This window comes from Ornithorhynchus anatinus, chromosome 11 (assembly GCF_004115215.2).
Source record: "Ornithorhynchus anatinus isolate Pmale09 chromosome 11, mOrnAna1.pri.v4, whole genome shotgun sequence".
Taxonomy (NCBI): Eukaryota; Metazoa; Chordata; class Mammalia; order Monotremata; family Ornithorhynchidae; genus Ornithorhynchus; species Ornithorhynchus anatinus.
This window is the reverse complement of record NC_041738.1, coordinates 4637861-4708674: the sequence shown is the minus strand read 5'-3', so window position 1 is coordinate 4708674 and position 70814 is coordinate 4637861. Positions and strand designations below refer to the sequence as shown.

The following is a 70814-nucleotide window of genomic DNA, read 5'->3' as shown; positions in this document are numbered from 1 at the left end:
TCTTCAAGGACAGGTGAGTGCCGGGGCACCCCCCTACACCTCTCCTCTGTCTCCTTTCCCCCTTCTCCCACTTCCCTTCCCCTTCTCTTTCCTCCCTTCTCTGCCCTCCCCGCCGCCCTGCAGGGCGGGCCCTGCCCAGGGAGATGAGAGCCAGCTGTGAGGCTGAATCATCCCATTTTTACCCCCCTGGACATCCGCTCTAATCTGCCCAGATTCCTGTGGCGAAAAACGAGCCCCCAGAGCAAGGTCACGGGCCCCTTGCTCATGGCCACGTTCTGGCCTGACTTGCCGGAGAAGATCGACGCGGTCTACGAGGCCCCCCAGGAGGAGAAGTCTGTGTTTTTTTCAGGTAAGGGGGGCTGGAGAGGTGGAGGCATGGGGCCTGGCCGCCCCTCTCTGCTGGCACGAACCTTCGGGGCGTTCATTTCACTCAACCCCTCTTCTCCAGGCACAGTGAGTGCTGCTCCTTCTGATGCTTAATACAGTGCTGTGCACACAGTAAGCGCTCAATAAATACAATTGAACGAATGGTGATCCTGACAGATTTCTATGCTATGGTGCCTCTACTGGATGCCAGTCACAGGATATCTCAGAGTGTGAGCCGAGCACGGTGCTAAGCACTGGAGTAGAAGCAAGATAATCAGATCAGATTACAGTATCCCACATGAGAATCACAGTCTAAAGGGGAGGGAAAACAGGTATCAAATCCCCATTTTATAGATGAGCAAAGGGAGGCACAAAGAAGTGACTTGCCCAAGAGCACACAGCAGGCAAGTGACAGAGCTGGAATTAGAACCCAGGTCTTCAGTCTTCCCCTCCATCCCCTCTCACTTGTGCTTGTCCCTCTGAGGTCTCAGAATTTCACTCCGTTCCCTCCCAGCCTCTTCTCATGCCCTTGGACCTGTGACCTTTGGACATTTGAAATTCATCCCAACCCGTATCCCGCAGCATTTATTTATATAATCTTTATATTAGAAATTGTCTCTAGTAATGTCTCCCTCCCCCTCTAAACTGTAAGCTCATTATGGGCAGGGAACAGGTCTGCTAATGCTGTTGTACTGTACTCTCCCCAGTTCTTAGTACAGTGCTCTGCACATAGTAAACTCTCAACAAATGCCACTGACTGATGAGGAAGGTGAAGGAAGGTGGGAGAGTTGAGCGACTTTCTTCTGAGGGGACAAACAACTCCTTCATCAGTCCCAAGCAGAGATTCATTCATTCAATCGTATTTACTGAGCAGTTACTGTGTGCAAGCACTGTACTAAGTGCTTAGGAGAGTATAACAACAGACACATTCCTGCCCACAGTGAGCTGAGATCTAAGAGGAAGGAGGATAGTCAGAGTGAGGACACTCCCTACTTCAGAAAGAGCTTTCCACTACATTTCCCTCCCACTCTAGTCTGTTTTGTTTTTTAATGGTTTGTGTTAAGCGCTTACTATGTGCTAGGCACTGAATTGAGCACTGGAGTAGGTACAAGCTAATCAGGTCGGGCACAGTCCACGTCCCACAGGGACTCTCGGTCTTTATCCCCATCTTACAGATGAGGTCACTGAGAATTTAAGTGACTTGCCCAAGGTGACACAGCAGACAAGTGGTGGAGGTGGGATTGGAACACAGGTCCTTCCGACTCGCAGACCCGGGCTCTACCCACCAGACCATGCTGCTTCACAGTGACTGCTGTTATTACCGCCACAGTTACCGCTGCCGCATCGAGCCCAGGAATTAGATAGGTCGGGGTGAAACGCCTCAGCCGAGGGGTGGACGAGGAGGCTGGGAGCTCTCCGGAGGGTCGGTGACGGTGGGTACGTGTGTGCGTGGGTTTTGTCTTGCACCAGGGGATGAGTACTGGGTCTACGCAGCCAGCACCCTGGAGAGGGGGTATCCGAAGAAACTCAGCAGCCTGGGTCTCCCTGCCGACGTGACACGGGTCGATGCCGCGTTTAACTGGAGCAAAAACAAGAAGACATACATCTTCTCGGGAGAGAAGTTCTGGAGGTAGGACAGGGTCACCAGAGGGCCAGAGCCCAGCCCTCGGCCAGGTCACACAGCGGGAGGAGAGCTGGAGGGGAGCCAGGGCCCTCCCAGACCACAGCCGGGCCCACAACTGGGCCCTCAGCCCAGGCACAGCGGGAGGGCGGCTAGGCCAGAGCCAGGCCGCGGCCCGGCCGCCTCCGGGTCACAGAGCCAGAGGACGGCTGAGGCAGAGCCAGGGGCCGGGAAAGACCGTTTCCTGGCAGGACGTGTGTGGGCTCAGCGAGCTCCTGAGAGGCAGAATGAGGTGGTCCAGAGAGGAGGCCCGGCTGGGCGGAGGTGAGAAGTCCCCTGAGAGTGTGCAGGAAGAGGAGGTGCTGGAGGCTTTCTCGCTGACCTCAGATGGCCGGGTCCTGGGGGTGTCCTGCTGCTGCTGACTGTGTGACCGAGATACGAGAGCCAGAATTAGGGGCTGAGCTGGCTGCTTGAAGCCGGGAGCTCATCTGGGGAGGGGAGATGGGCCGGGGGGCACGTCCCTCCGGACTGTAAGCTCACCGATAGGAGGGAATGTGTCTACCATTTCTAATATGGTTCTCTCCCCAGCGTTTAATGCAGTGTTCTGCACTCAGTAAGGGCTCCAAGTCGACTGATTGACGGAGGTGGGAGCCAGAGCCTGGGGGATGGCAGGAATGGAGCCAGGCTCATTTGGAGCTGACGACCCAGACTGAGCTGAGAGATCGTGCTCCTTGGTGTTGTCCGCCATAGAACCCACTGGCCTAGAGCTGAGCCATCAACACATCACCTTTAAAGCAAGAAGAGTCCACTGCTGTCTTCTTTTCTTATATCATCTGTATGGAATCTGATAGGTGTCTGAACGCTCAGGGATTCCTCCCGCTCCTCACCCTGTTCCGTTCCATATGGAGGGAAAACCCTCCTGAGAAAGGGACAGGCTGATCTCGGCCTTGCTGGCTGCCACTGTGTGGGACGGCAGGCCTGGGTCTGACTAGGCTGTAAGTTTGTTGTGGGCAGGGAATCCTGTTCTACTGTACTTTCCCCAGTGCTTAGTATACAGTGCTCTGCACACAGTATGCAATCAATAAATATCATTGATTGGTTGATAAATTGATTGGGCCTGGAGGCCAGGGTTTAGGAGGAGCCAGAAGTTCCTGGGACAGGGGAGAGGAGAGGATATGTAAGGGAGAGACCCATCATTCGACCAATCATCGGTATTTATTGAGCGCTTGTTGTGTGCGGAGCATCGTGCTAAGCTCTTGGGAGAGTCCAATACGGCAGTGTTGATAGATAGAGTTCCCGTCCCACAGCAGGTACACAGATTCTAAGGTTGAAGGAGAACAGGTATTTAATAATTATCATTATTATTATTATTGTAGTATTTATTAAGCACTTACTATGTGCCAAGCACCACATTAAGAGGTGGAGTAGATAAAAGTAAAGATGAAAGATAAAAGTTACAGTCCCTGACCCACTCGAGGCTCACAGCCTATGTACTGAGGACCTTCTGGGTACAGAACACTGGCCTGGGTACCTACTGAGGGTAAGGCTGGAATTAGTGTCAACTGGGTTCAGGCTGCTCAAAAGGGAAGGACACTGGGAAATTTGCAAAAGAAATCAGAGATGCTATCCCTTCCCTTCTAGAGCTAATAATCAGGTCATTAAAATAACTGTGGTATTCATTGAGCGCCTGTGATACGAGAAACGCTGGGGTTGATACAAGATAATCAGATTGTGCACAGCTCTTTTCCCCCACGGGGCTCACAGTCCAAGTAGAAGGGAGAACAGGTCATGAATCCCCATTTTATAGACGAGGGAACCGAGACACGAAGAAGTAAAGTGACTTGCCCAAGGTCACACAGCAAGCAAGAGGCAGAGTCGGGATTAGAATGCAGATCTTCTGACTCCCAGGCCTGGACTCTTTCTACTAAGGCCATATTGCTTCTCAATCCCTCAAGGGGGAGGCATTAATTGTAAACTGTGGTAGAGCCCGCAGTTAGAACCAGAGAAGAGAAATATAAATGGTAGGCACTAGGGATAGCATGAATTCCTAAAAATAAGTTAGTAGGTAAATCTATGAGGGCAGAGGTGGCTGATGGGATGGTACAAATGGAAAGGTCGGAGGTGAAATTGAGCCAAATAAGTAGACCCCGGTGCCCCTCTACCCTGCCTCTCCCTTGAATCTAGACCCTGCCTCCTTGCCCTAACATGTCTCCCCTTCAGCCTCCTCGTTCGGGCCCTGTCCCCTCCCAGGGCCCCCCAGTAATTGTAGTATTTGTTAAACCCTGAGGAAGGTGCCAAACACTGCCCTAAGCACCTAGGTAGATACAAGATAGTCTGATCAGATACAGTCCCTCTTCCAAAGGGGGGCTCACGGTGTATGGTAGAAGGAGAATTTTTATTTAACTCCCATTTTACCCATGAGGAAACTAAGGCACAGAAAAGTTAAGTCACTTGCCCGAGGTCACAGAACTGACAAATGGCAGAGTGGGGATTCGAAACCAGGTCCCCTGACTTCCAGGCCACTGTTCTTTCTATTGGACCCACAGCCCCAGTCAATGGCTCAACCTCTCTGTGGCCTAACACATTTCCTGTGAAGAAATGAAACAGCTTCGCTGATCATTATCACTGCTCTTACAGAAATAATGGCCAATCAGGAAGCACAGAGCAGGACCCATCACACACAGTCAGCAATTTCCGGGCCCAAGACAGAAGCCCCAGAACTTATTTCCAGGTCCAGAGATACTACCCATGGCCTAGTGGAAAGAGCACGGGCCTGGGAGTTAGGAGACCTGGGTTCTAATCCTTATTCTGCCACTTCCTTCTCGACTTTGAACCCACTGTGATCACGGAACGTGTCTACCAACTTATATCGTACTCTCCCAAGAATTTAATACTGTGCTCTGCACACAGAAAGGGCTCAATATATACCACTGTCTGATCGTTGTACTCTCCCAAGCGCTTTGCAGAGACTTACTATACATAGTAAATACTCAACAAACACCACTGATTGATTGCCTGTTTTGTGACCTTGGGCTAGCCTCAATTTCTATGTGCCTCAGTTTCTTCATCTGTTGACTGGGAATTAAATACCTGTTCTCCCTCCCCATTAGACTACGAACCCTAAGTGGGACGTGACTGTTTCTGAGCTGATCACCCCGTATCTACCCCAGTGCTTAAGCACAGAGCTGGGCATGTAGCAAATACCACTATCGTAACAATAACAGTTATTATTATTACTACCCAGGAGGTAAACAGAGGGGAGATCCTTGGGGTGGGGCCCAAGAGTTAGACAGGAGATCAGTCAATCAATCAATGGCATTGGCTGAACGCCCGTTGTGGGCCGAGTTCCATGCTAAATATTTGGGCGAGTTCAACAGCAACAAAAGACATGTTTCCTGCCTGCAGGGAGTTTATAATCTAGTCTCTCTAAGAGATTGAGCAAAAACAGGGGTCACTGAAGTTGCGGATGGAAGAGTTTCTCTGTTAGTGTTGGCACCACTGGCCTGGGGTTCCTGGCGGGTGGCCATCTTAAACGTTGCAGGCTTTGTGCACTTACAGTCCAACTCAGTCACCAAGCGGAGTGAAGGGCCCCAAGTATAAACAAGTCCCTCCAACCTCAGCCATGAAGCCAAACGAGCATTCAACATCACATTTCTCACAACACAGGTCGAGCAGCCTTGACTAAGCACTGAGGCGGGCTCTAGATTCAAGGGAGAGGCAGAGTCGAGGGGACGCGGGGCCTACTTATTCGATTCATTTTCACCTCCAGTCTTTCCATTTGTGCCATCCCGTCAAGCACCGTGCTAAGCAGTAGAGTGATCGGGTGCAGTCTGTGGGTAAGGAGAACAAGAAAGATCCCCATTCTCAAATGAGGAAACTGAGGAATAGAGATTAAAAAGTGACTTGCCCAAAGTCTCATGCCCCAGCAGCAGAGCTGGGGTTAGAACCTGCGTCTCTTGACTCTGTCCCACGCTCTTTCCACTAGGCCACACTACCTCCCTTGACCCAGTTAAAACCTGTGGGTCATACCACAGCCGGCTCACCCTGCTTAAAACCTCGGCTGGCCCTTTCCAACTGAGGAACTGGTTCTACCAACGACATGTGAGGCCCAGACTCACCTCAACCCTCCCTGCCCCTCAGGTACAACGAAGTGAAGAAGAAAATGGATCCTGGTTTTCCCAAGCTCATAGCCGATTCTTGGAACGGAGTCCCCGACAGCCCAGATGCGGCACTGGACCTTCAGGGGAGCGGTAAGCCGCCATCTGGCTTCTGACCTCTGACATTCTCCCTCTCTCCAGAGCCATTGATTTCCCCCACCCCGGCCCCCGGCTCCCGGTGAACACGGGCACCGCTCCCGAGCGGTGGAACTTGGAACCTGGGTCAGAGGGGCAGGCTGATAGATCTCCTGAAACTCCCTTCCTTTTCTTCCCTTCACAGGGCACAGCTACTTCTTCAAGGACTGGTATTATCTCAAAATGGAGGACAAGAGTTTGAAGATCGTTAAAGTTGGCAGCGTCAAATCCGACTGGCTGGGCTGCTGAGGTCTAAGGACGATCCATAAACCCAATATTTGCTTCTATTCTTACTTTACGCCTTCTCTGTAATTAGAACTAGATCTCAAAGCTTATTAATGGATCGGTCTGGAACCGGTTGCTGAAACACTAAATACTAGTAGTCTATAGGTTCTCGCGCCCGATAATTTAAGATACTGTACAGTTCGTTCCCGGCCTGGGGACCCAGAGATGTCTATTGTATGTACTCTCAAGTATGTCTCAGAGAAGAGAGTCTGTCTGCACTTTGATATTCCATACATGCCCCGGTGCTTATAACCCGTGTGGGAATCCTCGGCCCCATCTCTAGTTACCGACCGAGCACAATAGAGGTTCTAATAATTGTGGTATTTAAGTGTTTACTATGTGCCAGGCACCGTACTAACCGCTGGAGTGGATACAAGCAAATCGGGTTGGACGCAGTCCCTGTCCCACCTGGGGCTCTCCGTCTCCATCCCCATTTTACAGGTGAGGTAACTGAGGCACAGAGAAGTGAAAGGATTTGCCCAAGGTCACACAGCAGACAAGTGGCGGAACTGGGATTAGAACCTATGTCCTTCTGACTCCCAGGACCGTGCTCCATCCACTGCACGACGCTTCAGCCCTCTCTGGCAGCCCCTCAACCGCAGGGAAATCTTGGCACGTGATGGCGGAATGGCGTCGTCTCAAACTACTGGTTGTTTCAATACCTTGGTTCAACTGGCAATTTGCTTTGTGCAGTTTACTTTTCTTTTTTTTTCCAAGAAAAACCCCCACAGAATCTCTTTCCAGGACTGAAGGACTCAGGTTTTCAAATATTGCCCTATTCACTTACCAGTCAAATTGTGATTTTGCTTGTTAGCATTCCTGTAAGGTTTTATCTGGCTCTATAGCCCATCTGCCTTCCTTCATATTGGGTCCAACGGGATTATCTCGTGTTTTTCCCGGTGCTTAGGACAGCGCCTGGCACATAGTAAGCACTTAAATACTGCAGTTAATATTATTATTATTTGGACGTGAAGAGATAAAGGAAGGTCCCACAAGGGGAATGTCAACTGACATGAATAAAAATGTCCAAGGAGGATCGGTGTGCTTGATGAGTTTACCAGCCATGCTGAAGAGAAGGAAGAGGGAGTGAGTGACCAGGGCCAGACCTGGGTCTAGAGTCTTCATAACCCCCGCCTAGAGCAGAGGAAGAGGGTTCCTGACTTGGGCCTCTGAAGGCCTGTGGAATCCGTTGAATGAGCTGTACTTTTAGGTGGGGCCTAGCTGGACCCACACTCTCCAGCCGTAAGCACTGAGGAATGGCCTCAGTTCTGACAGGACTCTGTGAGCAGCCACGTTGTCTGGAGGAGAGGCCAGGCAGAGCCCCTGCCCTGAGATTCCCATCCGCCATCCTACCCTCCCACCAACGTGATCAGTCCTTAGACACGGATCCGACTCTCACTGAGATCTAGGCTGCCAGACCTCAACATTTCAGGGGACGAGAGTGTCCCAAGATCTAAGATTTTTCCATTCACACCATGAATTCTCACTGTCCCCTGTCCGTGCAGGTGCCTCGTTTCAAGGCAAAAAATGGATGTCTTGTAGATAATCATGATACTGAATCATTAGATTCACCTATGTATATGTGCTTTCTCCCCCCTCCCTCCTCCTCCCTCTCCCCTTTTCCCCTTCTCATCCTCTCCCCCCCTTCCCCTCCTTCGTGCTTTCTCCTTCTCTCCTCACCTTCTCTCCCTCTCCATGCCTGGTTCTCTTTCTCTCTTTTCCTCTCTGTTTCTCACTCTCCATCTCTGGTTCTCTCTCTCTCTCTCCCTCACACACACTTTCTATCTTATTCCAGCTCTGATTCTCTCCCTGCCTCTCTGTCTCTTTCTGTGTTTCACTTTTCTCCCTCTCCCAAATCCCCCCAACCCCCTTACTCGCCTTAAAGGGTTGTCGGGGGTGGAGGTTTGGGGAGAAGCTTGAGAACAAGGCTTCTCATAGTCTGTGAGCTGAGAGAAGCTTCCTCTCAGGCAGAGGCGGTGCCTCTCCTACTCCAGCTCCAGCTCTGAAACCCAAGTAGGAAAGTGGAAGGGGAAGTCTGGTCTATTATGACGCAGTTTCAGGAAAGGGGGAGCGTGGATTTGGTTCCAAGTCCCAGCTTCACTGCAGCCTCACAATAGGCCCCTTTCAGCTGGATATCTGGCCTTCCGCGGCCTCACAGCTGGTTGGTGTCACCAGAGTCAGTTATCCTTTGTACACTCAAGGGGGTGTAGAGGGGCGCGGGGGAGTGGGAGAGGGGGAAACTCTTCTCTTTAGGCTTCAATCTGATACCAATCGCTCATATTTATTGAGTGCTCACTGCATTGCCGAGCACTGGACTAAGTGCTTGGGAGAGTACAAATTAACAGAGTTGGTAGACACATTCCCTGCCCACAAGAAGCTTACAGTCTAAAGGGATCCTATCTAGGAATGTGTGGTGGGCTGGGGTGGACGGGGGTGAGATGGGAGATGGGTTTCATATCAGTCCTAGAGTGAGTTTAGTCGGTGGATGGAAGGAAGAAGCTGGGCAGGACGCATCCTGTGCCAAACTCTTTCCAGGCATCCTCGCTGCAGGACTCCAACTCACTCTGGGGAACAGCAGAGCCTTTAGTGGGGAAGGGGTCTGCCCTGACCAAGAGAGGGGTCAGGTTGCTGCCAGGGGAGGGTGAGGTCTGGTACGGGACAAGAAAAAAACTTCCTCTTGACTATAAGCTCATTATGGGCAGGGAACTTATCTGCAAGTTCACCCATTCATTCGATTGTATTTATTGAGTGCTTATTGTGTGCAAAACACTGCACTAAGAGCTTGGGAGAGTTCTGTTGTGCTTAGTACCATGATCTGCACATAGTAAGCACTCAGTCGATACCATTGCTTGAGAGAATGAAGGGCTTCCTCGCCCCCAAATTTCAGGGATATTAGTAGTATTTTCCAGGAAGCAGACTGCTTATCGAGATGAGGGGCAGACCAAGTGGGGCTGGACCACCAAGGTACATGATCTAAAGCAGATTCCTTCCAGTCCTGCTAACCACCACTCTGTGTGGCCACAGCCACCTGTCAGAGAAGCTTGCCCAGATGGTGGCCAAGGCCTCTTGTAGACATGGTCCCAGGATGACCCTGGAAGGTGGTCATGGGGAAGGGGTCCTGAGAGCAGGGGCAGAAAAAACTCCAGGCTGAGCATTCTGGATCGTTGTAGGTCCAAAGAGTGCAGCAGGCCAGGTCCCCCAGCATCTACCTTGAGAGGAGCTGAATCAGCAGGATGGGTCAGCGGGGACAGAGAGGCCGGACTGGGTTGGGGAAGCCTGGGTGTCGGAGGCCACGTTATGAGACTTCATAATGGAAACCGAGAGCCCAGGGTGGGAAAGCCTGCTAGCCCAAGGGGCCTTTATCCGTCCAAGAGCCTGTCACATGACCTGTGCTTCAGAAAAGAGAGCTGACTACCCCATTCCCCCATCCTTGGAGGGGGAGAAGCAGCTCCAAGGAATGCTTGGAGAAGCAGCGTGGCTCAGTGGAAAGAGCATGGGCTTTGGAGTCAGGGCTCATGAGTTCGAATCCCAGCTCTGCCACTTGTCGGCTGTGTGACTGTGGGCAAGTCACTTCACTTCTCTGGGCCTCAGTTCCCTCATCTGTAAAATGGGGATGAAGACTGTGAGCCCCACGTGGGACAACCTGATTCCCCTATGTCTACCCCAGCGCTTAGAACAGTGCTCAGCACATAGTAAGCGCTTAACAAATACCAACATTATTATTATCCTTCCTGTCCCGCTGCGGCAGACCTCAGTGAGTAGCTTTTACTGGGTGTCTTACTGTGTGCGCAGCACTGTACTGTGTCCTTGAGAGAGCACAGTCGAATTAGAAAGCACAACCCCTGCCCTCAAAGAGCTTATGACCTAGTACGGATAGGGGGAGTCATAGTATAAATGCACTCAAGTGCTACGGGGTAGTGAGAACTTAAAGAGCATTAGAAGCATTGGAGGGATCAAGTGGCATATGGGGGATATAAAGTGGAAAGATAAGAGATATATCAGGGAAGGCCTCTTGGGAGAGGTGTGGTCTCAGAAGGGGTTTGAAGAAGGGGAGAGCAGTGCTCCGTTGGATGTAATGGAGAAGGGAGTTTCGGCAGTAGGGAGAGCGGAGACAAGTGAAACCAGGTCATAGGGTAGTTTGAGGATGTCACCCAGTGCAGAGCTGGAACTGAGGGCCAGAGCCAGGTGACGGTCTAAAGTGGGTTCCTTCCAGAGTCCCTAATCCTCCTCCTTTCTCCACAGCGTAGTGGGAGATAGACAGCAGAGCTGGCCACCTGACTGCAGACAGCACTGGGGGTAGGACGGGATGGAAGATGAGCTCCCAAGCACACCCAGGGTGTCCAGGTGGAGGACTAATCCACTATATTGTCCTCTCTCAAGTGCTTAGTACGAGTGCTCCGCACATAGCGAGCGCTCAAAAAATACTACCGATTGATTGACTGAAGGAGAGAAACAGATCTTAGCCACAGGGCAGAGGGAGCTGACGAATCCTCAGCATCAAGGATAAACTGGTCTGGTCAGCCCAAGGTGAAGAAACCACAGGGGTCTTAATGGTATGAACATTGAAGAGTCTGTGGACAGTCCCAAACAAAAGTAATGAGCTATTTTACGTACTTACATTAAAGAATGTCCACAGTTGTTTCCACACTCTATGAAATTGCATATAGGTGAACTTTCCTCATTTTTCCTTCTGTTTATTCATTCATTCATTCATTCAGTAGTATTTATTGAGCGCTTACTATGTGCAGAGCACTGTACTAAGCGCTTGGAATGGACAAATCGGTAACGGATAGAGAGGGTCCCCGCCCTTTGACGGGCTTACGGTCTAATCGGGGGAGACGGACAGACGAGAACAGTGGCAATAAATAGAATCAGGCCTCATCTAGTTATTTTCCCTCATAGCTGTCTTCCCTCATCCTCCCCCACATTAGATTGTGAACCCCTTGGGTGCGAGGGATTTAGATATGCATGTTGTAAGTACTTGATAAATGTTATTAATTGATAGCTTGACCATGTGCTAGGTAGCTAACCCCAGGCACTTGGGCTTGAAAGCATTATCTTGAGCTCTTGCAGGCAGACAATTTTGGTTAAGGAAGAGTGTCCTCACACGTACCTCCCGGATTTACAGCTGCTGCGGGTCTTTTTGATCTTTAGATTTCCTTTCTCTTAGGAAAATAGGAATGGGGGTAAGAAAACTACTTCATTAGGTGGTATGTCCTTCAAGGCCAAGGATCGCCTCTTATCCTCCTTATGTGGGTCCCGTTAAGGGTCTAGTACAGTACACTATACACCATTGATAATAATGAAAACTTTAGAGTTCTCTAGGTCATTCAGTTGTATTTATCGAGCGCTAACTGCGTGCGGAGCACTGCACTAGGAGCTCGGGAAGTACAATCCGGTAACACAGTCCCCTACCCAACGGGTTCACAGTCTCGAAGGGGAAGATTAGTTAGGTATGTTCAGGGCGGGTAGGGAAAGCGGCGTGGCTCAGTGGAAAGAGCTTGGGCTTCGGAGTCAGAGGTCGTGGGTTCGACTCCCGGCTCTGCCACCCGTCAGCTGTGTGACTGTGGGCCAGTCACTTCACTTCTCTGGGCCTCAGTGACCTCATCTGTCAAATGGGGATTAACTGGGAGCCTCACGTGGGACGACCCGATGATCCTGTATCTCCCCCAGCGCTTAGAACAGTGCTCTGCACATAGTAAGCGCTTAGCGAATACCAACATTATTATTACGTCGCCTCTGCTGTATTTGAAGCAGAGTCTAATGGCTCCAAAAGCATTCATTTTGTCACTTTAGTTCGTATACATAAAATGGGGACTATTTTACCATAACAATCATTATAATTATATAATTATATACTTATATAATTATAATTACAACCACCTGCATGACCTAGGGCAAGTCACTTAACTTCTCTGTGCCTCAGTTACCTCATCTCTAAAATGGAGATGAAGACTGTGAGTCCCAGATGGGAGAGGGACTGTGCCTTAGTGGAAAGAGCACGGGTTTGGGAGTCAGCGGTCGTGGGTTCTAGTCCCACCTCTGCCACTTGTCAGCCGTGTAACCTGGGCAAGTCACTTAACTTCTCTGTGCCTCAGTGACCTCCTCTGTAAAATGGGGGTGAAGACTGTGAGCCCCACGTGGGACAACCTGATTACGTTGTATCTACCCCAGTGCTTAGAACAGTGCTTGGCACAGAGTAAGCCCTTAAATATCAACATTATTGCATTCATTTTTTTTCCAGCCCTAGAACAGCGCTTGGCACATAGTAAGCGCTTAACAAATACCATCATTATGGAGAAGCACCATGGTTTAGTGGCAAGAGCACGGGCTTGGGAGTCAGAGGTCGTGGGTTCTAATCCCCGCTCTGCCACTTAGCAGCTATGTGACTTTGAGCAACTCACTTAACATCTCTGTGCCTCAGTTACCTCATCTGTAAAAAAGTGGGGATTAAGACTGTGAGCCCCGCGTGGGACACCCTGTTTACTTCGTATCTATCCCGGTGCTTGGCACATAGCTCGTGTTTAACGAATACCATTATTTTTAATAGTGTCTACCCCAGCACTTAATATAGTGTCTAGCACATAGTAAGTGCTTAACAAATACCATTATTATTATTATAATTTAATAGCGTCCACCCCAGTGCTTAGTATAGTGCCTGGCACATAGTAAGCACTTAATACCACTATCATTATTATTATTATCAATAGTGTCCATCCACCCCAGTGCTTAGTATAGTGCCTGGCACATAGTAAGCACTTAATACCACTATCATTATTATTATTATTTAATGGTGTCCACCCCAGTGCTTAGCATAGTGCCTGGCTCATAGTAAGCACTTAACAAATACCAACATTATTATAGAGAAACAGCGTGGCTCAAAGGAAAGAGCCCGGGCTTGGGAGTCAGAGGTCATGCTTCGACTCCCGATTCTGCCACTTGTCAGCTGTGTGGCTCAGTGGAAAGAGCACGGGCTTTGGAGTCAGAGGTCATGGGTTCAAATCCCGACTCGGCCACTTGTCAGCTGTGTGACTTTGGGCGAGTCACTTAGCTTCTCGGTGCCTCAGTGACCTCATCTGTAAAATGGGGATTAAGACTGTGAGCCCCAAGTGGGACAACTTGATTCCCCTGTTGTCTACCCCAGCTCTTAGAACAGTGCTTGGCACATAGTAAGCGCTTAACAAATACCAACATTATTATTATTATTATTAGCTGTGTGACCGTGGGCGAGCCCCACGTGGGTCAACCTGATGACCCTGTGTCTACCCCAGCGCTTAGAACAGTGCTCGGCACATAGTAAGCGCTTAACAAATACCAACATTATTATTATTACTTCACTTCTCTGGGCCTCAGTGACCTCATCTGTTAAATGGGGATGGAGACGGGGAGCCCCACGTAGGACCACCTCGTGACCCCGCATCTGCCCCAGCGCTTAGAACAGAGCTCCGCACAGAGTAAGCGCTTAACAAATCCCAACATTATTATTGTTTATTATTAAAGAGCGGTGGGGGGCGTGGCCCGGGAGGGGGCGTGGCCCGGGAGGGGGCGTGGCCCGGGAGGGGGCGTGGCCCGGGAGGGGGCGTGGCCCGGGAGGGGGCGTGGCCCGGGAGGGGGCGTGGCCCGGGAGGGGTGGTGTCTGGTATCTGCGCGTGCGCAGTGCGGGCGGGCCCGCTGCTGCCCCCGGCGGCGGCGGCGGGGAAGTGTCGGGTGGGTCGGGGCGCGGAGGAGCAGCCGATGGGCAGCGAACCGGTCCCTGGTACCCAAGTGATGCCGCCCACCCAGGATGGGTCCTGCCCGCGGCCCGCACGCCCGCTCAAGGTGCCGCGCCAGTCCTCCTTCTTCCCGCCGCCGGTGCCCAACCCGTTCGTGCAGCGCTCGCGGCTCCGCGCGGCCCAGCGGCTGCAGGTGAGACTCCCCATCCATCGATCGATCGATCGGTGCTGTTATTTCCTATCGATCTCCGCCTCCCCTCCAACGGCCAGTCCGTTGCGAGCGGGGGAAGGCGTTTCTTGTTGCAGCGCACCCTCCCAAGCGCTCCTGAAATTAATAATAATACTGTTGCTATTTGTTAAGCGCTTCCTAGGGGCAGAGCACTGTTCTAAGCGCCGGGGGAGATACAGGTTGTCCCACGTGAGGCTCAGAGTCTTCATCCCCATTTGACAGATGAGGGAACTGAGGCCCAGAGAATAATAATAATAATAATGATGGTGGTGTTTGTTAAGCGCTTACTACATGCAGAGCACTGTTCTAAGCGCTGGGGGAGATACAGGTGGTCCCAAGTGAGGCTCATAGTCTTCATCCCCATTTGACAGATGAGGGAACCGAGGCCCAGAGAATAATAATAATGATGGTGGTGTTTGTTAAGCGCTTACTACGTGCAGAGCACTGTTCTAAGCGCTGCGGGAGATATAGGGTCATGGGTTGTCCCTCATGGGGCTCACGGTCTTCATCCCCATTTTACAGATGAGGGAACTGAGGCCCAGAGAAGTGAAGTGACTTGCCCAAAGGCCCAGCTGACAAGCGGCAGAGCTGGGATTTGAACCCATGACCTCTGAGTCCCCAGCCCGGGCTCTTGCCACTGAGCCACGCTGACACATTCGGTCGGATTTATCGAGCGCTTCGTGTGTCCGGGGCACTGTGCTAAGCGCTTGAGAGAGTAGGGTATAGCAAACACTGATTCATTCGGTCGTATCTCTTGAGCGCTTACTGTGGGCAGAGCACTGTGCTAACCGCTTGGGCGTGCGGTCTAACACATTCGTTCTTTCCATCGTATTTCTTCAGCGCTTAGTACAGTGCTCTGCGTATTAAGCGTTTGCTAGGTGCAGAGCACTGTACTAAGCACTTGGGAGAGGGAGAGGTAACAATAAACACATTCATTCGTATTTCTTGAGCCCTTATTGTGTGCAGAGCACTGTACTAAGCCCCTGGGAGAGTGCGGTGTAACCAACACATGCATATTTCTTGAGCGCTTACTGTGTGCAGAGCACTGTAGTAAGCGCTTGGGAGAGTGAGATAGAACAATCAACACATTAAATCGTATTTACTAAGCGCTTACTGTGTGCAGAGCGCTGTAGTAAATGCTTGGGAGAGTGAGATAGAACAATGAACACATTAAGTCATATTTACTAAGCGCTTACTGTGTGCAGAGCGCTTGGAAGGGTGTGATATAACAGTCATTCAATCGTAAATATTGAGCGCTTATTAGGTGCAGAGCACTGTACTAAGCACTTGTCGGGGGGTACAGTCAACAGAGTTAACAGGCACATTCCCTGCCTACACGAGCTTATAGTATAGAGGTGGAGACAGACGTTTCTTATATAAAATGTAATAATAATAATGATGGTATTTGTTAAGCGCTTACTCTGTGCCAAGCACTGTTCTAAGCGCTGGAATAGGGAGCGAGGGTCTTGAGGTCCTTCTCCCTCCTATACAGACCGAGAGTCCCTTGTGGGATATGGACTGTTTCCAACCTGATTAGTTTGTATCCACCCCAGCGCTTAGAATAAGCTTCGGAATGTAGTGAGTGCTTAATTATTAAAGGAAAAAAAAAGCCCGCCCCGTGTTTAGCAAGATCGGGATCTACCCGGGACCATAGACGGGGCAGACGAGAAGTGCTTTTTCTGTCTCTTCTTGCCAAACCTTGCTTTTGACATCCGACTTCCTTTTTGGAGAAAAGCCGGGTGATGTTTAAACTGCAGCAGGTTCCGCATTTTCGTCCGTCCTTTCCTGTTCTCCGCTAGGCCGGACTGTTGCAGCGACCTCCTTATTACTTTTCGCTTTCTAAAGCGCCCTGTCAAAAGACCTTCCTGGTGCAGTTCACTAGAGATGGGAGAGAATGAATGAGGAGGGAGAGGTGCCATGGAGAATCAACCTCAGAATTGTGGCATTTGTTAAGCACTTATTCTGCGCTAAGCACTGCACTATGCCCTGGAGTAGGTGCAAGTTAATCAGGTTGGACATAGTCCCTGTCCCGCCGGGGGCTCACTGTCGAAAAGTGGGGGAGAACAGATATTTAATCCCCATTTTACCGGTGAGGAAATGGAGACAGAGGAAAGCGGCGATCAGTACAAGGTCTCATCAGCGGGCAGGTGGAGGAGCTGGGGTTACAACCCAGATCACCTGCCGCCCGGATCCCTGCTCTCTTTCTACTAGGCCACACTTCAGTTAGCCAGTCCACCAATAATATGGATTTATAGTTGAATTGTACTCTCCCAAGCACGTAGTTCAATGTTCTATACACAGTACACAATCAATTGATGGGTTATAGTTGTCCTTTGGGTAGAAGAATATACCCCTGATAGTGAAGTTCACCAACGGCGTGCCTGTGTGACTGAAAAGGCCATTGTGGGATCAACAGATCCGGTCACATTGGACAAACAAGATGTTTGTCCCTTGTTGTGGTATTGAACTTAATGTCACTGTTTTCTCCTTTGTCTCCTTGACTCTTTTCATACAAAGCTTTTGCTCAAAGAGAGCTGCTCCCTTCTCAGTGGCAGTGTGCCATGCTAATCTGTCCTCAGCCACAGTGACTCCCCATTTTTCAGCTGGGGTGCAGCAGCATCTGAGACTTTTACCATGTCCTTAAATCCTCCCCCTGCCCTTCTTAAGAGCTTTCAGTTTCCCAATTTTCAACTCTCCCAAAAGCAGCTGTTTGAGTCTCCTGCTGTCGCTCATTCTCCTTACACTTTCCGTCAAGCTCAAGCGTCTTAAAGTGAGCCCAACTTCAATGCTAGGAGACAGTGTTCCAGAATTTTCTTGGTCCAGATCTTATTTATTTTTTCATTTGAGATCGAGTCTGGTCAGTGAGTGATGCTCACGGCACCTCTCATGGACCCAGATGTTAATCTGAGGTCCAGATCTCGGCCACAGAGAAGGGAGGACAACACTCCAGCTCTGGAGACTTTGGTGTGGAACGTAATAGAGTGTCACTGCGACACTCTTCTTTGAAAGTCTCCCAGTGGGTGTGTTGACCATCTTGATTCTTTTTTCTATTTCCCCGTCTATCGTCGCTTGGTTGATCGGTGTTCTGATTAGGTAGAATTAACTGAGCACCAAAGGAGTGTGAAGCACTGAATTAATCAATCAGCATGTTGTTAGTTAATAAGGCATTTGTTAAGTGCTTACTATGCGTCAAGCACTGTTCTCAGCACTGGGGTAGATACAAGTTAATCTGTGTGGACACAATCCCTGTCCCACTTGGGGCTCACAGACCACGTAGGGGAGAGTAGAATTTAATCCCCATTTTACAGTTGAAGCACAGAGAAGTTAAGCGATTTGCTCTTGGCCACACAGCGTGCAGTTGGCAGAGCTGCGATTAGAACTCAGGTCCTCTTCCTCCCAGGCCTGTGGTCTTTCCATTAGGCCATGCTGCTACCCATTTATACTGTGCTTACTCTTTCCAGAGCACCGTACAAAGCACTAGGGAAAGCGAATCAGAATTAAAAGATATGACTTGAGAAAGTGTACCAAATCGCAAGATGCGTGATCCTGCCCTCATGAAGCTTTAAGTCTAATGGGGACGGCACTAAAGAAATAGCAAGAGTAGGAGGAAAAATGAGAATGAAACAGCTAGTAGGACAAATGCCAGGATGAAATATCTGAATGCACGTGTAATATGAATGTATTTACATATATGTATATATTTGTGTGTTCATATATATATCTATGTACATATATTTATATATGTTTTGTTTAAATGCTGAAGATGAGTATAAATACATATGGGTTGAGTGGTTCTTTGGCTATGTCAGTTTTGATGTGTTGCAGAAGGAATTTCTGGACATTTGTTTATTAGATTATAGTCAGTCAACCAATCAGCCCTATTTATTGAGTGCTTACTATGTGCAGAGCACTGTACTGAGCGCTTGGGAGAATACAACAGAATTGGCAGACATGTTTCCTGCCCGTAACGAGTTTATAGTCTAGAGGGGGAAACGGGCATTAAAATCAATTACCAATAGGGGAATTGGCTAAGAAGAGGGAGGGATATGTGCATAAGTGCTTTGGACTGGGAATGGATGAATATCAAAGGGCTTAGGGAGTTCCATATCTATATGACACAGAAGGCAGGGCAAATATCATGGGAAATTGTGAGTTTAGAGTAGGTGTCTTGGAGGAGGTATGATTTTAGTAGGGCTTTGAGGATGAGGGAGAGTGGAAGTGTGTAGGATACGAAAGGGAAGGGAGTTCCAGACCACAGGAAGGATGAGTAAGAGATTGGCAGTGAAATAGATGAGGGAGAGCTTTTTGAAATTTTACCAAGTGCATATGAACTGTCATATAAACCTTTGCCTGAGAGTGCACAGGATCTGGAGCATCATTAACTGAACTGTATTAATCACATTCTTTCTGAGATAGAGAAAATTGGGAGATCCATCTGGCTCCATATATTGGAATATGGGAAGAAAGATCAAAGTTGATGACTTTTCAATATGCAAAGTACATCCGTTTCGAATATCCTCGAAGGTGTAGTGGTCGTAATTACCTTGAAATAATTAGTTCCTACTTGAAATTGTACATTGAAATCCCACACCATTTATGTTCATACCCTCTATTCACCCCTTCCTCAGTCCCACAGGACTTTTGTACCTGCCCATAATTTATTTATATTCATGTCTGTCTCCATGTCTAAACTGTAACCAACTCTGTTACACTGTGCTCTCCCAAGCGCTTAGTACAGTGCTCTGCACAAGATAAAGAATAAATAAAATGGCTCGCTTACTTATTATTTTCAAGTTCAAGAGGCAGCCTCACTTTCAGATCTGCTTTCTTTCACATCATCAAAAATGTACTTCTGAACTGCCAACTACAGAAAATCAATATCAGAAATCCAAGATTAGTCAGTGGCACCATCAGTTGCACAAAGATTGGGGTAAGGGGTTTGTTTTAGGTTAGTGGATTGGTTTGAGTGCCTTGGAAAATGCATCATTTCACATTTAATGATTTGAATTGCGTATCTGATAAAAATGGTTTGTCTACTGTTCCGGATGATTCGTCAGAACACCACCTAATGAGCCAGTCAACTTTTCATCTCTTCCCCAGCTGGCTCTGGTCTTTGTGCAGAGTTCTCCCCTTCCCCTCCCCCGCCGCCACCTCACCCCACACATACCCCCCCACCACCAGAACTCCCTCCCTCTATCTAGGAGAAGCAATGTGGTCTAGTGGTTAGAACCCGAGCCTGGGAGTCAGAAGGACATAGATTCTATTTCTGGCTCCACCACTTGTCTGATGGGTGACCTTGAGCAAGTCACTTCACTTCTCTGGGCCTCAATTACGTCATCTCTGAAGTGGGGATTATGACTGTGAGCCCCTCGAGGAATGTGAACTGTGTCCAACCTGATTAACTTGTATCTACCCCAGTGCTGAGAATAGTGCCTGACACAGAGTAAGCACTTAAAAAAATTCCATTTAAAAAAATCTGACAGACCAACATTCTTCCTTCTTCAAAGCTCTACTGAAATCGTACCCCCTCCAAGAAGCCTTCTCAGACTAAACTCTCATTCCCCCCCAACTCTATTTTCCCTATTACTTCTCCCATGTACCTAATCTTGCCCCCAAGCACTTAGGTTCATCTCCCCCTCCTCCCCTCTCCGGCCCCTACTGCATTTACGTATCCTTATACCCAGTTGCTTCCTTTACTTGTAATTTATTTTCATGTTTGTCTCCCCTACTAGACTATAAGCTCCTCCGAGTAGGGATTGTGCCTACCAACTGTATTGTACTCTCTCAAGCAGTTAGCACAGTGCTGTGCACCACGTAACGCTAAGGTGCCACTGATTGAATAATGCTATTCAGCAGCACTGTTGCAGGCTGAACTGCCCTGCTTAGGGATGCCCAAATGGCCAGGGCCCTAGTGAATTATCACATATAAAGTGAGCATGAGATTGCATCTCTGTGTTTGTATGTGTCAGTGAAAGGCCATCTCTCCATCAGCAACACCATCTTCAGACACGGATTATGTGTGTGTGTGTGAGAGAGAGAGAGAGAGAGAGAGAGAGAGAGAAACAGAGAAAGGAAGAAAGAAAAAAGAAAGGAAAGAAAGAAATTGTCCTATTAATCTGTGATGAAGCCCAGTGAAGTTTAAGATTTGAGCCTGTGAGAGAAATACGCTCGCCCTTTGTACCCTCTCAACCAATAAGTTCATCCATAATGCATCTACATGGGACCTTAAGTCTGTGGAGCCGAGGAACTTTAAACCTCAGATATCATCAATTGATTGATTAAATGAATGAAGAGATGTCCTCTTTTGAAGTCCATCTTTCTTGAACTGGGAGAACTGGCTTTGCACGTGGATATGATATTTTTAGGCTTTTGATTTAAGATGAGTTCGGTAGGCCAGGGCTGTCGTCATAGACATCAATACTCAGCAGCTGTCGTTTTCCAATCTCTAGCCTGGACAACCCCTCCACTGCTGCCCTTTGCCTGTAGGATAGGGAAACTTAGCCCCTTGTGGTTTGTAGATAAATCTATTTTTAACGCTACTTGAAAGTAACCAATCTGTGTTAAAATCTTTAAAGTTCGTACCAAGAGGTATCGTGTTTTCTTCTGGATGATAATGTACAGATTACCCTTTTACAAGAATAACCTGATAAGTGTAAACAGTTCTTATCGATTTATCTCCTTTACTTTTGACTCGCAGATTATCCTGCTTGGAATTATTCTATTTCCAATTCGGGTCTTATGCGTTGGATTGATTTTGCTACTGGCGTGGCCGTTTGCAGCGATTTCAACTCTCTGCTCCCCTGAAAAAGCAACCCAGCCGATTTTGGGATGGAGAAGGTAAGGAGTCGTTATCGTCAAAATCACATTAGTAGTGCTATTCTCCAATTAGATGAGTTGGGGGGAATTGCATGGCCTAGTGAAAAGAGCACAGGCCTGGGAATCAGAAAGACCTGGATTCTAATCCTCTCTCCTCCACTTGTCTGTTGTGTGACCTTGGGCAGGTCACTTAACTTCTCAGTGCCTCAGTTTCCTCACCTGTAAAATGGGGATCAAAAACCTGTCCTCCCTCCTACTTATACTGTGAGTCCAGTGAGGGCAGGGACTCTGTCCAACCTAATTATCTTGTATCCACCCAAGATTAAGATATCCAAACAAGCTGGTAAATACAATATCTGGTCCCGAATCTAGTACAGTGCTTGGCACCTAGTAAGTGCTTAAAGATCAGAATTGAATGATTTTAAGTATTTCGATCCGTTCAAATTGATTTGAAAGTATTTTTCATTTACCTCCAGGGCATCCTTTTGAGATGAAGTAGACTGTAGAAGAATTGTTTTGGAATTTCGAAAGATTCACATTTTGAAGTCACTGTTCACAATCTCACCTAAATTGTGTGCCCAGTACAGTCCACCCAGGGTACTCAGAAAGCACACAGGGCTGACTGCCATCTAAATGGTTTTCTAATGCTCCCCCTGTCTAATTCATTTCAATGTCTGTCTCTCCCACTATTCATTCAATAGTATATATTGAGTGCTTACTGTGTGCAGAGAACTGAACTAAGCGCTTGGAAAGTACAATTTGGCAACAGAGACAATCCCTGCCCAATGACGAGCTCACAGTCTAAACGGGGGAGACAGACAGCAAAGCAAAACAGAACAAAACAAAAACAAGACAACATCGTCAAGATAAATAGAGTCAAGGAAATGTACACCTCATTATCAAAATAAATAGGGTAATAAATAATATATACAAATGAGCACAGTGCTGAGGGGAGGGGAAGCGGGAAGAGCAGAGGGTGTGGGGGAGGAGAAGGGAAGGGGAGCAGAGGGAAAGGGGGGGTCAGTCTGGGAAGGCCTCCTGGAGGAGGTGAGCTCTCAGTAGGGCTTTGAAGAGGGGAAGAGAGTTAGTTTGGCGGATGTGAGGAGGGAAGCCATTCCAGAGCAGCGGTAGGACGTGGGCCAGGGGTCGACGGCAGGATAGGCGTGAACAGGGGACAGCGAAGAGGTGAGCGGGAGAGGAGCAGAGTGGTGGGAGAGGAGCAGAGTGTACGGGGTGGGCAGTAGAAAGAGAGAAGGGAGGTGAGATAGGAGGGGGCAAGATGATGGAGAACTTTGAAGCCAAAAGCTTATATTAAGGTCTTTGAGGGCAGGGGTCACGTCTACCAAATATGCACCAAATTCTCCCAAGTGCCTAAGACAGTGCTCTGCACACACGGTAAGCACTCAGTAAATATTGATTTGATTGTAACATGCATTGCTCCCCTCCTCCCCTGCCTCCTCACCTCAGAGGACACGACCCTCAGGGTTAAGAGCGTGTGAATGGCATCGTGCAAGCCACTAACACTACACCCAGTTTCTCTGAAGTCTCAGGACTGAGACCCATATGCCGCTCCCCATGATTCACTCTCATTTTTAACATCTCTAGAAAAGTCACTTTTTTCTTAGGCTCCAGCCCGTAACTCTACCAGAATGTTGGAGAAGTATTTAGTGGGGAACTATTTCAGAAATCCCGCTTGATTGCGCAGTGTTAACCCCCTGAGAAAACAGGTCTCCTTCACGCTTTGCTTCGAGGGAGATTTACCAGAGGAGATTTCAAAGAGAAAGGTAGATGATTATCTCTCTGGGGTAGTTTTAGTTCAGACCTGTTTGAAGTTGGGAGCTGGGGCTTCCCAGGGCCCTTTTCAGCACTCTACTCCATGCTGTGGACTTTCTAAGTGGCAGGCTCTTTTCGAGGATGACCTTCAACTAGTAAAAGCTGCTTCATTTCTCTTTCTTTTGAAAGGAAATTTTCTCAACGTGTCCTGAAGTTTCTGGGACGGGCCATGTTTCTCACAATGGGATTCATAGTTTCGGTGAAGGGGAAAGTGGCGAGCCCATTGGAGGCCCCGATCTTTGTGGTTGCCCCTCACTCGAGCTTCTTCGATGGCATTGCCTGTGTTGTGGCCGGGTTACCATCCATGGTCTCCCGGGTCGAGAATGCAAACGCCCTCCTGCTTGGCAGTAAGTATCTGGAGAAGGATCCCAGGCCTCTTAGACGCTCACTCACATTCCCTGCTGGCAGCCGGGAGGGGGAAGAGGGGGGGAAAAAATAGCCAAACGGAGCATTTCTGGCCGGAAGAAAGTACTCGGAGCTAATTGAGAACAGGAAGAGGAGACTCCAAAGGGCCAGAAAGGTGGAGAAAGGGGACCAGCATCTGGGGAAGGGGATTCCTGGTGGTCATGAAGACCGTTGGAAAGGCGGGGAAGAAGAAACCAGGAGGAGCAGAAAACGGAATTCTGTTGGGTAGAGCGAAGGCGGGAAAACCGACATCTGAAATTCCTCCCAAATTCTGGCCTCAGCTGTTTCAAAGGGGACAAGGATGGCTTGTGTTTTCATCTGTTTCATCCCCTTTCTTTCATCTGACCATAAGTATAAGTGGGCTTAGTTTGAAAGGGTGAGTGAAACTTTCAGAAGTGGGAGACAGCCCAAAGTGTTTTAAAAGCTGTTACTTTACTGAGTTAAACTAGAGCATTCTGAATTTTTCTTTTGGATATGGAGGGATCAGGCATAGCCACTGGTAAATTGAATTACCGTCCCAAGTGTCAAACCTCCTGTCACCCATTTTTCAGTTATTGTTCCAAATATCCTAATTAGAAATCAGTGTGGGTGTTTTTTTAAAATGTGTTCAACTTTAAACATTAAAGACTTCCTGCCATAAGAAATAATTACCCCATAATGCAGTAATTTTTCCATAAGAAGCTTTGCTTTATTCCTATGACACCTGTTTCCTTAGTAACAACTCTGTCGTCATTTTGCCGGGTGGTGTTTCGATGCTCTGGGGGAGTATTATTGTTGCTTTCTGTTTTGTCATCCAATTTCTTAATATCCTCCCATGTTTAAACTTACCAGTTGTTACAGGATGAATAACCTGAACCATGAAAATGATTTGTGGTTTTGTTTTTTCTTTGTTTGCTTCCTTGTTTTAAAGGAATACTCCGGGCTCTTCAGCCAGTGTTGGTGTCCCGTGTCGATCCGGATTCTCGAAAGACCACAATAAATGAAATAATAAAAAGAGCAACGTCAGGAGGGAAATGGCCACAGGTAAAAGGTTTTCAGCCATCTTTATATAAACAGTAAAGGTAATCACTCTTTGGTATTTACTGAGTGCTTACTGTGTGCAGAGCAGTGTACTAAGGGAAAACCACAATGTTCTGCTGATAATAGTAATAATAATAATAATGACATTTGTTAAGTGCTCACTGTGTGCCAAGCACTGTTCTAAACACCTGGTAGATACCAGCTAATCAGGTTGTCCCATGTGGGGCTCACAGTCTTAATCCCCATTTTACAGCTGAGGGAACTGAGGCACATAGAAGTTAAGTGACTTGGCCAAAGTCACATAGCTGATAAGTGGAAGAGCTGGGATAAGAACCCACAACCTCTGACTCTCAAGCCTGTGCTCTTTCCACTAAGCCACGCTGCTTGCTGATGGTAAAACATACCCGTCTCCTCTTAACCATTGATGTCCGAGTAATGACAAGGGACCAGCAAAGGTGTACAACTTTATTTTCATGGACAAAGTGTGCAAGAGAATCTCTGAGTGACACAATAATAATAATTGTGGTATTGTTAACCATTCATTACAAATAAAGCACTGTACTGAGCTCTGAGGTAGATACAGAATAATCAGATGGGACACAATCCCTGCCCCTCATGGGGCTCACAGTCTAAGTAGGAGGGAGTCCCCATTTTATAGACGAGGAAACTCAGTCACAGAAAAGTTAAGCGACTTGCCCAAAGTTACACAGCAGGGAGGTGACAGACCCAGGCTTAGAATCCAGGTCTTCTGACTTCCAGGCCCATGTTCTTTCCTCTAGGACACTCTGCTCATGGATGCAGTTCCTCACTGAAGCAGCGTGACTCAGTGGAAAGAGCACGGGCTTGGGAGTCAGAGATCAGGGTTTCGAATCCCAGCTCTGCCACTTGTCAGCTGTGTGACTGTGAGCAAGTCACTTAACTTCTCTGTGCCTCAGTTACCTCATCTGTAAAATGGGGATTCAGATTGTGAGCCTCAAGTGGGACAACCTGATTACCCTGGATCTACCCCAGCGCTTAGAACAGTGCTCTGCACATAGTAAGTGCTTAACAAATACCAACATTATTATTATTATTATTATTATTATTATTACTGAAGTGTTTCCTTGAACCGAAGGATAACTCAGTAAAGGAAAAACATCTGCAGTCCTCTTCGTTTGTGTTAGCATTTGTCTCCCGAAGCTTAAAGTGATGTAACTCAACTTCCAAGGCAAAAATTGCATTCTGCTCCTCTCCAGCTAATCGGTGGAATTAATAGGCACAGCCTGCAGTGACTAATGGTGCCAGGACAAATTGACGCTGTGGATGGGAACTTGTCTTCCTGGGATTTGTAAAAGCTAGGGAGGAGGAAATTGGAGGAGGCCGATTGATGGGATTCTGCACTGAGCAACTTCACCAACTCCACCTGAAACAAGCTCTGAGAACATGGGACGGACGCTCTGACAACATGGGGCGGACCCTCGGCATAGCCCGGTTCCACAAAGTGATGAATAATCATTCAATTGGGCTTGTTCACTGAGCGCCTACTTTGTGCTGAGCACTGTACTAAGTGCTTGGGGGAATGCCATACAGTTGATAAAAACTATCCCTACCCTCAAGGTACGAATAAAAATAATAATAATTGCGGCATTGGTTAAGCACTTACTATGTGCCAGGCACTGTACTAAACTCTGGGGTGGATATAAGTGAATCAGGTTGGACACGGATCCCGTCCCACGTGAGCTCACAATCTTAATCCCCATTTCGTAGGTGAGGTGTAGACTTTCCCAAGATCTCACAGCAGACAAGCAGCAGAGCCAGGCTAAGAACTCAGGTCCTGCTGACTTCCAGGTCCGTGCTCTATCCACTAGGCATCACGACACATTCCCAAGTGTAGTTCTGCCATAATGTGTGTTTTCACTCTGCAGTTTGGTTAGAGCATGGTAAGGGAATTAAGGACCTTTCTATTGATGAGGGATTTTGAAGAAATGGCTTGTGAGCACCTTTGTGTACACAGTACTGGAACAGCTAGATAGAATTAATGCACTAGTTTTCCTGAACATGAGATTTTGCAATAATTTGACCTACGAGAAGTAGATGCATAACTAAACTACTGGCATGACCCTTGATGTGTCTGTAATTTGTTCCACGGAAATCCAGATGTATCATTTATAGAGAGATGTATCATGGATTATTACACTTTCATATAGACTTCATCCCATTAGCCTATGAACCAGAAAACAAGAATGAAAGTGAATTAATGACCTGTCATTCTAATTTATTTCTTGCCTTCCATAGATACTGATTTTCCCAGAAGGCACCTGTACTAATCGTTCATGTCTGATCACTTTTAAACCAGGTAAGATTATTTAATGAGCTAGTCTTATACAGCGGGTTGGATTTGGAAATGTTGCAAGAAACAATTATGAAATAATGTTACCTTGAGAAATTGATTTATTCATGGAATAAATTTACTGAATTGTTTTTGAAGTTGTGAAACCCTTTGGTATTGTTTTAGCTCTTACCCTTCGGCAGTGGAGGGGTAGGATAATTGTAGAGTGGAGGTGAGGGGTTAGACAGTTAGGTTTCTAGCATGACTGTTAGGATAAGTTTCCCTCTAATCCACTCATGAATCCTAAGGGACTTAAAGCCACAGTACCTACTTTTATTTCTTAGAAAAACTTAAAGCATTAAACTGTTTTCAACTTTGTATAGATAGGGCAATTATTTGATATTTGCATGTATGGGAATAGAAATTCAATTTGAGATACTTAAACCCCCGAACAGTTAAATGTTGTTTTTTTTAAACTTTGTTACTTGGAATAGCAATTTCATAAAGGCACGCTCTGACTTTTACCTTGGGTAGCTGTTGGCTTTATATGTTGGGCCTTGTTAATTAAGATAGTGCTAAGTCAACTCATGATTTAAGATGACCCCATAAAAATCTAATGTTTGAGAATGGAAAGTCAGAAATGTTACTGGAAAATTTAAAAATATTTTGTGAGCTTATCAATCAATCCATGGTATTTATTGAATGCTTACTATGTGCAGACCACTGTACTAAGTGCTTGGGAGAGTCTGATGGAATCTAGTTGATAGACACAGCCCCTGCCCACAAGGAGTTTACAACCTAGTAATATTGTTGTTAATGAATGGTTACTAATAAAAGGTAACAAGTCAAAAAACTCAGTTTGACCCGGGATATTTTTATCATTCATTCAGTTGCATTTATTGAGCATCTGCTGTGTGCATAGTACTGTTTTGGAGGGATTTGAGGTTTTATTAACAGTGTTTGTTATGCATTTACTATATGCTAGGCACTGTACTAAGTGCTGGGATAGGTACAAGCTAATTAGATTGGACACAGTCCATGTCCTACAAGGGGCTCACAGTCTTAATCCACATTTTGCAGATGAGGTAACTGAGGCACAGACAAGTTAAGTGACTTTCCCAAGGTGGTGGAGCCGGGATTAAGAACCCAGGTCCTCCTGACTCCCAGGCCCATGGTCTAACCACTAGACAATGATGCTTTTCTTCTATCCATCTCATTTTCCTCTCCCCTCTCTTTTCCTCTTCCCCTCTCTCTTTCTCGGGCCACATTGCATCCCTTTCCTGTTCTAGGTTCTTGAGAGAGTACCATAGAGCGTGGCTTAGTGGAAAGAGCACGGACTTGGGGGTCTGAATTTGTGGGTTCTAATTCCAGCTCCACCACTTATCAGCTGTGTGACTTGGGGCAAGTCACTTCACTTCTCTGTGCCTCAGTTACCGCATATACAATATAAGGATTAAGACTGTGAGCTCTGTGTAGGACAAGGATGGTGTCCACTCCAACTATCTTGTGTCTACCTCAGCGTTTAGTACAGGACCTGCACATAGTAAATGCTGAACAAACCAATAATAATAATTATTATTATCATCATCATCAGTGGTATTTGAGTGCCTACTCTGTGCCAACGGGCAGCTTTTAGGCAGTCAGAATGCAAACAGAGCTGTGGGTGGAAAGGCAGCCAAAGAGGAGATCAAAGAGGGTCAGGGAGTTGAGAAGCAGCATGGCCTGGTGCATAGAGCCTGGCCCTGGGAGTCAGAAGGACCTGGGTTCTAATCCCGGCTCCATCACATGTCTCCTAGGTGACTTTGGGCAAATCACTTCACTTCTCTGGGCCTCAGTTCCCTCATCTGTAAAATGGGGATTAAGACTGTGAACCCCATTTGGGACTTGGATTGTGTCCAACCTGATTAATTTGCATCTACCCCAGCACTTAGTATAGTGCCTGGGACATAGTAAGCGCTTAACAAATACTATAAATAATAAAGCAATAGGAGGTACTTACCCTTTAGTGACTCAGGTGTCCACAGTAAGGGAATTCATTGGCTAATTTATTCAACTATCGTCTCCATTTTCTGTGCTAAAATTCGTTTTAAATGCACTTAGTACAGTGCTCTGCAGAGTTAACCCTCATTCTATACCATTGATTGATTGATTGATTCCAAATAATCCTGGGATTCTGGCAGCATCCTTTCGAGAAACGTAGGCTAAATGTAAGTAGGGTTTATTGGAGCTTTCTTGAGTCCTCTATCCATCCTCAAACCTCTTAGGGTTCCAACAGGACAATTCTTGGACTCCTGAGTCCTCTTTTATTAGTCGGTCAAGGGACATTCATTCAGTCGTATTTATTGGGTGCTTACTGTGCACAGAGCACTTTTCTAAGTGCTTGGGAGACAACAATGCAACAGTAAACAGACACGTTCCCTGCCCACAACATGCTTTACAGTCTACTACTCAGGTTCCAAATATTTAGTACAGGCATATGTCAAAAGCTCCCAACAGTACCATTCCCAAATACAAAAGACGCCACATGTATGTATGAAACCTGTCTTCCTTTGGAGCATCTTACCCCTGTCCCCTTGGAATCTGTAACTACCCAAAATTTCACAGCCACTTTATTCATTTATTTAGTTTTCTTTCCAATAATTTTTTGTATTGACCCAAAAGTTGAATTGCAGAATTTCTTTTCTAGGAGCATTCATTCCAGGAGTTCCGGTACAGCCAGTCCTGTTAAGATATCCAAACAAACTGGTAAGCCCATTAAATCACCAAGGGAGGGAAAGAAAAGCCTTCAAAACTTAAAAAAAAAAGAAAAGCAGTTTAGCATAGATAGCTGGGGTCCTCTCCAGAATTTGGTTGGTTATTGCCAGAAATGATAAAACCAGATTATAGTTTGATGGGTTTTTTTCATTAGTTGAAGAAGCATTTTTCTTTAAATGATAGGCTGACGTTCTTTGATGTAAAATAATTTTGATTAAAATCAATGAGGGTCAAAAGGAGGCAAGCTTTCCTCATCTCTGAGGCCCATTGGTGCTCTATCAGTGTAACAGTCACTAGCTGACAAACTGCAGAACTCGACATAAATTTCAGATTAGTATGAAGCGTGGAGAACAATACCTTATTAGGGAACCATTTCCGAGGGAAATCAGATCCAGGGTATTGTTGGCTGTAGGAGTTGGAAGAACCCATCAGTTAGACCACCACTTTGTCTTTCCGAGGAGGCTAGATTTGGAGACTGTGTGGTGTTGAGAAGGATGATCAGCTATGGGGGAATTCTTCTTTTAAAAAAAAAATCAGAGAAAGTGACCAAGAGTGTGTCTTGTCTAAAATAATAATAATTATAGTATTTAAGTGCTCACTATGAGCCAGGCACTGTAATAATAATAAAGTAATTATGGTATTTATTAAGCATTTACTATGTGCCAGGCATTGTACTAAGCGCTGGAGTGGATGCAAGCGAATCAGGTTGCACATGGTCCCTGTCCCAGGTGGGGCTCACAGTCTCAATCCCTATTTTACGGATGAGGTAACTGAGGCCCAGAGATTAGTGAATTGGTATGCCCAAAGTCACGCAGCAGACAAGTGGTGGAACAGGAATTAGAACCCGTGACCTTCCCGACTCCCAGGCCCATGCGGTCTTCACTACTCCATGCTGCTTCTCAAGAATCAATCGTGTGAAAGCTGTGTTCCCAGTTGTGTTCACTTCAGAACAAAGGGCCCCTACTAGCTTTCAACCTGCATGAAGGATTGACTTGACTTTTTTTTTAAATGGTATTTTTTAAGTGTTTGCTGTGTCCCAGGCGTTGTACTAAATGCTGGAGTAAATGCAAGATAATCAGGTTTCAGTGATTAGGTTCCATTCCCTCCAAGACCTCAGTATCAAAGGATTGGAATTTCATTACATTTACTGGTATATGTCTCTGGGTTAAAAGGTTTTGGGTTTTTTTAATGTATGGTTTTTGTTAATGGTATTTGTCAAGCACTTCTATATGCCAGGCACTGTACTAAGCCCTGGGTTAGAGATAAGCTAATCAGGTTGGATACAGCCCCTGTCCCACAAAGGGCTCACAATCTTAATCCCCATTTTACAGTTGAGGGAATTGAGGCCCAGAGAAGTGAGGTAACTTGCCCAAGGTCCTCTCACTCCCAGGTCTGTACTCTGTCCATTAGGCCTTGCTGCTTCTCAAAGTCGATGATGTTTTCCCAAAATTTTCACTTTGCCTATCTCTTTCCACCTTTCTCCCTGACCATTTAAAAATATTTTCAATTTTTTTTTTAACTTGAGCCCACAGTGACATAATCCCATTTGAAGTCGTATTTATTCCCTCCAAACAGGAGCAAACGGCTCAAAGAACATAGCTCTTAAAAGGGATCTGTGTGTCTGTGTGTGTGTGTGTGTATGTGTGTGTGAGCATGGGAGGTGGGGAGTAGAGTTGATTTTACTAACAGATTTAAAACTTGACTAGCAATTTATTACTTCGATGTTTTCCCCCTGGGCTGACGTTTCAATGCTTTCTCTCCTTAGGACACTGTGACCTGGACGTGGCAGGGATACACATTGTAAGTTGCATGCTTTACTACCGGTGAAAAGAAGTAGTAATAATAATATTTATCAAGTACTAAGTGCTGGGTGCGAATCCACAGGGGGCGGTTAGACCTGGTTCCTCTGGAAGCTCAAAATCTATGAGGGCTTGGAATAAAATATCAGCAAAGGGGACAGCACTTAATAATAATAATGGTATTTTTTAATTGCTTACTATGTGCCAGTCAAGTCTTCAGGGCCCCTCCCTTATCTGGTCTTAGCATAATAGTCAGAAGCTTGGAATCTCTGTGTCCCTAATGTGTTTCCATCCCTGTTTGCAGTAGGCCATTGTAAAGTTCTTTCAGTGCTTCTGACTTCTTGTACATAATGGCCTTATTCATTATGGTCCTATCGTACTTTCACCAGTTCTGAACAAATACTCCAAATGGCTCTGGTTACGGCACTTACATTTCATATTTGCAATATTTGAATTCACATTCAGGCTCTGATTACGTGAAGCTTAATCAGATTTACCACTGATTTGTCTTTTGTGGCTGAATTACTCCTCTGAGCAATGTAGAAAATTAGAAAATGTGCAGTTAATTGTTAGCATTGAATAATGTAGAAGATGATCAGCAGATTAGTCTAAATTTGTGTTACCTTCTTACCAGATATTGAAAATAATCAGAGAGAAGCCACATGCTTGAGAGTTAGAGGATCTGCATTCTAAACCTGGCCCTGCCCTGTGCCTGTTTTGTGATCTTGGGCAAGTCTCTTTACTTCTCTGTGCCTTAGTTCCCTCATCTGTAGAATGGGAGAAGCAGCATGGAGTAGTGGATAGAACGTGGGCCTGAGAGTTGGAGGTCATGGGTTCTGATCCCAGATCCACCACTTGTCTGCTGTGACCTTGGGCAAGTTACTTCACTTCTCTGGGCCTCAGTTACCTCATCTGTAAAACGGAGGTTAAGACTGGGGCAGGGAGTAGGCTTTAATCCCCATTTTACTGATGAGTTAACTGAGGCCCAGAGAAGTGAAGTAATTTTCCCAAGGTCACCCAGCAGACAAGTGGCAGAGCTGGGATTAGAACCCAGGTTCTTCTGACTCCCAGACCTGGGCTTTCTCCACTAGACCATGCTGGAACCCTTCAAGGGACACATTTCCTGCCCACCTGGAGCTTCCACTCTAATGGGGGAGACTGATATGAAGCTATTAACACATAAAGGAATCACAGGAAGTAATCGATAGCATCTGGTTGGCCACAGCCTGGAATAGCCATTACTTCTCTTATGCTCCCCACTTCTTCATTCTATTGGTGATGATTCATGTCAGGAGGGGAACAAATCTGAACTATATTTGGCCTGGAGTTATGTGTTCTTGAGTACAGATACTGAAGTTCTTGTTTCAGATCTTTTTTTATTCCTGTCGTCTAGCAAATCATTCATTGGGAAGAGGGTTCAGTTGAGGGTAGAATTTAGTAGACTCTCATAATCAAATTTGCATTGATAAAAGTGCAGTGGAGGGAGTCAGAAGGACCTCAGTTTTAATCCTGGCTCCACCGCTTGTCTGCTCTGTGACCTTAGGCAAGTCACTTGTCTTGACCTCAGTTTCCTCATTCCCTGTAAAAATGGGGATTCCAACTGTGAGCCTCATGTGGAATATGGACTGTGTCCAACCTGATTAGTTTATATCTACCCCAGCACTTAGTACAGTGCCTGGCACAAAACACCTCACAAATAGCATTTTTTAAAAAAAGGAAAAACCCCTCCACACATTGCTCAAGAAATCTGCTGGGCTCCAAAAGTCTAGCAGAACATGGTTTTGGCAAGTTTGCTTTCCCAAGAGTTCTTTTTGGAAAAAACCTTATCAGTAGTTACATGATTTACCTGCACACCCCCAAGCTGTTTACTGGTTTTGCTGGGTGAGTAATGATGATGTGGTAGATAAAGACCAAAGCAGGCTCTTCTTTTGATTAAAAAAATCCATGGGTTGTTGTTTTTTTAATGTTGAGCAGAAAATAATTAAAATCTTTATAGGTCTTGTCAGAGTTTTCTAATTGGATATTTAATCTTTATTTAACAATAACTATAATTAAGTAATATTTATGGAACAGTCACTGTGTGCAAAGCACTATACTAAGCGCTTGGGAAAGTACAGTACAATAGAGTTGGTAGGCAAGTTCCCTGCCCACAGGGAGCTTACAGTCTAGCTTATACCTACCTACTTGTGGGGTAGTTTCACTATAGGAATTATGGCAAAAAATGATATGTGTTGAAATTAAAGCATTGATACAATTGAAATTAAAGGAATTATGACTAACATTGCATTTCTGCAGCATTATTTAAATTTGCCATTGTCCTTTTTTTTCCTCCAGCATTCAGCTTTGCACGATGACTTTTTGCCAGGTCTTCACAAAGGTGGAAATTGAGGTGAGGCTCGACCAGAATTTAGCCACAAAATATTTTGTCTTTTTGTGTATTTCCCTAGAAATTAGTCCAGATGTTAAGAAGTATGGCCTAGTGGATAGAGTATGGGCCTGGGAGTCAGGAGGACCCATGTTCTAATCCCGGCTCCTCCACTTGTCTGCTGTGTGACCTTGGTTAAGTCACTTAACTTCTGTATGCCTCATCTGGAAAATGGGGATTAAGAATATGAGCCCCATTTGAGGCAGGGACTGTGTCCAACCTGATTGGCTTATATCTACCCCAGCACTGTAGTACTATACTAAAAGCTTGGGAGAGTACGATACGGCAGAATTAGCAGACATGTTCCCGGCTCATAAGAGTGGGGACAGTGTAGAATTGGAACTAGCGGGTCGATGCAGGCCTTTATTAACAGCCTCTGTCTATATACTATGATGTGAAAGGGCTCAGCTTTTATCCTTGTGAACGTTGTCTTCTGTCAGGTCAACCGCTTAACATCGAAGGGAGGTCGGATCGGGAAACGGTTGCCATTTTACAGGTTGGGAAATAAAAGCACCAAGAGGTTAAGTGACTCGTCCAGGGTCAGTGACGGATGGAAGTGAAACTCGGGCTTTCCAGACGATCGGCTAAGCACTTTCCACCCTGGAGAATACTGACTCTCCAAATAGCATGTGATAGCTTGTGGGCAGGAAACGTATCTGCGAATATTGTTGCATTGTACTCTACCAAGCTTGTAGCACAGTACTGTGCACATAGTAAGCGCTCAATAAATACCATTGATGAGGATGATAGCATGCTTAGGGGTCTGACTCTCCGTCCCTGTTCATCTCGTTAAAGACCACCTCGAGTTGTAAATTGAGAAGATAATTTCAGCAGAGTTGAGCTCTCTTAGGCTTGAGGAGGGTGCGTGCATGGGAATTGCCTTCCAAATCTCAGACTGGGTTGGAGGCATCTAAGGGTCCTTGACCCTCAGCCGACATCAGCACTGCATGTTTGTTAAATCGCCGGTCTGGGATACAACAGTAGCCAACAAAACCAGAACAAAAGTTGAGCATCATCAGGGAGAGGATAGAAAAAAAAAGGTGTAATTTTACCATTATGTAAAACCGTGGCTTGACTGCATCTGAAATATCTGTGGGGTAGATGAGCCCCATGCGGGACAGGAGCTGTGTCCAACCTGATTACCTTGTATCTACCCCAGTGCTTGGCATATTAAGCGCTTAATTATTATTATTATTTAAGATGATCAATCAATCATTGATCACAGTACTAAGCACTTGGGAGAGTACAGAATAACTATCACTACCACATCGAGTTTACAGTCTAGAGGGGGAGACAGACATTAATACAAATAAATAAATTACAGATAGGGATGTAAGTGCTGTGGAGCTGGAAGAGGGGATGAAAAAGAGGACCGAGTCTGGGCAACGCAGAAGGGAGTGGAAGAGAAGGAAAAGAGGGCTTAGTCAGGAAAGGCCTCTGGGAGATGTGTCTTCAAAAAGGTTTTAAAGATGGAGAAAGTAATTGTTGGCTATGAAAGGGAAGGGCGTTCCAGGCCAGAAGCAGGATGTGGGTGAGAGGGCTAGCGGCGAGATAGATGAAATCGAGATACAGTGAGTAGGTAGACATTAGAGGGTGAAGTGTGTGGGCTGGGTTGTGGAAGGAGAGTAGCTGGGTGAGGTAGTTGCGGGCAAGGTGAATGATGGCTTTAAAGTCGATGGGAAGGAGTTTCTGTTTGATGCAGAGGTGGATGGGTAACCACTGGAAGAAGTGGGGAAACATGGTCTGAATGTTTCTGTAGAAAAATGATTCAGACAGCAGAGTGAAGAATGGACTGTAGTGGGAAGAGAAGGGAGGCAGGAGATAGGCAAGGAGGCTGGTACGGTAATCAAAGCGGCATAAGATAAGTGCTTGGATTAACATGGTAGTTTAGATGTAGAGGAAAGGGCATAATTTCCCAATGTCTCAAAGGTTGAACTGACAGGATGTACTGGTGAACTGAATATGTGGGTTGAGTGAGAGAAGAATCCAGCGTAATGCCAAGTTTACGGGCTTGTAAGACAGGAAGGATGGACGATGGTGCTATCTACAATGATGGGAAGGTCAGGGGAAGGACAGGGTTTGGGTGGGAAGGTAAGGAGTTCTGTTTTTCACATAATTTTAGGTGACAGCAGGACATCCAAATAGAGATGTCTTGAAGGCAGGAGGAAATGTGAGGCTGCAGAGAGGGTAATGGCTGAAAATGTAGATTTGGGAATCGTCTGCATAGAAGTCGTAGTTGAAGCCATAGGAGTGAATGAGTTCTTCAAGGGAGTGGGTGTAGATGGAGAATAGAAGGGTACCCAGAACTCAACTTTGAGGGACACTCACAGTTAAGGGGTGGGAGGCAGAAGAGGAGCCCTTGAAAGAGACCAAGAATGAGCGGCCAGAGAGATGGAAAGAGAACCAGGAGAGGACAGTGTCAGGCTGAGGTTGGACAGTGTTTCCAGGAGAAGGGGATGGTCAACAGTGTCGAAAGCAGCTGAGGGGTCGAGGATTAGGATTGAGTAAATACTTTGGAATTTGGTAAGAAGTAGATAATTTGTGACTTTAGAGAGGGTGGTTTCTGAGGAGTGAAAGGGGTGGAAGCCAGATTGGAGGGGGTCAAGGAGACAATTGGAGGAGAAGAACTTGACAGTGGGTATAGACAACTCGCTCAAGGAGTTTGGAGAGGAATGGTAGGGCTATAACTGGAAGGTGCCGTGGGATCCAGGGAGGATTTTTTTTTTAGAATGGGGAAACATGGGCATGTTTGAAAGCAAAGGGGAAGAAGCCATTGGAGAGCGTACACTTGAAGATGATAGTTACGGAGGGGAGAAGGGAGGGGCAAATGCTTTGATAAGGCGCAAAGGGATGCGGTCAAACATGCAGGTGAAGGAGGTGGATTGTGAGAGAAGGCAGGCGATCTCTTGAGATACTGCGGCGAAAGATGGGAGAATTGAAGAAGGGGCAGGAGAAAGGAGGGGCAGAAGGAGCAAGGGAGATTTTAGGGAGATCATGCTTGATAGTTTCAATTTTCTCAATTAAGTAGGTGACCAGGTCACTGGGGGCAAGAGATGGGGGAAGAGGGGAGACAGAGGGTTTGAGGAGGGAGTTAAGCATCTGAAACAACTGGCGAGGGCAAAGGACATGGGTGAAGTTGAACTAGGTGCTTTGAAGAGCCGTAGAAAATCAAAAAAGAGTCAGATGTCCCCAAGGGGTTTACAAGCTAGTGGAGATATAAACATTTAAATAAGTTCTGTTCAGCCAGATTGATCATCTAAACAGCCAGCAGTCTTTCTTATCCTCATCCCTTCCCTCCAGTTCAGCAAAAAACTTTCCCCAACATTTTCTTTCACCTCCTCCCACTCCTTGGGGATACTATGGAGTTAGGACTAGAGGATTTAAAATAGGGGCAGTCCTTTATTGAGAGTCCCTCCTCCAAGAGCAGTGTTTAGCCATGTGGCAGTGGGGAAGTGGGGTTGGAGTGGGCAGAGGCCACAGAATCCTTGAGCAAAACGAAGTTCCTTCAAGCCTCTTAGTGCCACTGTCAGAGACAGAATTTTGGGCCAGATGGGCCTGTGGTCTGACCCAGTAGTGGCCTTGCTGGAGTTCTTATGAAAACCCTCTGGGAACCAATGGAGAAACAGGAGATTCTTGGCCAGTAGTTATTCAGGATGCTTGTGAATGCAGGAGCTGGGAAAGTAAGAGAAGCATGCCTATTCCCCATTTCTTGCGCTAACCACTCTTACCACATTTCCTCTGTGTCATAGCCATTTTTTCTTTTTTTACATTAAAATATTTGCATTCTCAAGATGAACTCAGACAACATTGCTTTTTGGGTCATATTTTCTGGAGCAGAAAATGTTTTCCCCATCCATTCATGACAATTTGGTTTCTGCCAGTCTGGATGGACCTCGACCATTGTAATCTGACAGATCGTATTGGAATGTGGAGGCAGAGGATGGAGCAAGTAAAATAATCATTCCACGTACGTTTCCCCACTCCTCAATAAACCTCCAGTGGTTGCCTAACCGTCCGGCAGAAGCTCAGTCGGTGGCCTTAGGGCAATCAGCTCATTCCCCCCAGCCATCATTGCCCCCTCCCACTACAACCCAACTCACACATTTCATTCTCAGTCGACTTTATTGAGCACTTATCAAGTCTATTTATTGAGCACTTACTGTGAGTAGGACACTGTACGAAGCACTGGGTGAGTTACAAAACGATAGAGTTGGTAGACACGATCCCTGCCCTCGCTGTGTCAACCTAATCACTGTGCCTTGCTCTCATCTCTCTCACCATCAACCCCTTGCTCACACCCTCCCTCTTCGCTTAAACTCCCTCCCCCTTCATATCTGACAGACCACCAATCTCCCCATCTTCAAAGCCGAGGTGAAATCATATCTCTTCCAGGAAGCCTTCCTTGACTAATCTCTCATCTCCCCACCGAGTTTTCCTTCCCTTCTGGGTCACCAATGACATTTAGCATCATTGACTTAGGCTGAATGTTAAATCTTGCTCATTATTAAAGTTCCTAGTAGCCTCAGTCCAGCTTGCCAGGTCTGGGCTTAATTAGCAGTAATAGTATTTATTACACATCTACTATGGACAAAAATGTTGTGCCATGAGGTGGGAAAAATTTCACAGATGAAAATTAGACGAGCTCCCTGCCCTTAGAGCACTTGCATTCTGCACAGCGGGCAGGGCAGATTGGTGATGGAGTCACCAGGAGATGTGAAATAACAAAAAAACAGAAAAAACCTATAAAGACAAAGATAAGAATAACTTTCATGGGAATTTGTTTCAGGTTTTTCACCACCTAAGCAGGACCTTTTGTTGTTTATTTTTCTTTCTTTTTCATAGTATTTAAGCCCTTACTATGTGCCAGGCACTTTACTAAATACTGGGGTAATAATAATAATAATGTTGGTATTTGTTAAGCGCTTACTATGTGCAGAGCACTGTTCTAAGCGCTGGGGTAGATACAGGGTAATCAGGTTGTCCCACGTGAGGCTCACAGTTAATCCCCATTTTACAGATGAGGTAACTGAGGCACAGAGAAGTTAAGTGACTTGCCCACAGTCACACAGCTGACAAGTGGCAGAGCCAGGAGTCGAACCCATGACCCCTGACTCCGAAGCCCAGGCTCTTTCCACTGACCCACACTGCTTCCCCAGGGTATAGGTAGGTATAAGCTAATCAGGTTGGACACAGTCCATGTTCCACATGGGGCACCCATGGGTCCTAATTCCCATTTTATAGATGAGGTAACCGAGGCACAGAGAAAGTCACAGCAGACAAGTGGCAGAATAGGGATCAGAATCCAGGACCTTCTGACTCCTAGGCTTGTGCTCTATCCACTAGGCCATGCTGCTCCGCAGTACTTAGTAAGTTTTAATAATTACCGTGGTTGTTATTTGCACCTTTCCAGCCCCCAAGTCCATCCCTGTGGTATCCTGGCTCTGCCCAAAAACTCCAACCCCAACATTCAAAAGTTTCAGAAGGCCTCAGTCCGCCACTTCTATCCTCGCCCTGTCTCGTTGGAGAGAAAGATGGGGCCCGACAGAGAGGGACATGGCAGTTGTTCATTCGTATTTATTGAGTGCATACTGTGTGCAAAGCACTATATAAAGGACTTGGGATAGTACAATATAACAATAAGCAGACACATTCCCTTTAAGGTGTCTTCTAGGAATGGGGTTTACACCTCAACTTAAGGGGAAGGAGAATACTTCAGGCTGTTGCTATGCCTCCGTCTTGGTGATTTGCCTAGGTGGCCTAGCAGATTTTCTTGGTGAAAGATGAATTTCATAGGTCCATTTGATTCTTGCACCTCATTTCCTATTTTGTTTTCCCTTTAGTCTAACTCTCCAGATGTATTTTTTAAAGTTTTTGATTCTGTTTTTAAGCCCTTTTCGCAGCACAGCCGTATTCTGTCAGTTGTCGCCTATAGAGAGCTCCAGTTGTATCCAAGCCCTTTTTGGATCAGCATACGGTTGTGTTTGCAGGGGTTATTGTTGGCAGTAGGAAAGGGGACCAAGGGGATGGGCTGGAAGCGGGGGCTGCTGGCCGTGGAGGAGGAAGGGAGATCCAGACGCAGCAGAGAAGAAGGGGAAGAGAGGCAGAGGCAGCTTTCAGTCCCCGCAAAAAGGGATAATGTCCTGGTCAGGTGGAAGGGGAAAAGGAGCAGGGGCAAAATTACCTCTTCACTCTTTCTGGAATTTTGTATATCTGGATTGTGCTCAGCTGCAGTCAGTCAGGATCTACAAGCTTGTGCCATGTTTCTTTTTTTCTCTGCTCCATTTTTTAATGGTATTTTTTAAGCACTTACTACATGCCAGGCACTGTACAAGGCACTGGGGAAGATACTTACTAAGGTTGGACACGGTCCATGTCCCACATGAGACTCACAGTCTTAATCCCCATTTTACAGATGAGGTAAATCGAGGCACAGAAAAGTGAAGTGAGTTGCCTGAGGTCAGAAGCCGACAGTGGCAGAGCTGGGATTAGAACCCAACTCCCAGGCCTGTGTTCTAACCAAAAGGCAACACTGCTTTTCTGCGTCACTGCTTTGAACAAAATTGGAGAGTGACTTTATTGGGGAATGCTTTTCAGTTCTCATCTCAATTCAAGCCTTAGAGAAGCAGCGTGGCTCAGTGGAAAGAGCACGGGCTTGGGAGTCAGAGGTCATGGGTTTGAATCCCAGCTTTGCCACTTGTCCGCTGTGTGACTGTGGGCAAGTCACTTAACTTCTCTGTGCCTCAGTTCCCTCATCTGTAAAATGGGGATTAAGACTGTGAGCCTCATGAGGGACAACCTGATGACCTTGTATCTCCCCCAGCGCTTAGAACAGTGCTCTGCACATAGTAAGTGCTTAACAAATACCATCATCATCATCGTCTCCCTCTCCTATAGTTTCTGGATATGTTTAATCGATAATCCTTTGAACAAGTCTTCTGAAATTTCTCTAGGAGTGGTTGTTTGCTTTCCCTCAGGTATTGCTCAGGATGATCTGGGCAGTCCCCTTTTTGTGTAATCATGTTTCTTTGTGGCCAGAGGGTATAAACTAAGACTTCTTCATTCCTGATTAATTTTCCTTAACTTCAGATACTTCGATAATGCAGTGTTCATTATCGAGGGACCAAATTTCACCTCTCCTCATGTCAATTAAGTGCTGAGTACAGTGCTTTGAATGCAGTAAGTGCTCCATAAATATGACTGAATGAATTGAATTGAATGAATAGGAGCAGTTTATCCCAGTGCCCTCCCTTTCCTGCCTCCAAACCCCTGCCCATCTCTGGGATTGTTGGGATGGGGGATAGATGGGTGTCCGGAGCTGCAGGGAAGCAGGGATTGGGGAAGGCTGAGTCCAGAGTCCCCACCTACCTCCTTTATTGCCTGGCCCCCATCAGACTGGAGAGTGGGGACCAACCTTGTCACGCAGTCTACTCCTGAGGCACCCCAGACCCTCTAACCAGTAGAATTGAGGTGACTTGTCAAGGGATAGTGTGACCCCCTAGGGGGGCTGCATCTAAACTTTACTATAGCTGTTAATACTATATTATGGATAGGCATAAAATGTGAACAGAAATTGGGCCTCTGTATTGGAAGATCCAGTTCCTCCAATCAATCATAGCAAATACCACAACTATTATTGTTATTATTAATATTAAGCACTCAGTATGTGCCAAAAACTGTGCTGAGTGCTGCTGTAGGTGCCATCAGATCAGACACAGCTCATTCTCTGGACTCCTTGTGATCAGGGAATGTGTCTGTTTTCTGGTATACTGTACTCTTCCTAGTGCTTAATACAGTGCTCTGCACACAGTAAGCACTCAATAAATACTGCTGACTGTCACAGTCACTACTCCAAGTAAGGAGCACAGTCGAAGAGGGAGGGAGAACTGGTATTTAATTCCCATTTTACAGATGAGGACACAGAGGCACTGAGAAGTACAGTGACTTGCCCCAGGTCACACAGCTGGTAAACGTGGATCTGGGGATTAGAAGCCAATCAGTCATTCAGTGGTATTTATTAAGCATTTACTGTGTGCAGAAAACTCTACTAAGCGCTTGGGAGAGTACAGTACAACAGAGTTAGTAGAGACGTTCTCTACGCACAAAAAGCTGATGGTCTCCCGGGGAGAGACAGACATTAAAGTGGATTGGGGAGCGGGGAAATAGTAAAGTATAAGAATATTTACTTAAGTATCATGTGGCTGGGGTGAGTATTAAAGTGCTTAAGGGGTACACAGCCAATTAGTTGACCCCGGGGGGAGGGCAGACAGGGGAAAGACTATAAGATCACTGTGGGCAGGGACTGTGTCTTTTGTATTGTGGGGTACTCTCCCAAGTGCTTAGTACAGTGCTCTGCACACAGTATGCGCTCAATAAATGTGATTTATTTTGAAAAAGGGGGCCTTAGTCTACAACTCTTTTTATTTTCTGTTTAGATGGCATCCAAGGCCCATTATCTTCAAAGCTCAATTAGTTTAAATGTGTTTTGGACGCATTTGTTTATGCGTAAATGTAGACTAGATTCGAATCTTTGAGGCTGTTCCCTAACAAAGAGAATAGTGTGTGTTAAATAGCGTGGGAGGTAATGGGGCTAAGATATTTGGAGGGCAGGGAAAGGAACCTTTCATCACCTGAAAAAATATGAGCATTTTGTCATTGAGTGACTGTTCTCTCAACCAGACCCAAGAATTTCTGGTTTAGGGTAGGGGAATATTGAATAACCAACTTCAAAAATGCTCTACTTTGGAAATCCCTAAAGTGCTAATTACTTAGGGGTGGCTCAAGTTCTTCAACTGGTCTTTCTTTAGTGCAGTGTGATTTCCAGTATTCAGTATTGCTTTATGCCATTGGCCCAGACCTGATCTTATGATAGCCTTTCCATTACGAACCCTGGGATTGGAAGGGATGAACACTCACCTCTTCTGAAAGATGGCAGAATTCAGTAATACTCTCGAAGAACACTGTGGATCAATCAGCAAATATTTTATTTAAATGCCCTCAAGGTACAACCCTCTTTTGTGGGAGCTAGGAGTGGGAATTTGCTTGTGGACAGATTGATCTGTCTTTGGGGGGAAGAGAGGCAGTTGCCAAGGGTCATCATCATTCTAGCTGAATTTCTTGCAGCTACAGTCTTTGGTAGGGCAAGAGCTGCATAGATGTCTGGTTAACTTCTCCAGGGAGGGAGAAAGGGAGAGAAGAGAGAGGGATATGGAGATTATCACCAGAAGATAGGTAGGCAGAAAATATAAATTAAAGTACAAAGAAAGTTTTTCTTAAATTGGTATTTCACAGGAACGCATTCTAGGAAAAGCAGCGTGGCCTAATGGAGAGACCCTGACCCTGGGAGTCAGAACGACCTGGGTTCTAATCCTGGCTCTTCCAGTTGCTTGACGTGTGACCTTGGGCAAGTTTTTGCCTCAGTTTCCTCAACTGTGAAATGGGGATAACTGTTCTCTTCTACTTAGTCTGTGAGCTCCATATGGGACAGGGACTGTGTCCAATCTAATTAACTTTTACCTTCCTCAGCATTTAGTAAGCACTTAACGCGTAGTAAACACTATACACATATCATCAGTCTAATTAATCCAGCGTGGACTTTCTCATGGCCATTAGATAGATAATAATCTCCTCGTGGGCAGCCATGTCTGTCAACTATATTGGACTCACCCAGGTGCTTAGTACAATCATCTGTACATAGTAAGCGCTCTCAATAAGAATCATTGATTGATTGGTTGGTCTTAAGTTTTGACTGTATTTTCTCGTTAGAGGAGCACTAAATGCGGAAAGTCAGATAAACACAAATCCAGTTGGTAATTATTTTTATAAGCTCGAGAGAATGGGGTTTTTTTCCATGAATAAAATACTAGGCAAGCATGGGGAAAGCGTCACCCATACAGATGGTTCGGAAGAATATTTATTAAGAACCTACTTTGAGCAGAGCAGGATTACAAGAGAATTAGCTATGGTTTCTGCTCTCGAGGGATTTAGAATCAAGCAAGAGAGACAGGATAAATACAGATACACATAAAATTAAACCAAAGTGCAGAGCCAGGGACAAAAAACGTTAAGTTCAAAAAACTGAACAGCTAGGTTACAGAGGGTGCAGAAATAATGGAATAATGTTGGTATTTGTTAAGCGCTTACTATGTGCAGAGCACTGTTCTAAGCGCTGGGGGTGATACAGGGTCATCAGGTTGTCCCACGTGAGGCTCACAGTTAATCCCCATTTTACAGATGAGGTCACTGAGGCCTAGAGAAGTGAAGTGACTTGCCCACAGTCACACAGCTGCCAAGTGGCAGAGCCGGGAGTCGAACCCATGACCCCCGCCTCCCAAGCCCAGGCTCTTATATATGGGCATCTGGGTAGCTAGAGTAATAATTCTAATTGGTAATAAGTGGATAATTACAACAGAGAAGCAGTGCGGCCTAGTGGAAAGAGCATGGGCCTGAAAGTCAGAGGACCTGGGTTCTAATCCCTGCTCTGCCAATTGCTTGCTGTGTGACCTTGGGCCAGTCACTTAATTCTCTGTGCCTCCGTTTCCTTAACTGTAAAATGGAGATTAAATCCTTACTCCCTCCAATTTAGACAGTGAGCCTCATGTGGGAAAGAGCTGCGATCAATCCAGTAAGCTTGTATCTATCCCAGTGCTCGGACCAGTGCTCGATATGTAGTGCCTAACAAATACCATAAAACTGTTGTGCTACGTTTTGAGCACTTGCCCTGGGCCAAGCGCCGTACTAAGCATTGGGTAGATACAAGATAGGCAGATTGGGCATAATTTCTGCCCCACATGTAGGTCACAGGGTGAGCGGGAGAAAGAGTGAGGACTTTATCCCCACTTGTATAGCTGAGGAAACTGAAACATAGGGTTTCACAGTGATGGGCAGAGCAGATATGACTGTTTCAGTCATAAAAAGCAGTGCTAGGGTGGTTAGGAAAAACTCAAAGCAAAACTTGCTACTGTATATTGAGGATACGGAGACCTCTAGTGGCTCAGTGCATTTCCACTCTGGAAGTAAAGTCCGGCACAACACTGTGCAGTGATGCTACATAATAAGAATAATAATTGTATTTGTTAAGTGCTTACTGTGTGCCTGGAACCGTTCCACGTGTTGGGGTGGATACAGTCAAATCGGGTTGGACCCAATCCGTGTCTGGCTTAGGGTTCACAGTTTTATTCCCCGCTTTACAGATGAGGTTACTGAGGCCCAGAGAGGGAAGTGACTTGCCCAAGGGCACACAGCAGATAAGCGGCCGAGCTGGGATTAATAATGTTGGTATTTGTTAAGCGCTTACTATGTGCCGAGCACTGTGCTAAGCGCCGGGGTAGATACAGGGTCATCAGGTTGTCCCACGTGAGGCTCACGGTCTTCATCCCCATTTTCCAGATGAGGGAACTGAGGCACAGAGAAATGAAGTGACTTGCCCACAGTCACACAGCTGACAAGTGGCAGAGTCAGGATCTGAACCCATGACCTCTGACTCCCAAGCCCGTGCTCTTTCCGCTGAGCCACGCTGCTTCTCATTAGAACCCATGACTCCCAGGCCCGTGCTCTATCCACTACGCCATAATAATAGTAGTACTCGTTGAGCACTTATTATGTGCCAGGTAAGGTATTAAGCGCTGGGGTAGATACAAGATAATCAGATCAGACTCAGAACTCAGAAAGATAAGGAGATATGTTATCAATTCAGTAGAATAGAGGTAAGCTTAAAAAAAATTGAAAATAAAAAACGAAGTGCAATGCTCATATATCATAGAACTTCTTGCCCTAGGTGAAAATGGGGAAGTGTTCTAGTCCAGCATAAACATAAAATAATCATAGTGCAATATGGTACCGCACTGAGAGATGGGGAAAACAAGAGAAGAGATAGAAAAGGAATGAAAAGTAAGAGATTGTTAAACTACGATCACCACTGCAAGTATTAAAAACAGTAAAACAGGTGTGGTCATGCAAGCAGAACCGGAGGTATGGCCTAATGGAAAGGGCCTGAGAGTCAAGAGATATGAGTTCTAATTCCTGCTCTGCCACTTGCCGTCTGTGTGACCTTGGACAAGCTATTTTTAGTGCCTCAGTTTCCTGATCTGATGATGTTGGTATTTGTTAAGCGCTTACTATGTGCCGAGCACTGTTCTAAGCGCTGGGGTAGACATAGGGGATTCAAGTTGTCCCACGTGGGGCTCACAGTCTTAATCCCCATTTTACAGATGAGGGAACTGAGGCACAGAGAAGTTAAGTGACTCGCCCACAGTCACACAGCCGACAAGTGGCAGAGCTGGGATTCGAACTCATGAGCCCTGACTCCAAAGCCCGTGCTCTTTCCACTGAGCCACGCTGCTTCTCTGATCTGTAAAATGGGGATTAAATACCCCTCCCCCTTAGACCGTGAGCGCCATGTGGGATGGGGACTGTGTCCGATCTGCTTTTCTTGTCCATGACTCGGCCCATAGAAAGCACTTAAATAAATGCCACAATGAATATTACTATTATTATTGTTTTAATCATCATCATCGGTAAAAGGAGAGTAATTACGTGATGCCAGGACAGGAGTAAGAAGACTAGAGGAAGATTAACATTTGAATACCAAAAAATATAGGTTGGGTGGGCTTGAGGGAAGAGTAATAGGTGAAAATAATAGCAACTCAGAAGGAGTGGAAAACATATTGAAGTAGCCCCGTCTCTAAAGGCAAAATGAGAAAGAACTGGATGGTTTGCAGTGATTAGATTTATGCCTATGCAATTTCATTACTGAAATATAGTCCATCTTTCAGTTTCTACCTGTCTACGTCCCTAATGATGAAGAAAAAAGTGACCCTGTACTCTTTGCCAACGGAGTCCGGAACACCATGGCAACGTAAGTATTCATAAGGGCTATGAACCCCAGCGGACATGTGAAGTAATGATAAATTGCAGTTTTATCGCTTCTCTGTCACTTAAACTGTATATTATCTTCCCTCTTTATATTATGAGGGAAGAGAGGATGTCAATCTTGCAGACCGATCCCAGTGTTCCTTTTTCTTCAGATATTTTTAGCACTTTCTGCAGTTTCATTGTCCGTCTCATAGCGGCTAGTGGCATAGGGATAATTCCTCCCAGCAGAGAGATCATCACCAACCTGGAGGAATAACTTGTGGGAGTAGAGTCAGGTGACTTGAGTTCATTCATTCTATTCATTCAATCATATTTATTGAGTGCTTACTATGTGCAGAGCACTGTACTGAGCACTTGGCAAGTACAGTTCACCAATAGAGACAACCCCTGCCCACAACGGGCTCACAGTTTAGAAGAGGGGTTACAGACATCAAAACAAGTAAACAGGCATCGGTGGCATTATTATAAATACATAGAATTATAGATATAAACATTATTAATAAAAATAATCTAATCTCAGCTCCACCACTTGTCTGCTATGTGACATTGGGCAAGTCACTTCATATTTCCGTGCTTCAGTTTCCACGTCTAAAATGGGGATTCAATCCTACTCCTCCTACTTAGACTGTGAGCCCCTTGAGGGACAGAGACTGTCTCCAACCCAAATATCTGGCATCTTTCCCAGCTCTTAGGACAGTGCTTGTGACACATAGTGCTTAATAAGACTGTAAACTCATTGTGGGCATGGAATGTGTCTGTCATACTGTTTTGTTGTACTTTCCCTAGCACTAGTATTCTGCATAGTAATCACTCAATAAATATAATTGATTGATGGAAGTACAGTAATAATAACTTGCACCTGGGAGAGCATTTGGTCCTCCGTTTGAAGACTCGGAAAGGATTTGAATGGTGTCATTAACTAAAGATTGAAATTTATTGTGTGAAGGAGATGTTGGGGTTGTTGGGAGACTCGGGAAGCATTCAGCATATAAAACCCAAGATGGATTATGAGACAAAAAAGTTGACAGCTAACATTGCTAATATTTTTCTAGGTGACCAGGCACCAAACATCTTCAAACATCCTTTGTTGCACACTGACGGAGACCATGCCAAGCTGGCTCTGTTCTGATACTCTTTTGTTGAACTGACATCAATTTTCTTTTCACTTGCCTCTGTGCGCCAAAATTTTGGCATACAAAATGTGGAGGTAATCGATGAAGTTGTTCTAATCCTGTAGTCTCAGTGGAAAATTTACCACGTGTCTATTATCTTTCTATTTTTCATTTTCTTTCATAGTAGAGAAGGGAACTTACACTTATGTTTCCTAGATTTTATTCTCTATGTTGTAAAATAACTCCCCAAATAGTGATGTCATTTATATTCTTGCAAGTTTTTTTTAATCCGCTAAATATTTATTTTTGTGAAATGGAAGATAGGGAAGGAGGTCAGACTCAGACAAGAATTGCTTTCCACCGATAAGAGCCACAGCAATAATACATAGTTTTGATGAAAATAACCTTGCGTGCAGCCTTAAGTCCTCTGACAACCAGTGCTCTGTATTTTTTTTGTGATTTTTATTTTCCTGACAGTTTCCACATCATTCAGTCCCCTAAGGGCAGGTGGGACTGTTAGCTTTCCTTTTAGAATGTAGTTTTCCACTCTCTAAGGAAGATCCAGGTCAATCCATCAATCAAAGGTATTTATTGAGCCTTACTGTGCGCTAAGCACATGGGGAAGTGCAGTAGAGTTGGCAGATCCGATCCCCGCCCTCTTAGAACTTACACTCTAATGGATCCGAATCCTGCTGCTCACTTTGTGGCTTTCTCCGTAGATTTGACAATCTTGGGTTCTTACCTTCTGGATTCAGATAACAGAGTTCCTGAAGAATTGTCCTCTTCAAAAGTTCGTGTAAAGCAAATGACTCAATTCTGTCAATCATAAAGCAGCAGAGGAAGTAAGGATGACTTCCCTGGACAATGTTCGTGTCCCTGGAGGCAGGGACAACCTTTTAACTCTTCTTTCAATCATGTTTTAAGTTTGGGGCATGACCAGGTGTGGCATTTGGAACTGAGGCATGTGAGAGAGGCACAGGTGAAGATAAAAGCTTTTCCACTCATAATTGTAGCTGGGCCACTTAATCCGGTATAACCAAATCGGAGCTTTTTTTTTTAATGGAGGTTTCAAAGTGTTTTCATTCACTTCTTCTTCTCTTTGTTAGCATTCTGAACGTACCCGTTACGGACCATACTTATGAAGACTGCAGGCTGATGATCTCAGCAGGGAAGCTGACGTTGCCCATGGAAGCTGGCTTGGTGGAATTTACTAAAATCAGCCAGAAATTGAAGTAAGTGCAATTTTAAAGGGCCGGCACCACACATTAAAAGACAAAAGGTCTGGTGAAAACTGAAAGAGCTTCTTCAGGAAAGTTAGGTGGATTCCTTTTATTTCCTTTGCTTTGCTCATTTTGATCTCTTGGATTCAGCAAGGTGGGTGTGATATCCAATGGCAGCTGCAGTCTCCCCTGTGAAATATAAATAGGTTGCCCTTACCAATAACCCTCATCATCTCTTCATGTCACACATCCATGGTTTAGAGCTTAAAACATATAGAAAAGATGTTGTCACTTCCCTTCAAGGGGTTCACCGTCGAAAAAGAAACATGGCCTAGTGGAAAGAACACTGGCCTGGGAGTCAGAGGACTTGGGTTCTAAAACTGTCTCTGCCACTTGTATGCTGTGTGACCTCAGGCAGGTCACTTCAGTTCTCTGTGCCTCAGTTGTCTCATCTGCAAACTGGAGATTCAATACCTGCTCTCCTTCCTACTTAGAATGTGAGCCCCATGAGGGAACTGTTAATCTTGTACCTACCCCAGTGCTTACTGTGGTGCTTGACACAAAGAAAGTGCTTTTTCATTCATTCATTCCATCATATTTATCGAGCACTTACTATGTGCAGAACACCCTACTAAGTGCTTGGGAGAGTACAGTAAATTGCCTAACAAATACCGCAATTAAAGAGAGACGAGAGGTTAACCCTGACCCACAAAAAGAGGTAAACAACGCTCATTTAAAAAGCACTGCGTATCCTCCCTAAGGCAGCTCTATTATCAAAGAGCACTTGGACTGTAATTTTTACCCAGAGTCTTAATAATTACAGTAATTGTGGTGTTTAAGTACTTACTGTGTGCCCAGCACTGTACTAAGCTCTATGGCCACATACAAGATTATCAGATCAGACAGAGTCTGTGCCCCACATGGGGCTCACAGTGTAAGTTCCCAGCTAGGAACAAACCTAGCTGGAGATTATTTTGATATTCAAGTTCATAGCACTCATGTAGGCTTGGAAAGGTCAGAGAATTATAGAATTATGAAAAAATCACATTGGAGCTTCTGTTTCATTCCTTCAAGAGATGTAGTGAAGTCTAGGAGAAAGAGCATAGGCCGGGAAGTCAGAAGACCTGGGTTCTAATCCCAGCCTCTGTCACTTGCCTGCTGTAAAATCTTGGGCAAGTCAGTTAACTTCTCAGTGCCTCAGTTTCTTTATATGGGGTTGAGATGGTGATAAGTACCTGTTGTCCCCACTTCTTAGACTCTGAGCCCGATGAGGGACGTGGACTGTGTCCTACCAGATCACCTTGTGTTGATCCCAGTGTTTAGTACAGTGCTTGGCACACAGTAAGTGCTTAATAAATACCCCAATCATTATTCCTGTTTGAGGCAAAGGCACAATTTATCCTTTAGTTGCACTCTTGACCATTACATTGTCCTAGTGTTGGTTTTTGGGGGAGGGAAGGGAGAGAAGCAGGGTTCCATCAACTGACTTTTGAGAGAGCGAATACCTTCTAATCAGCCTCAGTTCTAATTTTGTCTTGATATCTGAATTCTGTTTTACTTGCGTGACAGAGAAGCTCAAGGCCTAGTGGAACGAGCACAGGCCTGGGAGTCTGAAGGACCTAGTTTCTAATCCCAGCTCTGCCACTTGCCTGCTGTGTGACTTTGGGCAAGTCACTTAACATCTCTGTACCTCAGTTACCTCATCTCCAAAATGGAGATTAAGACTGTGAACTCTCTGTCAGAGAGGGATTTTGTCCAACCTGATTAACTTGTATCTACCCCAGTGCTTAGTACAGTGTCTGGCACATAGTAAGCACTTAATATCATTTGAAAAAAAAAACCCTTCACATCAGGATTCCCAGTGACCAATTAATTGCCTTCTCTTACTTCTCTTTCATTCACGTGGTGTAACTGGATGCTGCATTCAAATGACCTTTCTTTTAAAATTAAAACAACCTCATGCCTATTAACACGTTTTGCTTTGAGAATCTTTGTGAATCCTCTTTCCCTTCTTCTCTCCCTCTGGTTTAATTTTCTAATCTCAGTCTCCTCTTGTTTGTACAGATTAAATTGGGACGGGGTTCGAAAACACCTGGATGCCTACGCTGCCATCGCGTCGTCCTCCAAAGGAGGAAGGATAGGAATCGAAGAGTTTGCCGATTATTTAAAGCTGCCTGTTTCAGATGTCCTCAAGGATCTTTTCGCCCTCTTTGACAGGGTAGGCTGCTGTCTTATTCTCTGAATTGTGATCGGTCAAGCAGTTGGTGTTTTTACTGAGTGATTACTGTGTGCAGAGAACTGTACTAAGCAATTGAGGAGTCCAGTACAACAGAATTAGCAGTGCTTTACTTCGTGCTGAGCACTCTACTCAGCACTTGGGAGAGTATCATGAAACAGAATTAGCAGACATGTTCCCTGCCCATAACGAGCACAAACGTGAACCTTCTACTTATTTTAAAAAATATATTTTACCATTTACAACATACCAGGACTGGTAAATGTTTAACGTAGTGTCATTTTTATTTTTGAATTAAACTGGTAATATGTTAAAATGGAATTTGGACAGCGGTTTATGATCAGTAGATAAAACGGGCTAGGGTTTTGAAATGTTCATCAAAATAACCGACAGTCCATAGTTGTGCGGTTCAGTGTGTAATCTCTTCTTGGACAGTCTTATGCACTTTCTGGAAGATGAGAACTTCCAAAACTGATTTTTATAAAGACACTCTGTGTCTCAGAGTCCACTTAAGGAAGGCACAAAATTGCGAAACTAACCACAGCATTTAAAGTGTTCTCTGTTGCATGGATTAAAAAGGACAGAAGATCAGATGTGAGTCGAGTTATTTTTGTACCTTCAGTTGGCTACAGTGCAAAGTTGTATTCTAAAGAGGTTCCGTATTCAAAATTTACATCATAAGATTTTTGTTTCACTATTGTCTTAGCCAAGAAAAATGTTTTTGAGAAATGACATTCTTGCAGGTCCCGAGGGCAGAAACTACATACTTCAGCGGGTTGTTGTAGCTAAATGCACCCTAATGTGCCTAGGAAGATACCTTTGTGAATATAGATAATATAAATATTAATTTTTCAAAAGCTGCTGACATGCAGTCTTTATCCCTGCGTTCTCCCAGCATGCTTTTCAGGGCACAGCTACAGGGCCCAACTGCTGTTGGACTAAACTAAAAATGCCATCTTAAAACAGAAGTTAACATTTGAGGTAGAGCATAAATGCACCAACAGCATCGGAACCGGGTTCTGGAGCTCAGTTCCTTCCCTTGATATAAAGCTTTGACGTGAAGCTAAAATTCACATCTGAGGGAAGGAACCTGACTTTCCAGCAGATCCTCCAAACATGTTACCATAGTTCGCTAGAAATTCTTACCAGGAGCAGAGGGTGGGTTGGCATCACTAGTTGCCTCGGTTGGCAACTAGCTCTGAAATCAGAGGGAAAATGTTTGAGGATTCCGCCCACGATTCCCCGACTTGATGGGGAATCCGGTGACCTCTGCTTCTTTGCGTAAACTCTTAACCCCAGTGACAATGTCCCAGAGAGTAGTGGAAATCTACAAGGCGATAAAGACCATGCATAAATAAGTTCGGGAAACGTCTGCAGGTTTGGGAATTCAGATCACCCGTCCCGCAAAGCTCTAGGAATTGCTCCGGATGAGAACTAACGCGTCGCAGCTGGGTTGTCTTCTGAAGACCGAAGTCCTCAAGTTCACGTACTAGGTACACCGAGAGCTGTGCCAGTAGCGAGTCTCTCTCCGGCCCGGCCCGGCCCGTTGGCTTCATTCTCCTCTAGTGAAACAGAACTGCCCCTAGGGTAAAGCGCTTGGTGAGTCTTTGAACAATTCAGTCATTCACCCTTTCTGGCTGGCCCGGGCAGCTCTGCTAATGTATGCCTGGGCAGGCTGTTGTTTTTCCATACCTGAGCACTACGATGTGGATTGAGACATCAGCTTGTACCTAGACCTCACAAACAGCTCATCTGTTCCGTTTTTAACGCACGTGCTTGCCTGTGCATGTGAAAGTTTGCTCTGCTCGAGAAGTCTGAATAATACAACGGAGAGGCGTATTAGCCCATCGGATCCGTATGTCCTCCTACGATATATGGCTTAACTCCGTGATTTGCAGGGGGAGGATTTGATGGAGTAGAGACAGAAGATCGGATAGCTGCCTGTTCTGGATCTGGGCCGTTTAATCCATTCTCTCTTTCAAAAACAATCTGCCCTTCTGGCTTGCTTCCTTTTGGGCTGTAGGCCGAGTAATGCGAAAGTCTGAATTTGAAAGACACGTATTATGTAGTGAGGTGGATCTTGATGAGCTGCCATACTTTCAGATCCTCAAAGTAATAATAATAGTCCTGCTTTTTAAGTGCTTATTATGTGCTGAGCACTGGCGTAGATGCAATACAATCCAGTCGGTCTGTTTGAGAGAGTTTAGTTCAATTGTGGTATGTTAGTGAATTTACATAGAATCAATCAAATAGTTATATTTATTAAGCACTTACTACGTGCAGAGCACTGTATTGAGTGCTTGGTCGAGTTCAACATAGTTGATAGACATGTTCCTTGCCAACAATGAGTTTACAGTCTAGATGGGGAGACAGACATTAATATAAATGAATTATGCTATGAACGTAAGTGCTGTGGCGCTGAGGGAGAGGTGAATAAAGGGTGCACGTCCAAGTCCAAGGGTGACTCAGAGGGAATGGAAGGAGAGGAAATGAGGACTTAATCGAGAAAAGTCTCTTGGAAGAGATGTGCTTGGAAGGTGGGGAGAGTGATCATCTGTCAGATATGAAGAGGGAAGGCATTCCAGGCCAGAGGGAGGACATGTGTCCCCGTGCCTAGAACAGGGTCTGATACATAGTAAGTACTCAACAAATACCATAAAAAAAAGTACCAGTTCATTGGTAAAGATACAGATGTGGTTTGCCATTGCCTTCCTCCACACGGTAAAAACTTGTGTCTCTGTTGTTGTGTTTGATCGTCGTTTTGATCACTTGATCATCTGTCTCTGACTCTTTCCCATGCCTCTGCTGTCCAGCACAGTTGAATCGACTTTGGTGCTTGGACTTAGACCTTTCCATTATGGTTAGCCCTATGGCAGAGCTCTAAGCTTCATCAGTGTACGCGAACTCTCCTGCCACGATAAGGTGTCAATTCTTAGGGGAGAATTTAGTAGAATATCATCTTTGGTATTTAAATGCTTATGTGCCACGCTCACTGGTGTAGGTAGAATATTTGATTGATTGAAAAGTGGATTGCACAAGGATCCTATCTCACTAAGACGGAAGGAGAACAGATATTTTACCCTCATTTTAAAGATGAGGTAACTGAGAGACAAATGTTCAGTGATTTGCCCAAGGTCACCCAAGCAGGCATGAGGTGGAACCATGATTAGAACCCAGGACCTCTGACTCCCAGGTCCTTTCCACCAGGCCTCCCTGTTTCCCATACATCTTTGAAGGAAGCCCTAACTAGTTTTTCACTCTCCCACAGAGGTCAGGACATGGACGTAAGGTTTTCTTTGCGGGGAGAGAACTTGTTTAGGTTTAATTTTAAAAAAATCCTCTTTACTGAAAGAATATGAACATAATGGACACATAGCCAAGGGAGCGTCTGGAGTCTTTTTTTATGATATTTAAGCACTTACTGTATACCAGGCACTGTTCTAAGCACTGGGTTAGGTAATAATAATAATTATTATTATGGTATTTATTAAGTGCTTGCTTTGTGCCAGGCACTGTATTAAGCACTGGGTTGGATACACACAAATGGGGTTGGACACAGTCCCTGTCCTGCATGGGGTTCACAGTCTTAATCCCCATTTTACAGATGAGGTAACTGAGGCCCCGAGGAGTTAAGTGACTTGCCCAAGGCCACACAGCAGATGAGTGGCAGAGCCAGGATTAGAACCCAGGTCCTTCTGACTCCCAGACCCATGCTCTATCCACCAGGCAATGTTGCCTCTCAAGGGATTGGCACTGCCCTTGCTTCTATTATTTGTCTCCCACCTCCCTGACAACAAACCACGGAAGAGGAAGATAACACCAGCCAAACAGTATTGCCAAACATTTGGATCAGTCAATCACATTTATTGAGTGCTTACTGTGTGCAGAGCCCTGTACTAAGCACTTGGAAGAGTACAGTGTAACAGACACATTCCTTGCCCACAGTGAGCTTACCATCTAGAGGGGGAGGCAGACATTAATATAAATAAATGACAGCTACGTACATAAGTGCTGTGGGGCTGGGAGGGGGATGAATAAAGGGAGCAAGTCAGGGCAACGCAAAAGGGAGTGGGAGAGAGGGAGAGAGGGCCTAGTAACAGAAGCCCTTTTGGAGAAGATGTGCCTTCCATAAGGCTTTGAAGTGGGAGAGATATGAGAAGGGAAGGCGTTCCACGCTGGAGGCAGGACGTGGGCGAGAGTTTCGTGGCGAGATAGACGAGATCAAGGAAAGTTTTAGGCTGATTAACCATGGATCCCTCTTGTTGGCCGGGTCAAGTTGCTAGTTAGGCCAACCCCCTGCTTCCAAGCTAGACAACACGTCTTCCTCAGGAGATGAGAATCGAAGGAGATTGGGGAATTTCGTTCGGAAAACTTTGAATGTTGGCTTGTAGTGCCCACTGACTCTCGTAGCCCTTCGTAGCTCTAGAAAAGAAAATACCACCACCGGCAGCTTTCGCGGGCCTGTCAAGAACGTTCACGTCCTCCTGAAATTTCTCCAGAGAGGCAATCTTTCAGTGAATATCAGAGTGCCCTTGGCACTCCGCAGTTGAAGATTACTCTTTCTCACCCAGCGAAAAGCTAATGAAACTGCTACAGAATAATGCCTTGGCCAGCGGGATGGGAAAAGATGTATGAAACCCGCCATGCAAGGTGGCAGGTGCTAGGACCTCATGGAATTCAGTCAGCTAGACCCATCCACGGGCTTGGTGAGACACGACTGGGTGTGGTGGAGTGAAAGCAGGCACAGATAAGCCGGTTTTTCCACCTCTAATCCTGCTCAAACTCCATTTCGGCTGATAGACTCTCCTCTGAGGCACTGGCCGTTTTCGGTTCCCTCGCCTCAGAAGAACAGGATGTTTCTGGCAAAGGCGCTTTTGGAAGGCGCGGAGAGAGGGGGTCTCGGAGGAGCCCTGGGAGGCCTTCTAGGCGGAGGAGGACACGGGGGAGGGGGAAACCTCGGCGGGATCGTCGGAGGCATCGTGAACCTTATCAGCGAGGCAGCCGCGGCTCAGTATACTCCCGAACCTCCACCCCCGCAGCACAGCCACCTGGCAAACGCGGACGCCAACGAGAGCGAGGAGGTCCGGCAGTTCCGACGCCTCTTTGCCCAGCTGGCCGGAAATGACATGGAGGTGGGAGCCACCGACCTGATGAACATTCTGAACAAGGTGCTCTCCAAGCATAAAGACCTGAAGACCGACGGCTTCAGCCTCGACACCTGCCGGAGCATAGTGTCCGTCATGGACAACGACACCACCGGCAAGCTGGGCTTCGAAGAATTCAAGTATCTGTGGAACAACATCAAAAAGTGGCAGTGCGTTTACAAGCAATATGACATTGATCACGTGGGGACCCTGGGAAAGACCCAGCTACCCGGGGCGCTGCAGGCCGCTGGCTTCCAGCTGAACGAGCAGCTCTATCAGATGATCGTCCGCAGGTATTCCGACGAAGACGGGAGCATGGACTTCAACAACTTCATCAGTTGCCTCGTGCGCCTGGACGCCATGTTCCGCGCCTTCAAGGCTCTGGACAGAAATGCCACCGGACAGGTTCAGGTGAACATTCAGGAGTGGCTGCAGCTGACCATGTACTCCTGAGGAACGGGGGGCCGAGGAGAAATCAGAAACCCCGCGGTTCCACCAGAGAGAAGGGGACCGCTTCGGCCTCCGGGCCGACGGATGACCCCCGGGGATGGCTGTGGTTTTCCGGGCGGACTCTTTCAGACCAGCGAATTTCTGCAAGCTTGGTCGGGTCTTTACTGCTTCATTAAAACGGGTTTTTGCGGCACAATGTTTTGAGTAGTTTCTCTTTGGGCTGCGACATGTTTTTTTCATTTCTGTGAGATATTTTGAGTGTGCACTTTGACTGCGATGGTCTGCTTAAGAGAAACAGAAGAATCTGTAGGAAAGGCTCAATAGGAGTTTGCAGCAATTTCTCGGTTTATTACATAATATATCTAATTTATCATATATACATTTCAATAGTCAGAGATAGTATATAGATAGTATAGTATAGTTGGTGTGTAATAGTGTCAAGTATTAAAATTGTAAATTTAAAAGATCAGTTAAATGGATGGATTTTTCTTCTTTTTAAAAGACAGGAGAGAGGGAAGATTCGGGTCTCTTCCTCCTTTATTTCCCTTATGATCTTTCTGTCATGTAGCCAGAACCGTCTGAAAGTGAAGAGTTTCAAGGAAGCAGTATTGGAGTATGGAGGGACACACAGTGAATAGTGAAATGGAGGCTGGTCTCAGAGTGAGTTGTATGTAAAAATCAGGAATTACACATTAAGGATTTGTCGTATCTTTTGCATTTGCCGTTCTCGGTTCTTTACCTCTGTTCACCTGAGTAGAAAAGCAGCAAACAGGTCATTTATGTTTGTTTTGATTTTTAAAAGTCAGAAGTGGCAAGGAATAGAATGCCCCTGGCTGTCTTAATGAATCAAAATGATCACTCTTACACGTTCTTCATACAGAATCAGGTTTGCCTAGTTGATGATAGCACTTGTCAGGTCTTGTCCCGCCTCAGAGCAGAGAAAATATTTTTGTTCCTCTGTAGACTACAAGGGCAAAAGAGGCGGGGAAGAGCCAACACAGTGTCAGAAACCCAGCCTGGTTCTCTCCTGCGAGGATCTCGTCAGTGCCTTGGGAGTCTCCAAAAGTTGACTGAGGTCAATCCCCAAGGGTGTAACTTGCATCTTGGTCCTCTCCAGCTCTCGAGAGGAGGCAGGAGAAAAGGAGAATTTTTCTTCATGGAACCGCTTAACTCTTAGCTTAACATGGAGCCTGCGTTCTTCTCCCACTTGCACCTGGAGGGTTGGGCGGGGAGAGAGAAAAGCTGATGTGGGAGGGCATGTAGCTGTTCTTTGACATCATTCTTGGCTTCATTTCTTGTAGGGGAAGGGGAGGTGTGCCCCCAAATTCGCTTTGGAAGCTCCCCATACAGAAAGTGGTCAGGAACTGGAGTAGAATGCAGTGGTCTAGGATTTAATGGGGTAGCCCGTCTGAAGTGGCTGACTTATTCTGCATGGACAAGGCCGGGCCATCTGCAGGACAGCTCGAATCGATCTCCTCAGGAAGCTGCTCTGACAGCTCTCCGAACTATAAATTGCTGCCCTAGTGGGCTGTTCTAGAGAAATGACCTAGCTTAGTAGATAGTGGCCAGGCCTGGGGGTCAGAAAGACCTGAGTTCTAATCCCTGCTCTCCCACAGGTCAGCGCTCTGACCAGGCAAGTCACTTGACTTCTCTGGGCCTCAGTTACCTCATCTGTAAAATGGGGATTAAGAGCATGAGCCCCTTGTGGGACAGGGACTGTGTCCAACCTGATTAGCTTGTATCTACCCCAGTGCTTAAAACAGTTCTTGGCACGTATTAAGCATTTAACAAGTACCATAATTATTACAATTATTATTACAGTTCCCTTTACTTTTGACAGACATTTATTTACAGGGGGATCACTTTGTACTTTTCAAGGAAAATGAAGGGAGTTTATTCCATCACTGATGGTCATCTCAGTCTAAATCTTGAGAGAACGTGGGTACAAGTGCCCATAGAATGGGCAGAGTTTTCTATTGTTGTTACACTAGGAATACTTCTGCTGTGCCACCTTGGCATACTTCGATGAGATGAGGCAGTTACGAAAGGGCCGGTCAGAGCCTTCCTGATTGGCCTTTCCGGGGAGCTCACTGTGGGCAAGGAATGTGTCTATTTTATTGTTATATTGTACTTTCCCAAGCACTTAATACTGTACTCTGCTTGCAGTAAGCACTCAATAAATATGATTGACTAATTGATGGATTGAATTGGAGTCAAGGTAGTGGAGGTTACAGCCCCTTCCTTCCATATGAGGCACGGGCTCTCTCTCAGGAAGGCATATGATCCTCTGGGAAGAGGTTAAAAGAACCAGGATGGGTAGGCTCATTCTAGGATTTTACTCAAGGGATGCCATCCCAGCATTGACTATATTAGGATGATGATAGGTGGTGTCTCAAAGCTATAAATGAACAGGAAGTTGTACATCTCTCCCTGTCTAAAATGACAGCAGGCTTCCATTTGCCTAACTGAGTGGTTGGCCTTGTTCCAGGTTTGAATTACGTTATGCGCTAGCTAGGAAGGGAGCCGGTGGGGGCGTAGTTAAGAGCCTTGAATCACGAAACCCTGACATCTTGAGTTTTGAAGGCAGTTTTGCAGTGCCGGGATGGAAGAGACTCCTGAGTACTTCTATCTCTGGTAGTAATAATAATAATGATTGGGGAACTTGTTAAGTGCTCACAGTATGCCAGACACTGTACTAAGCACTGGGAGGGATACAAGCAATTTGAGTTGGAGACAGTCCTTGTCTCACATGGGGCTCACAGTCTCAGTCATATTATTCCAGATGAGGTAACTGAGGCTCAGTGAAGTGACCTGCCCAAGGTCACACAGCAGACAAGTGATGGAACCAGAATTAGAACCCATGATCTCTGACTCCCGGGCCTAGCCACTACACCTGAGGATCACTTCCCTCCCCAACATACGTCCCCTCTTCTCCCATGATCCACGTGTGATCCAGCTCTCTCCAGGCATCTCCAGAACTGCTCTTTTCATGTTAGAGAGTCAGATTCCATGTGAGATGAGTAAATGGAATCAATTATCCTAAGCCTGGGTGGGAGGGGGGAAAGTCAGCGACAAAATCAGAGAGGCCTATGCAGAGAAAGTCGCCAATATTTCTCTCCAGAGTTTACCCCCTTTCTGCTTAGTATCTATGGGAAAGTCATTTAGGAGTTGAGAGATCAGAAGTGAGGGGAGCTCTTAGTAAAAGTTAAGCTCTACTTTGGCTTAGTGGTTTGCTTGTCCTTCAGGCCTACTGGCTCTAAGATGGGAGGGTCCTTATCCAGTCCTCCCCTTTCTTGTAATTGTGGTATTTAAGTGCTTTACTATGCGCCAAGCACTATACTAAGCACTGGGGTAAATATAAGATAATCAGGTGAGCACATGGGGCTCACAGTCTAAGTAGGAGGGAGAACAGGTACTGCATCCCCATTTTGCACATGAGGGAACTCTGGCCCAGAGCAGGAACTTGCCCACGGTCTTGCAACGGATAAGCAGCGGAGCCAGGATTAGAACCCAGCTCCTTCTGACTTTCAGGCCTTGACTCTTCCCATTAGGTCACACTGCTTCCCTTGTGATCCCATTGGTGCCCCAATGGCAACTGTGGCTCCTGGGCATTGCCTAGGCTTTGTAGGAAGCCCCTGCGGAGCCCTTCCTGGAGACCCCCGAAGAAAGTCCTTAGCTCACGGCCCTGGTCTTGGAATGGGGAGTCGTATTAATAATAATGATGATGGTATTTGTCAAGCACTTACTATGTGCCAAGCACTGATCTAAACGCTGGGGTAGATACAAGGTAATCAGGTTGTTTCACTTGGGGCTCACAGTCTTAATCCCCATTTTCCAGATGAGGTAACTGAGGCACAGAGAAATGAAGTGACTTACCCAAAGACACCCAACTGACAAGTGGTGGTGCCGGGATTAGAACCCATGACCTCCGACTCCCAAGCCCATGCTCTTTCCACTAAGCCATGCTGCTTCTCCCTCTACCCCTAGTAGAGTAGAGGTAGGCTATTGGCGGAGAGGGAGCAAGGACTGTGTCTGCTACAGTTCACAGTAACTTCTCCAATTCCTGGCTCACTCAGCTCTACCCTGTGGGCACTGGAGAAATCCTGGGTAGATTGATCGCCGAGCTTTGACGGGTAGTTTTTCAAGTACCATGCGCACTTCATTGATCGTATATCAGGGTGAGCCTAGGAATTGGAGAAAGCAAATTGGGATTTATGTAGCTGTCATTCCTTAAGTGCCCGAAGTGATTGATAGTTTTGAAAAAAAAAGTTAAAAATTAAATCCTCAGTCCGTTATATTGATTGAGCGCTTACTGTGTGCAGAGCACTGTACTAAGTGCTTGGAAGAGTACAGTATAACAATGAACAGACACATTCCCTGCCCACAGTGAGCTTACGATCTAGAGGGGGGTCAGACATTAATGTAAATAAATATTTTACGGAGGGGTACCTAAATGCTGTGAGGCTGGGGGAGGGGGTGAATAAAAGGAGCAAGTCAAGACTACACAGAAGGAGTGGGAGAAGAGGAAATGAGGGTAGAGTCAGGGAAGATCTCTTGGAAGAGATATTCTTTTAATAAGACTTGAAGGTGGGGAGAGCGATCATCTGTCGGATATGAAGAGGGAGGACGTTCCGGACCAGAAGCAGGATGTGGGTGAGAAGTCAGGGGTGAGATAGATGAAATCGAGGCAAGTGAGAAGATTGGCATTAGAGGAGTGAAGTGTGCGAGTTGGGTTGTAGTAGGAGAGTCGCAAAGGGAAGTGGGGGGCGGGGAGGTGATTTAAAGGCAACGGTGAGGAGTTTCTTTTGGATGCGTGTCATCCCCATGCAAAAGTAGCGATTGACTGATAGCAAGTTTCCAAGGGTTGCTTCTGGTAAAAGTTTCTAGGTACCTAAAGGAGTTGCATGGGGGCCCTAAGAGCCGGGTTGAATCAGACAGCATCAGGACAGGTATCTTGGGTCACGAGATACGGTAGGGAAACTCCCGTTAACAGAACAGGAAGGCCAGGGCCCTAGGTTGGAGTGTTGTGTCCCTGCTCTTGCCCGGAGTCTCCTCTCCAAGTTGTCTCTTGCAGGCAGACCCAGAGTAAAGGTCGGACATGTGGAGGACCTATTGAACACTGACTGTGTGCAGAACACTATGCTAACTACCCTGATCCTCAAGGAGGTTACAGTCAGAAGGAGACAGGAATTAAAATAAATTACAGACAGGGAAATGGAAGACTATAGGGCTATGTACATGAATGCAATGGGGTTGGACATAGGGTGAATTCAAAGTGCTTAAGGGGTACAGATCTGAGTGCTTAAGCGAAGCAAGAGAGAAGGTAAATAGGGGAAATAAGAACTTAGGGAAGGTCTCTTGGAGGAAATGTGATTTGAAAGGGAGAGTGGCGGGCTGTCGGATGCGGAGGGGAACTCCACTACTATCAATCAGTCGTATTTACTGAGTGCATACTGTGTTCAGGGCAATGTACTAAGCGCTTGGGAGAGGACAATGCAACAATATAACAGACACATTCCCTGCCCACAACAAACTTACCATCTGGGGAGGGGGGCAATATAAATAAATTACGGTTATGTACATAAGTGCTGTTGGTTTGGGGAGGGAGTGTTGAATAAAAGGAGCAAGTCAGGGTGATGCAGAAGGGAGTGGGAAAAGAGGAAATGAGGGCTTAGTCAAGGAAGGCTTCTTGGAGGAGATGTCAGCCACTACAGTGGGACCAGCACCAAGCCAGCCAGATTTGGACAACTTCCGACTGCTTCCAACCAACTGCTGCCAGGGGCCTGCCCAAGGCTGGACATTCATCCGGAGGAAGGGGATCAAATGCCTATTTAAATATCTTCTCTCTTTTGGCGTTCCAAACCTCTTTGGGATTAAAAACAAAATAGGAGAAAACGTTGAAATCGGCACTTAGCTTTCCTCCGAGGACCCCTGCAATCCTCAATCCATCAGTCGTATTTATTGAGAGCTTTCTGTGTGCAGAGCACTGTACTAAGCACTTGAGAGGATACAATATAACAGTTGCTAGACACATTCCCTGACCACAGTGAGCTTCCAGTCAAGAGGGGGAGACAGACATTAGAATAAATAAATTGCAACTATGGTTATACGTGCTGCGGGACTAAGGGGGGAGTGAATAATAGGAGCAAATCCGAGTGCAAGAGCGATGCAGAAGGGAGTGGGAAAAGAGGAAATGAGGGCTTAGGGGAGGCTTCCTTGCATACCAGAACTGTTTGCTGTTGGGAGATTCCATGGAGTATGGTGCATATAGCTGTAAAAATTCAAGCCCAGCTACAACAGAACTCCAAAAGATTAGGAGCCTGAATGGGCTATGCCCTGAATTTTGCTATTTCCTGGCTTCAGGTGGGTCAGACTGAGCTCGGTTCTTGCCTCTGGACCATCCTCCCTGCCCCTCCACCCCCCAACACACATATGCACCAAAGCAGGACCCCAGAGACTGCCTAGAACAAAGCAATTCTTTGGCTCACTGAATTTTGGGCTGTTCCTGTAAACAAGAAACAGGAAAGTCACTCAACACAGAAGGAGTCTCTCTGATTTCCCGTATCTGCAAGAAAAAGATATAAACTTCTAGCTGATTGCTTTCTACCTCCAGGATTGGGATCAGAAAGGTTGTCTGCTACTCTAACACAATGTAAACTCTCTTCATCCAGATGACCCAAGTGCATGAAGTCATTGTTGATCCGCATGGCCCAGCTCAATCACTTTGGTCACACAGAACGCCGTGAGCGACGATTCAACTATTCAATCTAATCATTGATTTTTGCCTCTTCCACAGAATAATGATGGCACCATAGACTTCAGGGAGTATGTAATCGGTCTAGCCGTCCTTTGTAACCCTGCCAATACTGAAGAAATTATACAGGTGGCATTTAAGGTACAGTAAGATTTGCTAGCCTCACAATTTGTTTTGACCATCCATTTGTTATTTTGAAATCCACCAACCTGCTTCGTGAGTTTGTAGATCCAGCGCGACACATAATGAAGGAATAACGCCATTAACTCCGTTGACATTTAGAAGGGAGAAGTTGCAGGTGTCAGTTTTGTCAGGCAGTTCTTTGGCAGCAGAGCGACAGTGACAACGCAAGAGCAAGTAAAAGTCATTGGGAAACCCACTTTGCTGTCCAGCTGCCGGTCGCCCCCTCATCTCGAGAATACAAAATATGATTTATAAGTGAACATGCAGACGGACGTGGTTTGGGGGGTTAATAGGTGGAGCAGTGGGGTATCTCTGACAGGCAGCCACCTAAGGGCAAGGAAGAGGCACCGATGCAGGGGTGGTATTCAAGTTGGGTTGAAGGATCCATGGATTCCCAGCCTCAGGTTTGCAGGGATCCATGATTTTTTTACACACACACACGTGCGCGCACACACACACACACACACAGAGTCTCTCTCTCTCGCTCTCTCTCTCTCTGTGTCTATCTCTCCTCAACCCAGCTTCAGGTTTGCATGAATCAGAGGCTTACAGTGCTTGCCAAGCAGCTTCAGCTAAGAGCCATGATTGAGTGAGCAGACCTGGAAGAAAATCCCCCTTCCTTGAGGATGAGATCGGAAAAGTCTTCCTTTCCAAACTGATAATGTACAGGTCAACAGAAGGAAGACACTCTCTCCCATAGGGATTCATCAAATCTTGGTGCTCCTAAGCTGGCTGATAAACCTAAACATTTCAGCAGAGTTGGGGCTTTCTTTGGAAGTTGGAGAGAATGGATTTGGATTCCATTTTTCTCATTCTAGCTTAGGGTTAGAGTAATGTCTCTCCTTAAATAGAAGGGATCATCTCTGAACATCTCCAAAATGACTCAATTTAGCTAAGGGGAAAAAACACCATCCTGGGAGACAGCAAATATTAGTTCTAATCTTGGCTCTGCCACTTGAGGGTTGTGCGACCTTGGCTAAGTCACTTAACTTCCCCATGGGACAGGGACTGCGAACAACCTGACAAACTTGTATCTGCCCCAGCGCTTAGAACAGCACCTGGCACATAGTAAGTGCATAACAAACTCCACAAATAAGCACTGTATGATCAGGTTGGACAGTGTCCCTGGCCCATTCAGGGATCATAGACTAAAGAGGAGGAAGAATAGGGAGAGGCAGCATGGCCTGGAGAAGAGAGCATGGCCCTGGGAGTTAGAGGACCTGGGTTCTAGTCCTGGCTCTGTCTCATGCTTGCTGTGTGACCTTGGGCAAGTCACTTAGCTTCTCTGTGACTTACTTCTCCTGTTCTCCCTCCTACTTACACTGTGAGCCCTATGTGGGACAGGGACAGTGTCCAACCTAATTAAGGTATAACTACCCCAGTGTGTAGAACGATGCTTGTCACCTTTAACAAATACCATAAAAAACAACTGAAAAAAAACCAAAAAAGCCCAGGTCTATTGAGTTCTCCATTTTACAGATAAGGAAACTGAGGCACGGGGAAGTTAAGAGACTTGCCTAGGGTCACACAGCAGACAAGTGGCAGAGCTGGGATTAGAACCAAGATCCTTCTGACATAGTGAGCACTTAACAAACACCACAGTGGTCCCTGGACATGGCTCTCTGAGACTGACACACCTCGACTTCCCTCTTCAGCTTTTTGATGTGGACGAGGACGGTTACATCACAGAGGACGAGTTTGCGTCGATCCTGCGGTCTTCCCTTGGCGTGCCGGACCTGGATGTCTGCAGCCTCTTCCAAGAAATAGCCAAAGGGGACTCAGCGCACATCTCCTACGGTGAGTGGGCCCGGAGGGACCCTGAAGAGATCTTCCCCGGGAGGTTCGGTGCGCTGGGCACTCCGCACAGACACCCAGAGTTGTTCGAATGGGCGCTGTGGGCAGGGAATATGCCTGTTCATTGTTATATTGTATTCCCCCAAGCACTTAGTACAGTGGTTTGCACACAGTGAGCTCTCACTAAATGAGACTGAATGAACGAATGGTGGGTCGGGGTAGGACCCCGATCACCACACTGCCCCCTCACCACTTCACCCTTCTACTCCCACTCTCTTCCACATCACCCTGACTTGCTCCCTTTACTTATCCCCCTTTCCAGTCCCACAGCACTTATGTCCATATCATATTCAATCATATTTATTAAGCGCTTATTGTGTGCAAAGCACTGTACTAAGCGCTCGGGAGAGTACAGTATAACAAGAGACACATTCCTGCCCACACGAGCTCACAGCCTAGAGGGGGAGACAGACATTAATAGAAATAAATTGGCAAATAAGTAAATAAAAAAATAACATATATACATATGAGCTGTGGGGATGGGAAAGATGAATGAAGGTGCAAGTAAGAGCAGCACAGAAGGGAGTGGGAGAAGAGGAGAGGGGGGCTTAGGGCTTAATATATCCTTTATTCATAATCTATTTTAATGCCTATCTCCCACTCTAGACTGTAAGTTCATTGTGGGCAGGGAGTGTGTACTTTCTATCACCTGTATTGTACTCTCCCAAGTGTTTAGTACAGTGCTCTGCACCCAGTAAACGCTCACTAAATACGATTTGACTGTTTGCAGAGGGTGTGGGGTGGGGAGGCGGGGGGACACCAGTCTGCTTCACGAGAGTCATTCAGCGGTATTTATTGAGTGCACACTGTGTGCAGATCATTGCACTAAGCTCTTGGGGAAGAATGTACAATACAGTAGAAGTGCTAAACCTGATCCCTGCCCACAGGGAGCTTACAGTCTACAGCGGGGAAACAGAAAATAAAATAGATTACAGATAAAGGATAAAGTAAAGAGGCCCATTTTATGGAGGGAGCAGGTAGAAAAGCCATGTGGAATCCGGTTGGTTCATCCAGCAGGGATAGCCCAAGGCTCTGAGAGCTTTTTTTCTCGTTAAAGTTGCTTCTCGGAGATTCTTCCCACAGACCAATGAAAGATTGCCAAGAAACAACTTTTAGCTCTGCTGCAGAAGCCACACAAACCCCATCTCCTCCTCTGCCAAACACTTAGTTCCCTCACCTCCCGGCCCCACAGCACTTGCGTACATATCTTTATGCTCGTGTGGGGCAGCGATAATAACTAATAACTGTGGCGTTTGCTAAGTGTTTACTATGTACTAAGGACCGTACTAAATGTTGGGGTAGAAACAAGAATCATGGAGTCAGACACAGTCCCTGTCTCACAGCTGGGGAGCAGGGACTGTGTCTGCTTACTCGGTCATACTCTCCCAAGTGATTAGTGCAGTGCTCTGCACAAAGTAATCATTCACTAAATTTGAATGATTGAACTCCTATCCCCCAACTTCAGTGCCACCCAAAAGTGGCAGCGAGGCCCAAATAGCTGTGGCTGTCCTAGACTTTATCAGATAATTCCTTCCAGGTAGTTTGTGGCCAAGGGCATTGGAATAAATCTCCATGCTTAAGCAGAGGTGGGGCTAGCAAATTGCTCACCCCTCCGCTCTGGGGAGCGTCCCACCAAACAGAGGCTGACAGCGGCGGGCTGGGCTGCGGCCACCTGCCGAGCTTGGAAGCCCGGCTTGGCGGAGTGTGGATGGCAAAGTGTGAACACTCCAACACAAACGCTTAATAGAGTCAGACTTCCATCCCCTCTGCCACGAGTCTCGGTCTGGGCGGAGTCCCCGAGGTGAAAAGGGTGGTCGGTTATTTCCCATCAGGGAACTTCGTGATGTGATTATTACGCACCAGAGTCTGGGAACTTAACATCTGTCATAGAAAGCAGGGCTCCCGCCATCTCAGCCCTTCTCCAGAGTCTCTAATGGGTAGGAAATTCACTTTGGTGGCTAGAGCCCCGCCTAGGTGGGGGCGGTGGGCCCTGTGGCATTTTGAGCTGGGCTTTTCAGACTTTACTCATCCCAGGTCTCTGTCCAGGCCTGAGAGTTTCCAGTCAGGGCCGAAAGTAGCGACCAGATCTGCCACTTGCCTCTTGTGTGATCTCAGAGGCGAGTCGCTTCTTTGGGCCCCAGTTTCCTCATCTGTAAAATGGGGATTCAAAGCCTCTTCTCTCTCCTACTTAGAGTGCGAGCCCCATGTAAGACAGGGACTGTCTCTGATTATCTTGTCTCTACCTCAGCACTTGGCATAGGGTTCGGCGTCTAGTAAGTGCTTAACAAATGCCACAGTTACCATTGCTACTATAATTATTGATGATTCTTGGAATTCACTCATTCGATCATAACTATTGAGCGCTTACTGTGTGCAGAGCACTGTACTAAGCGCTTGGAAAGTACAATTCAGCAGCAAATAGAGACAATCAACAGGCTCACAATCTAGAAGTGGGGAGACAAGCCCATCCGCTTTCAGTCCTCATCCCCCTAAAATCCCCACACTCAAAATGAAATTATACTTCTGTTGAATTTCGGTACCCGTGTCAGAGAGCGAAGTCACCAGCGTCAACCCGCAGTCCTAGAAATCGGCTTCCATTATCGTCCCCCCGTGGGGTGTTCATCTTGAGCTCAGTACAGCGTGGAAGGTGTTTTGCTTTCTGTTTCTCTTCTTCCAGAGGAGTTTAAAAGTTTTGCCTTGCAACATCCAGAATACGCCAAGTTGTTCACGGCGTACCTCGAGCTCCAGGCCTGCCATGTGTTTTCCATGCCCAAAGACGCTGAAGAAATCCTCCCAGTGGCAACTAATCAAGTGAGCCCTGAAAATACCGAAGACTGTGCCACGGGCAAAAAGGACGACTGAAAGCAATTGCTTTCATAGGGACAAAATTCAGCTTTCATTTAAGCAATGTAGGCATTTATCGGTAGTCTTAAAACTGTGCTTGCAGAGAACTGAGGAAACTTCAGGTTTAACACGATTTGCATGGGTAAGGAGGGCTCGGCCTGACTCTCCAGGCCTCGGAGCAGAGAGGCCGAAGCCCACAGGGGATCTCGCTGGAGAAACGATACTTCTGGGTAGAAGCAGCGTGGCTTAGTGGAAAGAGCATGGGCTTGGGAGTCAGAGGTCTTGGGTTCTAATCCCGGCTCTTCCACTTATCAGCTGGGTGACTTTGGGCAAGTCACTTAACTTCTCCGTGCCTCAGTTACCTCATCTGGAAAATGGGGATTAAGACTGTGAGCCCCACGTGGGACAACCTGGTTACCTTGTACCTACCCCAGCGCTTAGAACAGTGCTTGGCACATAGTAAGTGCTTAACAAATGCCATCGTCATCATCTGGGTATCCAAACGATGGCACTGTCAGGGCCGAGGCCCCAGGCGCGGGCAAACCAGCACGGCTCCCCTGCCCACCTCCGGGAATGGCCCAAGGGAGGATGGTAGTGGGTGCGTCCCTCTTGAACTGGGCGTGATCCTGGCTTGTATGGAGAATCCCGGAGGGTATTAAGGAAACTCATTCTCCTCTCCAGGTTTTTCCGCACTGTGGAGTATGAGGGAAGAAGGCATCCCTGGGCTTTATGACTCTTGAATCTGCATGCGGCAAACTCTTTTCCTCTCTAAGCTTCCTGCTGTTTTGTGGCTTCATTTGTTACTGCGGGGAAGACTACCGTGTTTGTAGATGTAAAAATACAACTGTTGACAAAGCCAGAAATGACTTTTGGCGTCACCTTGCTAATTTTATTTTTTGGGGGGAAGGGAAGGGGTGGGTTCTAAACTCCAAATTTACAAAGTATGGAGGGCCAAGCCAGGTCTGAAGCTGCCTCCAGAAACCCAGAGTTTACTCTCTGAGGGCTTTATGGGTGATGGACATACACCTGGGAAGGGCAACTTTAGTGTACCAGCAAAAACAACTCCCATTTTTTAAATAAGAAATCATCAAGCCTACCAAGCCAGCAGAATCTGTGAGTATAATGCCCTCACTTGAGGTAAGGCTGGCTGGGAATGGCAAAATCAGTGATAGTTTGCACCCAGAAGAGCTGAGTTTTATTTAAATAAGACAGTAGATGTGCAAGAGATTAATCAATCAATGGTATTTATTGAGCACTTGCTGTGTGCCGAGCACTCTACTAAGTGCTTGGAAGAGTCCAATACGACAGAGTTGGTAAACTTGTTCCTTGCCCACAATGAGCTTATAATCCAGAGGGGAAGATAGTCATTAATATAAATAATTTATAGATATATATTTATAGAGAGAGATACATAAATTTATAGCTGTGAAGATGAGGGTGGGGTGAATGTCACATGAATGAGATGAATGAGAGAGATGAATCAAAAACCCAATCAAAATATTCATTCATTCAGTCATACTTATTGAGCTCTTACTGTGTGCAAAGCACTGTACAATCTAATACTCATCTATTCTCCCCTAAACCAGCTATCCAAATGGGATTTCCCTCTGAGATCATTGATGGGAAGATGCTTTGGAAAAAAATAAGTGCTCTGCAAATTTAAGGCGTAAATGACCGATCTTTTGAAGTTGAAGGTGATCAGAGATTGTTTAGAAAGCAGCACGGGGCTCCAGACTGTGATCAAAATATCGAGACCTCAAAAACTCAGGGACTCACAGAAGTGGGGAAAAAGACTATGGTTCGGAAGCCATTTGAACCCACCCTGGGAGGCGATTGACTGAACGTCACGGAGGCGGTGCCGTTGGCTTTGTTGGCCATCATTCATTCATTCAATAGTAATTATTGAGTGCTTACTATGTGCAGAGCACTGTACTAAGCGCTTGGGATGAACAAGTCGGCAACAGATAGAGACAGTCCCTGCCGTTTGACGGGCTTACGGTCTAATCGATAATGTTGGTATTTGTTAAGCGCTTACTATGTGCCAAGCACTGTTCTAAGCGCTGAGGTAGACACAGGGGAATCAGGTTGTCCCACGTGGGGCTCACAGTCTTCGTCCCCATTTTACAGATGAGGGAACTGAGGCACCGAGAAGTGAAGTGACTTGCCCACAGTCACACAGCTGACGAGTGGCAGAGCCGGGATTCAAACCCATGACCTCTGACTCCAAAGCCCGTGCTCTTTCCACTGAGCCACGCTGCCATCAGCAACAGCAACAGCCAGAC

The 70814-nt window shown here is 46.2% G+C and overlaps 3 protein-coding genes across 5 annotated transcripts in view; all 3 read left to right on the top strand.

The window, feature by feature from the left end:
* MMP2 (matrix metallopeptidase 2) overlaps positions 1-6782 on the top strand; it is a 17339-nt gene extending 10557 nt beyond the window's left edge. The window contains exons 9-13 of the mRNA XM_007669433.3: positions 1-13; positions 213-349; positions 1837-1996; positions 6128-6237; positions 6425-6782. The exon at positions 1-13 is cut by the window's left edge and continues 117 nt beyond it. Coding sequence (XP_007667623.1) covers positions 1-13; positions 213-349; positions 1837-1996; positions 6128-6237; positions 6425-6528 — 524 coding nt within the window. The 3' untranslated portion in view covers positions 6529-6782. The remainder of the gene's footprint in view (positions 14-212; positions 350-1836; positions 1997-6127; positions 6238-6424) is intronic.
* Positions 6783-14225: 7443 nt separating this feature from the next.
* LPCAT2 (lysophosphatidylcholine acyltransferase 2) lies at positions 14226-69398 on the top strand. 3 transcript variants are annotated; one of them, XM_007669435.4, is made up of 15 exons: positions 14226-14469; positions 21203-21342; positions 23284-23501; positions 24470-24582; positions 26854-26914; positions 29574-29632; positions 31407-31441; positions 33775-33829; positions 46636-46718; positions 48954-49079; positions 51132-51285; positions 63694-63792; positions 65490-65631; positions 68366-68499; positions 69214-69398. In XM_007669435.4, exons 1-15 carry the CDS (start codon positions 14299-14301, stop codon positions 69235-69237), a joined length of 1614 nt encoding a protein of 537 aa, XP_007667625.1. In that variant the 5' UTR covers positions 14226-14298; the 3' UTR covers positions 69238-69398. The 3 variants fall into 3 exon arrangements, with proteins under 3 accessions (XP_007667625.1, XP_028932035.1, XP_001508426.1); XM_029076202.2 differs by lacking the exon at positions 68366-68499; XM_001508376.5 differs by lacking the exon at positions 69214-69398 and having other exon boundaries at positions 68366-68832.
* On the top strand, positions 55773-57093 carry CAPNS2 (calpain small subunit 2). The gene has a single exon (XM_007669434.3). The coding sequence runs from the start codon at positions 56157-56159 to the stop codon at positions 56898-56900; it is 744 nt and encodes a 247-aa protein (XP_007667624.1). The 5' UTR covers positions 55773-56156; the 3' UTR covers positions 56901-57093.
* Positions 69399-70814: the final 1416 nt, after the last annotated feature.

What these genes read in the sequence shown, in the direction of transcription:
- CAPNS2 (XM_007669434.3), top strand. Translation starts at nt 56,157, where the DNA reads ATGTTTCTGGCAAAGGCGCTTTTGGAAGGCGCGGAGAGAGGGGGTCTC.
- LPCAT2 (XM_001508376.5), top strand. Translation starts at nt 14,299, where the DNA reads ATGGGCAGCGAACCGGTCCCTGGTACCCAAGTGATGCCGCCCACCCAG. An exon ending in CCGATTTTGGGATGGAGAAG is followed by an intron (nt 21,343 to 23,283) that starts GTAAGGAGTCGT and finishes TTCTTTTGAAAG; the next exon opens with GAAATTTTCTCAACGTGTCC. An exon ending in ACGTGGCAGGGATACACATT is followed by an intron (nt 31,442 to 33,774) that starts GTAAGTTGCATG and finishes TTTTTCCTCCAG; the next exon opens with CATTCAGCTTTGCACGATGA.